Source organism: Lagenorhynchus albirostris, chromosome 14 (assembly GCF_949774975.1).
Source record: "Lagenorhynchus albirostris chromosome 14, mLagAlb1.1, whole genome shotgun sequence".
NCBI classification, from domain to species: Eukaryota; Metazoa; Chordata; class Mammalia; order Artiodactyla; family Delphinidae; genus Lagenorhynchus; species Lagenorhynchus albirostris.
Window position 1 is genome coordinate 42,588,888 of NC_083108.1, and position 72,089 is coordinate 42,660,976.

The window sequence follows — 72,089 nt, forward strand, 5'->3', positions numbered from 1 at the left end:
GTCTTGTTTATGATTTCCTTTGCTGTGCAAAAGCTCTGAAGTTTCCTTAGGTCCCATTTGTTAATTTTTGTTTTGATTTCCATTACTCTAGGAGGTGGATCAAAAAAGATCTTGCTGTGATTTATGTCAAAGAGTGTTCTTCCTATGTTTTCCTCTAAGAGTTTTATAGTGTCCGGACTTACATTTAGGTCTTTTACATGTAGCTGTCCAGTTTTCCCAGCACCACTTATTGAAGAGGCTGTCTTTTCTCTATTGTATATCCTTGCCTCCTTTGTCATAGATTAGTTGACCATAGGTACGTGGGTTTATCTTTGGGCTTTCTATCTTGTTCCATTGATCTATGTTTCTGTTTTTGTGACAGTACCACATTGTCTTGATTACTGTAGCTTTGTAGTATAGTCTGAAGTCAGGGAGTCGGATTCCTCCAGCTCCGTTTTTATCCCACAAGACTGCTTTGGCTATTCGGGGTCTTTTGTGTCTCCATACAAATTTGAAGATGCTTTGTTCTAGTTTCATAAAAAATGTCATTGGCAATTTGATAGGGATTGCATTGAATCTGTAGATTGCTTTGGGTAGTATAGTCATTTTCACAATATTGATTCTTCCAATCCAAAAACATGGTATATCTCTCCATCTGTTGGTATCATCTTTAATTTCTTTCATCAGTGTCTTATAGTTTTCTGCATACAGGTCTTTTGTCTCCCTAGGCAAGTTTATTCCTAAGTATTTCATTCTTTTTGTTGCAGTGGTAAATGGGAGTGTTTCCTTAATTTCTCTTTCAGATTTTTCATCATTAGTGTATAGGAATGCAGGAGATTTCTGTGCATTAATTTTGTATCCTGCAGCTTTACCAAATTCACTGATTAGCTCTAGTAGTTTTCTGGTAGCATCTTGAGGATTCTCTATGTATACTATCATGTCATCTGCAAACAGTGACAGTTTTACTTCTTCTTTTCCAGTTTGGATTCCTTTTATTTCTTTTTCTTCTCTGATTGCTGTGGCTAGGACTTCCAAAACTATGTTGAATAATAGTGGTGAGAGTGGATATCCTTGTCTCATTCCTGATCCTAGAGGAAATGCTTTCAGTTTTTCACCATTGAGAATGATGTTTGCTGAAGGTTTGTCGTATATGGCCTTTATTATGTTGAAGTAGGTTCCCTCTATGCCCACTTTCTGGAGAGTTTTTATCATAAATCGGTGTTGAATTTTGTCAAAAGCTTTTTCTGCATCTATTCAGATGATCATATGGTTTTTATTCTTCAATTTGTTAATATGGTGTATCACATTGATTGATGCATATATTGAAGAATCCTTGCAACCCTGGGATAAATCTCACTTGAACATGGTGTATGATCCTTTTAATGTGTTGTTGGATTCTGTTTGCTAGTATTTTGTTGAGGATTTTTGCATCTATATTCATCAGAGATTTGGTCTGTAATTTTCTTTTTTTGTAGTATCTTTGTCTGGTTTTGGTATCAGGGTGATGGTGGCCTCATAGAATGAGCTTGGGAGTAATCCTTCCTCTGCAATTTTTTGGAAGAGTTTGAGAAGGATGGGTGTTATCTCTTTTCTAAATGTTTGATAGAATTCGCCTGTGAAGCCATCTGGTCCTGAACTTTTGATTGTTGGAAGATTTTTAATCACAGTTTCAATTTCATTACTTGTGATTGGTCTGTTCATATTTTCTGTTTATTCCTGGTTCAGTCTTGGAAGGTTCTACCTTTCTAAGAATTTGTCCATTTCTTCCAGGTTGTCCATTTCATTGGCATAGAGTTGCTTGTAGTAGTCTCTTAGGATGCTTTGTATTTCTGCGGTGTCTGTTGTAACTTCTCCTTTTTCATTTCTAATTTTAATGATTTGAGTCCTCTCCCTCTTTTTCTTGATGAGTCTGACTAATGGTTTATCAATTTTGTTTATCTTCTCAAAGAACCAGCTTTTAGTTTTATTGATCTTTGCTATTGTTTTCTTTGTTTCTATTTCATTTATTTCTGCCCTGATCTTCATTATTTCTTTCCTTCTGCTAACTTTAGGTTTTGTTTGTTCTTCTTTCTCTAGTTCTTTTAGGTGTAAGGTTCGATTGTTTATTTGAGATTTTTCTTGTGTCTTGAGGTAGGGTTGTATAGCTATAAACTTCCCTCTTAGAACTGCTTTTGCTGCATCCCATAGGTTTTGGATCGTCGTGTTTTTATTGTCATTTGTCTCTAGGTATGTTTTGATTTCCTCTTTGATTTCTTCAGTGATTAATCTCTTGGTTATTTAGTAACGTATTGTTTAGCCTCCACGTCTTTGTGTTTTTATGGTTTTTTCCCCTGTAATTGATTTCTAATCTCATAGCGTTGTGGTCAGAAAAGAAGCTTGATGTGATTCTAATTTTCTTAAATTTACTGAGGCTTGATTTGTGACCCAAGATGTGATCTATCCCAGGGAATATTCCTTGCGCACTTGAGAAGAAAGTGTAATCTGCTATTTCTGGATGGAATGTCCTATAAATATCAGTTAAATCTATCTCGTCTATTGTGTCATTTAAAGCTTCTGCATCCTTATTTATTTTCATTTTGGATGATCTGTCCATTGGTGTAAGTGAGGTGTTAAAGAAGATTTCCTGTTTTATAGCTGTTAGCAGATGCCCTATGTATTGAGGTGCGCTTATATTGGGTGCATATATATTTATAATTGTTATATCTTCTTCTTGGATTGATCCCTTGATCATTACGTAGTGTCCTTCCTTGTCTCCTGTAACATTCTTTATTTTAAAATCTGTTTTATCAGATATGTGTTGCTACTCCAGCTTTCTCTTGATTTCCATTTGCATGGAATATCTTTTTTCCATCCCCTCACTTTCAGTCTGTATGTGTCCCTAGGTCTGAAGTGGGTCTCTTGTAGACAGCATATATATGGGTCTTTTTCTTGTATCCACTCAGCAAGCCTGTGTCTTTTGGTTGGAGCATTTAATCCATTTACATTTAAGGTAATTATCGATATGTATGTTCCTATGAACATTTTCTTAATTGTTTTGGGTTTGTTTTTTTAGGTCATTTTCTTCTCTTGTGTTTCCCACTAAGAGAAGTTCCTTTAGCATTTGTTGTAAAGCTGGTTTGGTGGTGCTGAATTCTCTTAGCTTTTGCTCGTCTGTAAAGCTTTTGATTCCTCCATCGAATCTGAATGAGATCCTTGCTGGGTAGAGTACTCTTGGTTGTAGCTTCTTCCCTTTCATCATTTTAAGTATATCATTCCAGTCCCTTCTGTCTTGTAGAGTTTCTGCTGAGAAATCAGCTGTTAACCTTATGGGATCTCCCTTGTATGTTATATGTCATTTGTCCCTTGCTGCTTTCAATAATTTTTCTTTGTCTTTAATTTTTGCCAATTTGATTACTATGTGTCTTGGCATGTTTCTCCTTGGGTTTATCCTGTATGGGACTCTCTGTGCTTCCTGGATTTGGGTGGCTATTTCCTTTCACACGTTAGGGAAATTTTCAACTATAATCTCGTCAAATATTTTCTCTGGTCCTTTCTCTCTCTCTTCTCCTTCTGGGACCCCTATAATGTGAATGTTGTTGCATTTAATGTTGTCCCAGAGGTCTCTTAGGCTGACTTCTTTCTTTTCATTCTTTTTTCTTTATTCTGTTCCACAGCAGTGAATTCCACCATTCTGTCTTCCAGGTCACTTATCCATTCTTCTGCCTCAGTTATTATGCTATTGATTCCTTCTAGTGTAGCTTTCATTTCAGTTATTGTATTTTCCATCTCTGTTTGTTTGTTCTTTAATTCTTCTAGGTCTTTGTTAAACATTTCTTCCATCTTCTCGACCTTTGCCTTCATTCTTTTACCGAGGTCCTGGATCATCTTCACTCTCATTATTCTGAATTCTTTTTCTGGAAGGTTGCCTATCTCCACTTTATTTAGTTTTTCTGGGGTTTAACTTGTTCCTTCATCTGGTTCATAGCCCTCTGCCTTTTCATCTTGTCTATCTTTCTGTGAATATGGTTTTTGTTCCACAGGCTGCAGGACTGTAGTTCTTCTTGCTTCTGCTGTCTGCCCTCTGGTGAATGCGGCGATCTAAGAAGCTTCGGCAAGTTTCCTGATGGGAGGGACTGGTGGTGGGTAGAGCTGACTGTTCCTCTGGTGGGCAGAGCTCGGTAAAACTTTAATCCACTTGACTGCTGATGGGTGGGGCTGGGTTCCTTCCCCTTCCCTGTTGGTTGTTTGGCCTGAGGCAACCCAACACCGGAGCCTACCTGGGCTCTTTGGTGGGGTTAATGGTGGACTCTGGGAGGGCTCACGCCAAGGACTACTTCCTGGAAGTTCTGCTACCAGTGTTACAGCCACCCCCCACCTCTGCAGGAGACCCTCGAACACTAGCAGGTAGATCTGGTTCAGTCTCCCCTGGGGTCACTGCTCCTTCCCCTGGGTCCCGATGCACACTCTACTTTGTGTGTGCCCTCCAAGAGTGGAGTCTCTGTTGAAGTCCTGCAATCAAATCCCACTAGCCTTCAAAGTCTGATTCTCTAGGATTCCTCCTCCCGTTGCTGGACTCCCAGGTTGGGAAGCCTGACATGGGGCTCAGAACCTTCACTCCAGTGGGTGGACTTCTGTGGTATAAGTGTTCTCCAGTCTGTGAGTCACTCAGCCAGCAGTTATGGGATTTGCTTTTACTGTGATTGCGCCACTCCTACCGTCTCATTGTGGCTTCTCCTTTGTCTTTGGATGTGGGGTATCTTTTTTGGTGAGTTCCAGTGTCCTCCTGTCGATGATTGTCCAGCAGCTAGTTGTGATTCTGGTGTTCTCGCAAGAGGGAGTGAGAGCATATCCTTCTACTCCACCATCTTGGTTCAGGGCTCTAATTAACATTGTTTTGAGTAGGAAATAAAGTTCTTAAGGATGTCTCTGTGAGTTTGGAATAATTTATTTTGAGATGTCTAAAAGTACTATTTATTACTTTGGGGGCCTGAAAGGGTGATTTTGGTAAGAGATTCTCATTTTTGAAGTGAAATCTTATAGTTAATATGAAGTCTTTCTTGGATCACCATCCAAACAGAACTTGGAATCTGGGAGAAGCAGCCAATTTTATTGCACATGTCAAGAACACTGCAACCTTAGGAGAAAGGGACAACAAAATAGGCTTTCTGGGACATGCCTACATGCCTAATAGGAATATTTCTAGCTTCTCTCTCTCTTTTTCTTTTAACATTCAGGTAAGATCCCTGCATTAGGGTTGTTTAGAGGAATAGGGATCTGGTATAACCTTACATAGATGTGTGTAAGTTAAGACTAGAACTTATCAATTAGGGAAAAGTGCAGCTTATCATAATGTTGAAAGGCAAACACAAGTATGATGCTTGAAAGCAGTGCAAGGAAAGAACCTTGGTGTTTGGCTTGTTCAGTGAACACTAAGTAGCTAATTTGTAGAAAGCTACTCCTTATCTAGTGACAGAAGGGCTTGGGAAACTGGGCAGGCTGAAAAGAAAAAAACAAATCAAGTTGAATAAATCTTAAGTAGATAAAATTAATGAGTAGATAATTAAAAATAAAATCAACAATTAAGAACAATAAATAATAACTGCTGAATTAAATAATTTACTGCCCATAGAGAACTGGTGGGAAAATCTGTTTCTCCACTCCTGAGCTAGCTGATAGGCATCTGAGCTGGGGGTCTGCCACTTCCCCAAGCTGATTTTGAGGGATGGTCCTCCTAAACTTCTGGGAAAAAAGAAGGCTGACGGGCCAATGAATCAGATGAATGATACATGGCATCTGGAAGTTGGCCCATTCACACCTGTAGCCTTCATCCGTGAGTAATGTTCTTTGAACAACAGATGCACACAATGTGCTCTCCTGGCGACATGAGAACATATAGGAGAAACTAAAGCCTCGCCCGGTGGGAAGAGATTTTCACGCTGACATGAAGCGAAGGATTATGGGATGATTCCAAGATAAGAGGGACTAAATTGACCCTGTAGCAGGACTTTGTTACCCTGGGTTTGTGTAGTTAATGTAAGAAGTTATCACTCACACAATGGAGTTGTTGTCTGTGTGGAAATCCGTCTTCCTTCCAGCCTGGTGAGAAGTCACCAGGAGAACATTCCTCTCTCCTTGAAAGGCCTGTTTGCAGAAGAGAGGCTATTTGTCAGGGCGTCTGAAGATTTCCGTGGAGAAAGAGCAAAACTATTGTAATAGTCCTTGAATCATTTATTAATAAGGAGAGACTGAAAGGGAGCCTTTCTGAACCTGGCACACCCTATCTGGATTGGATTATTATCATGGTGTTACTTAAACTGGATATTTCTGAGTTTGAGAGATGTACAAATGTTCAATTTTTGAATGTTTTTTGCAAGGTTAGAGTGAAAGGTCACACCCCTGTGGCTGGGAGTGTTTTCTCCGGAAAGAAATGGGTAATCCTACTGTCAATCACTCTGGGTAGAAATTAATCCTCAGGAGTAAGGACACAGCACAGAAGAGGAGGAAAGGTAAACTTCTGTTCCCTGGGAGGCCAGGGCTCATTCTGGTCTAGGCTCGAAGTTCTGTTTGTTTCCCGGAGCATTTCCATGGGGGTGGAAATAGAGCTGGGAGGGGTGCTTGCCGTGAGGTTGATGGAGATCGTGGATGGCTCTCGTCCTGAGCATCAATGCAATATTATAGGTTACTCTTGACGTCAACTGTCTCCAGCAGTCTTTTTAAATGACAAAAAAAAAAAAAAAAAAAAAATCAAGGCCGTTCTTAGCGGCACTGTGGGAAATTTGTGGAGGACCTACCGCCACACTTTGGGAAAGGTGCTACAGGAAAAGCAGCATCCTCTTCTGGAGGCTGGAAGGGCAGTGGCAGAATTTAGTACTCTTAGAGGAAAACAGTAGTGGAGATGAGAGAATCTGACCGCCCAGTTGCCAAGCACCAGGGAAGAGCCTTCTCTAAAAGAGCAAGTGGATACACTAAGGGGAGCTAATTTCTAAAAATTAAGTCTGAGAACGCTCCTGGCATTTGAATACATGTTTGTACAGTATTTCCCACTCTTGCTCCAGCAAGCAATTTGTTTGAATACTGTTCATTACCGTGACTATTTACTCTAAATAATATTCTACAAATGCTTCGGAGCTAACGTCTCAGGGCAGAACTCATTCTGTGTCACTAGTAGGACTATTCAACATGAAACTTTTACTTGCTTTAATTTAAGCTTTTCATAAATATCTCTTCCCTTACCAGCAAATTTGTTCCAAACATCATATAGTTGTACTGGTTGTGTTTTATAGGCGTGTGTAAGGGGACCCACATTTGCGGTGTCACCGCCCATATAAACCACTGAGGTGAGTGGGTGTGTGAGACCAGCACCTGTGGGCGCGGAGTTGTGCAAGGCAGCCTTCTCAGTGGGCTAGGAGTCGGCTCCCAGCTCCTAGGGTCTTTACCCTCTCTGTGGCCAGAGATCCCTCCTAGCTACAGAGAACTCTTCCTGATGACCTTAAGTTTGCTTTCTACTGAAAATTTGACAATTCACCTGGATCCCTGAAGTTTTAGACGTTAGCTTAAGATCATCTTCCATTTTTGATCTTCTATTTATTGCTGCTCTTACCCTCAAACTAAGAAGATAACAAGGAAAAATCATATTTCTTTCCCATTTTTGTACATTATTCTTTTAGTCGTGACTTCCAACTGACTTCCAGTTTGGGGTACAGGGTATTAAAATAAAGACATTTCAGAATAACTCTTTATGCTTTATGATGTCTCATGATGATTTAAAATTAATTTTATTATAGAAGGCATCCAGTTCTAACTATATTCAAACTAAAGCTCAGGTTTTAAATAAATTTTCAACAATTTCATTTAAAATTATAATCTCCACAGCAGAAATAAAAGTAATTCTTAAATTTGTCTTCAAGTCATATTTATAATTATAACTGCCTATGAAGATTCTTTTCTAAATTATAAAAACACATTGCTTTTTATTAGGACTTTAATATACTCATGGTGGACAAATACATGTCTTAGCAAAACAGGAAATTCCAAGATAGTTATACTCCATAATGTTATTATTCAGTATTCATATTGCACCTAGAATTTTACAATACAAATAGAAAATATCACCAATATGCTTTCTTACACTATTTCTGGAATAGATTTCTATAATTTTTATTTTGTAGAAGCTAAACATAGAAGCTCAGAGTAACTGTCATATATAGTCAGTAGGTTTAACAATCGCCTTAATTATACAGCAAATGATAGCTATCTTATGGTTTTAGTCACATGCAAGACAGTAGTAATCAGGTCAGACTCTATTAGACAAAGTTGAAATCACTGAAAACTAGGACTACTGAGCATAAAGAAAAACATTTCAAATCTTTTATTTCCTAAATATTAAGGAAAAGCTATATCATGGCAGAAACAGGTTCATTAATGAAGTTAATGAGCGCATTAACTCACCCAAAGTGATCATCTTTCTTACAGATTGAGTGGATGATTCTCCATCTCCTCTAGGATGAAATTCAACTCCTCAGCCTGGTTTGTTAGAAGACTACCTTTCTAACCTGATTCTCAGCACAGGTCTTCCATCCAGTGGTTCTGAAGAAACTCTTTCCTACTTCCTTGATGTGGGAAACCCTTACAAGACTCCTGAGAGCTCTGCTAGGGCTATTACTATGGTCTTTGCCCAAAACATGTTCCTACCCTTCTCCTTGGTTCTTATCTCAAACATTATTTAGTTCTGGAGGCTGAGGGTCCAAAATCAAGTGCTAGCCAATTTGCCTTCTGATGAGAGCTAGCATCCTGGCTTCTTTCTAAAGTTGGCCTGGGGCCAGAGGATACTTTGAGAGGCTTGGTCTTGAGGTCATGGGTCAAGGTGAGGGTCTGGAGGATGGGAGGTGAAAATGGTTGGAGTGAAGTATGGAGAGCGTTCTCTGAGGTTGGAAGAGCTCTTCCATACGAGGCCTCCAGAGGTGAAACAGGGTCTCTGATGGGTGCATAGGAGCCTTGCATGCCTCAGAGGTGGGACTGGGAAGCTCAGCTTAGGGTTTGAGACCTGAGAGCTTAGGCCTGTGAGTTTTAGGGAAACACGTGGCTTAGACAAGCAGCCTATTGGGGTGACTAGGGTGGGATGAATGAAGGCCTTCGTGCCTTCTCTGATTAATCTGCAGTGTCTGAGGGTCCTGACCTTGGAACTTGTGCACGGACTTTAAGAAGCAACAGCACATATGTAAGAGGGAGTTCATCCTGAGTCTACTAGGTGGGGCCTTAGAGGACACAAAACTCAGTCTAGAGAGAAACAAAGGAATGTGCCCTAGTGTTGTAAGCTTCCTTTCTATTAAAAGGTTTAGCATACTGGGCTATGATGAATGCCTTTATTCCCTCATAGACTTTGAATTGCTTTGGGCAGGAACTGGGTTTTGTGCATTTTCTTTCCTCCAGCCCCAGTGCCTGTGCAACTCTGGGCAGTGATAAACATTTGTCGAATGATATTGAATCTGTAAGCCTCATTTTAGACTAGAAGCTTTTGTGTGGTAGATTTTTCTTTTACCACAAACCGAAAAATTGCATCTTAGTATAATTATCAGGTAATTACTCAAATCAATAATTTCATATAAGAAGAACAAATTCTTAGAAGACTCAGATAAGGCCACGAGATTGGCAGGAAATGAAAGCTTTGAGTGTAATCCCTCATATTTTGGGTGCGTGAAAATGGTAAGATATCAGAATTTCCTTTATTTGCTTTTAATTTCTGGTATAACAAGTGTCAGCTTATTCATGCCTCTTAGGATAATCTCCCCTCCCGTCCTTTATCTTATCGTGTGAGGCAAATTTGGGTAGAATACATATATTTTGCATTAACCAGGAGACTTTGCCCAGCATTTGATCAGATGTTGAAGGGAGGATCCGCTGGTCCAATGACAAGGGTGTTGCTGGCACCCAGGAGCGCCCGTGTTGGGGCAGGGATCCCTGCAGGCGGTTTTGGCTTCCGCAGTAGGAACGCGCCAAGCATTGTCTGCGAGGAAGACCCTACTGAGCTTTGCGCGAAAGGCGTGGCAGCCGGGGGCGGGGGAGGGGCGTGGGAGAGCTGGCAGAGAGGGGGTGGCCTGGACAGCTTTCCCGCGAGCGAGCACCCGGCGCGGCCTCCGAGAAGCCTAAGGGCAGTCTTGGGCAGCTCCCCAGAGCTTCTCGCGGTGATAAAACTTGAGAAAAAACGAGGAGGGGCGTCTCCGCGTCTCCCGAGTCCAATCCTGTCTCAGGAGTGAAAACGCCCTCCGGCACGCAAACCTGAAAAAGTCCCGGGCGACGTAACGAGCAGCTGAAAGAAGTGCACCTCCGCGCCGCCGCACCTCGGCGGGCTCTGGTCTCTTACGTCCCGCCCGGTGCCTGCGTCCTCCTCTCCGGCCCCGCACCCCGATGGCTGCCGCCGGGCCCCAGAGCTCCCTGCGCGGAGCTCTCTGCAGGCAGCTACTGCTGACCCTTGTGGTGAGTGGAGCCCGGGCGGGGTGGGGCGCGACCACCTACCCGGAGCCGGGATGCGGCAGGGGGTCGAATGGGCCCTGGTCCTGCAGGGGGAGCGGTGGGGGGAAGCCGACCGAAAAGTGACATCCGCGGCTCAGCTCCATCTTGGGGGTGGGGGCGGGCGGGGCACAGACGAGCCAGATTCGGGGTCTGAGGGATGAGGATGGGAAACGAGTCCTCAGTCAGTTCCGGACTGAGGGTTTTGTTTCGGACTTGTTCGATTGTTTGAATTACGGGATGGGCTCCCGCTTCGCTGAGCTCTCTCGTGCGCCGTGGCGAGTGGGCCGGCTTGGGGTTCGCGCTCCTTTCCTGGCTCCTAGGGCTGGTGATGATGGTTGGGGTGGGTTTGGGTCGAGAGCGAAGAAGAGTGTTGGGTTAGGTTTTGGAGGATCCCTGAGTGAGTTACAGGGGCTGACCCCCTACCCCAGGGTCCCCTGGGATGGGGACGCTGGTGAGAGGAGGGGTTGGAGCGTTGCCCCTGGGTGCCGGCGTTGAGTTACCTCTGAAAAATGGCTTCCAGGTTTTGCCTCCGTTGAAGCAGCTCACCTGAGCGGCCCACCAGCGCTGGCCACCCGGAGTATACCTGGGGCGCGAGGGCGTGCGCGGCTCCATTAGGGATGGGGGTTGGGTCGGCGGTGTGATGGGGGAGTTGGGTGGGGCTGAGGGGATAGAATCAAGCTGAGAGGAGTGTTGGGAGAGGCGTGGGATTGGGTGGTTCTTTGTCCGGCTCCAGGCAGGATTGCGCAAGCCCAGAGCCCAGCCTGGGGGTCTTCTGTGCCCAGGAAACCTGAGACCCAAGATGAGATCCACCCCTAGAGGAAGGTACGGACAAGTCTCGGAGAACTCGCGATACACAAAACGAAAAATCGGCAACTCTGTGCGATTACGCGGAGCTGCGGGCGAGACCACGGCTGCGCTCAAGACGTGCTCTGGAAAGAAGCTGCGAACTTCCGACTGCCCCGCGCTTGGTCCGGTGGCGAGAGGACCAGCCTGGCTCGGGAGCAGGTCGACTCTGGCTACTTGGATTCTTGCTGCTCTCAGCCCCCAAGCAGGGCGTGTGGGTGCCAGCTTTGACCTCTCTTTGAATCATCGAGTTATGAATAATGGTTTAGTAGTTATGACCTAAGATATATTTATGGACAAGAAATTGTACAGATGAGGGCGTCGACCTGTCAGGCAGCTGTTCCAACAAAATGAGCTGATGAAATGACTCTTTACAAGTGGGAACTGCTCTCAAAGTGAGCTCTTTTGTGATATCTTTGAAAGTGTTTCCAGCTAATATGTTTAAAAGCATGAATTTAGTGTTTTGTGTTTTCCCTGCGAAAGGAATCCCGGAATGGGGAGAAGAAAACAGCGGAGGTGCTGTGTTCTCAAGATTTCTCGTGTATTCGCTGGAGGGGAGGGCGTGGAATGCGAGTATCTGTCCGGGTGGCGGGGTGTGGTGGTAGGAGTACTGGGGCGCGGCAAGGCAGGAAAGTGCCTGTACATCTAAACAGGGATAGCATCAGCTTTAGTGTATGACTTCCTTTAGGATTATTTTTTAAAAGAATTTCCTAAAGTTTAGATTAAATGGTCTGTCTGGAGACTTGTATACTAGAGAGTGTATATAGAATAATTTCTTTCACCTGCAATCCCCAGTTTACAGACAACTTCAATTTCTGTCCAGACGGATAAATTAAGACTTCTGTTGACCATCCTATATCTGTATTTCCTTTTGACTCCTAGGACTCTTTGGTATAATATTAAAGGCATAACATTTTAGAAACGCAGTTTTCATTTTATGGACCCCTTAATGGATTTCTCAAAGACAATTCCTTGTTTGAAGTGAGCTCTTCAACAGAAAACTGAGACTTTTAAGGTGTTAGCTTTCCCACTGAGCTGCCCCATAGGTTGTGGAATCTTCCCTTCTGCACTTTTCTCCTGAATCTGCATCCCTTTCCCACCTTTCTATCCTCAGTATACTCCAAACTGCTACAATTAACTACAATTCCTAATCATCCTTCCATACACATATACAAAGAAAAGGAAGAAAGGAGAGGGGGAAACTAGAAAAGAAACGTGTCAGATCATCCCATTATTGTTGAAAGCACTGAGTATCTCTTAAAATGTTTCTCCTTTTAAAGTAGCAAAATTGTTAGGAATGGTGAAAACTAATTCACATTAGCTCAGTTGCTCAGATGTCTTCTGCCCTGTTATAAATAATGAGATCCTTTTATATGTGTGTTGAATATTGTTTGCCATATCAAATCCACTTTGGGAATTATATTTACTATTATATATTATAAATGGTATGTACTTGGACATGGTTAATCTATCACTTGCTAAAAGGGCTCTTCAAAATGAATTAAAATAGTATTTTTCTTTATAACATAACATGCTTTTCCCCTTGGAGTATGTGAAATTCTGCCTGCAACCTATATTGACAAACGGGCATTCTATCTTTTCAGACTTTATAGCATTTGAGAATAATGTGACTCCTTTAACAGACTTTTTTGTTATTATTGTTCTTGATAACATTTGACATATTCAATTTTTAAAATAAAAATGAGTATAATACTTTCTATTATCTTTTGCATTAGTGGGGAAAAAAGCTTAGGACAAATAAAATAAGTAAATGCGAACTAGTTTATTTCAAAACCATGATCTTAAGGAAGTCAGAGTTGTAGTATATATTTATATTAGTTCATTATCACCTACCTTCTTTAATGGAGATTATTGGTGCACATATTGAGATACAGCTAAATGGTGCAGCACTCTCTGAGTCACTAAATACATGTAAGCTGTGCACATTTTGGGGCCCTGTTGTAATCCTTGTGTCAGTTGCCATCCCTTATATGGCATCTCTGGTGACCTGCAGCTAATCATACTTTCCATTTAACTAGAATCCCATCATACAGAGTTTGGTTAGAAAGAAATTTAGTAGAATCATCAAAGCACTGAGAATACAGAAAGGTAAATCCTACAATTCAGGGTGGTAAGAACTTGAAAGGTAAGATTTCCGTCTCTAAGATGGCAAGTGTCCACAGGAGAAACGACGAATTGAAAATTCTGTAACCGATATGCTCAGTCAAGATCTCCTTTATGTTTCAGATACTCTATAAATTTCTGTTCTTTGGCTTCTTTTTCCTCTATTGAAAAAGGTGTTATTTTAGAAAGCCTACCTTGCCTATTCACTCTAAAATTGAACAACAGCACAAAAATGAAACACTGACACGTATGCCTGTGTTTTCACTCTCCCTTTGGCATTAGATAGTTCTATCAGGATTTAATGATTTGTATGATAAGCTTTCTATGATACAATTAATACAATTTGGACAGTACTGTAAAGTGAAACAAAGCAATTCATTTTTCCCAGACTAGAGTAGATAATACTTTATATTATCATTTTTTAAAACTTAATTTGTTACATTTTAATTTAAAGTTGCTCGCAACTCTAAGTTTTATGTCAGATATTTAAAGTTGTCCTGGAGGGTTCTTCATTAAAATAAATTCTTTTATAACTCAAATAGTCAATCCATAATTCATTAATCTTTAAAATTTTTTTTGTATGTTGTATTTTTTTGTTGTTGGGCACTAATTTGTACAAAAGTTACTTTTAAAATACCTTTAAAAGTCATTAGCTCATCATTGCTAATTAATGGTGGTTTTATTTTATTTTATGTTTTTACTTTATTTTCAGTAATATATCCAGTCCCCACAAACATAGTATCAAATTTCTTTATAATTCAGGAAACATGGCATAACTGAAATCTATATATGAATATCATCCTTTCCAATATCCCTTATATTAATGAATTAATTGTACCTGCTTTCCAGTGATGTACTATACAGCGACAAAGATGAATGGGCTGCTGCTATATATTCAGCATGGATCTATTTCACAAACATAATTTGAGGAAAGAAATCAAGTTGCATATAATTGGCATATGACTACATATATTTAAAGCCTAAAGTTGGCAAAACAAACCAATTTTCTTTAGGGATACATACTCATGGGATAAAATTAAGCAGAAATGGGGAAATAAATGATTTACAAAAAAATATCATTCATTATTGATATTTGGAGAGGTTGAAGTCAAGAAGAAAATGCAGTTAGGGAGAGTTATATAGGGACTTTGAAAATAATAGTAATGTTTTATTTCTTAACTTTGAAGGTAAGTGCCCTAGTGTTTCTTTTATTATTTCTTAAAATACACATGTACTTAGAATATATCTTATGAAGAACAGTTAAAAAAGGAAAAAGAAACAAGCAATATAGAGGATTAGCAAAACCAAATGCTATCATTTGAAAGTATAGACCAACCTGCTATGACTGAACAAGTGAAAAATAGAGAAGGCACAGATAAGACAATATTAGGAATAAAAAGAGGCACAGTTGTGGAGAGGACAGATGTTTTGAAAAGTAGATAATAATATTAATATATTATTCTAGTTCATTTGAAAAGAGACAAAATAGGCAATTTTCTACAAGATACAAATTACCAACGTTGACTCGAGGAGGTATACAAACTGTCAATAGACTTATAAAGACACTGAATTGGAAGCCAAATGACTCCACATACACACACTGTCATATCCATCAAGTCCAGACCTGAGATAGGTGAATTTTTCCATAATTATATGGAACAGATAATCTCTACCTTATATACATTGTTTCAAAGAACAGAAAAAAGTGGAACTCTCCCTAACTCATTTTATGAGGATGGTATGAAGTTGAAAAGTAGTAGCCTGATCTTACTTGTGGACATATATTTGAAATACTAAAATAAGTGGCAGCAAACAAAACCAATAATATATTTTTAAATATGTAAGGGCCTATTTATGGAATTTCAGTTCCATTCCATTCATCTATATGTTTGTCCTGACACTAGTACCACTCTGCCTTGATTATTGTTTTTTGTAGTAAGTTTTGAAATTGGGAAATCTTTCAACTTTGTTCTTTTTCAAGTTTATTTGGGTCTTTGGGTCCCTTGCATTTCCTCAAGGATTGATCTTTCATTTCTGCAAAAAAAGTTATTTGGGATTTCAGTAGGGAGTGCATTGAATTTGTTAGATGAATTTTGGGAATACGTCTTTTAATCTATGAAGGTGGGATATCTATTGTGAGTAGAATTGTTTGCTTAATTTTGTTTTCAGATTTTTTTATTGCTAGTATATAGGAAAACAATCGGTTTTTGTATGTTGATCTTGTATCCTGCAACCTTGCTGAAACCACTTATTATTTTTTTGATAGTTTTTAGTGGATTCCTTAGGATTTTCTATGTACAAGATCATATCATTTGAAAATAGAGACTATTTTATTTCTTCTTTCCCAACCTGGATGCCTTTAATTTTATTTGTGTGTGTGTGTAATTGCCCTGGCTAGAACCTCCAGTACAATGTTGAATAGAGGTGGTGAGAGTAGGCATCATTGTCTTGTTCTTTATGTCAGAGGAAAGCATTCAGTCTTTGTTAAGTAGGATGTTTTTCATAGATGCCCTTTATCACATTGAGCAAAATCTCTTGAATTCCTAGTTTGTTGAAAGTTTTTAATTGTCAGTGTTGGATTTTGTCAATTGCTTGCATCTATTGAGATGATCATATGGCTTTGTTCTTTATTCTTTTCTAAAAACTATGTTATTGAGGTGAAATGGACACACAAAAAGCTGTGCATATTCAATGTACACCAATTGATGAGCTTGGAGATAAGTATGTACCCGTGAGAACATCATCACCATCTATCCCATAAACATATCCATTACCTCCAAGTTTCCTCTCACCTTCTTTATATATTATTATTATTTTCTTTTGGTAAGAACACTTAACATAAGATTTACTCTCAGCAAAAATTTTAAGTATACAATACAGTATTGCTAGCTGTAGATCTCTAGGACTTATATATATCTTGCATATCTAAAACTTAGTTCTTTATTCTATACTGTATTAATGTGACCATTTTTTCCTAGGTCTTCAGTTTTGCTTGTGAAGCTTGCAAAAAGGTGATATTTCATATACCTTCCAAACTAGAGGCAGAACAAGTGGTTGGCAGAGGTGAGCAATTTCAAAACAGTGTTCTTTTGTTTTTGTTTTTTTTTGCGGTACACGGGCCTCACTGTTGTGTCCTCTCCCGTTGCGGAGCACAGGCTCCGGAGGCGCAGGCTCAGCGGCCATGGCTCACGGGCCCAGCCGCTCCACGGCATGTGGGATCTTCCTGGACCAGGGCACAAACCCGTGTCCCCTGCATCAGCAGGCGGACTCTCAACCACTGCGCCACCAGGGAAGCCCAAAACAGTGTTTTTAAAACAGAAATTTAATTTACTTATGCTGGAAAGAGCATGTTATCCAATCTTTGCCTTTTGGAATTAGCCGGAACCAATAATTAGATACGAGTCAAGTTTAAAATATATGTTCTGTTCTTTAGAACTCTATAGAATTCTGTCATCGATTCTAATGAACATATGCTAATCCATGCTTTTGTAGTCACTTATGTTTTAACAGTAAAAATTACATAAAGAATTACATGTAGAATGTAGCCCTTTCATTACTCTAGGATTCTAAGCACTGGAGAGATATAGGTAAGGACCTGAGAGAATCAGAGCGGTATTTTTATTAATGCCATAGCTGCAGTGAGAAATATAACAAGGTGAACTATTCCATTCAAAACTGCGCTTAATCAGCCATTTGCACACTTGAGAAGTTAGGGAACCTCAGCCTTTCCCAACAGCTGGGAAGCTCTGTCCAGGTGGACTTTCCCTGTGGTACAGGGAATATTGGAGGAAAAGCATCATGTTTTTTTCAGAGACATAGCTTGTCCCAGAGACGCCACATTAATTTTCAACAGTGTCCCATTTCTGGGAAGGAAGAAAGGAGAGGATGTAAAGAGAAGTCGGGGGTGTTCCTCCAGGGGAATAGACCAGAGGTTATCACTCTGCTAAAAATGTGAACACGAGAGAAATGTGTCATCACTTCTAAAGATGTTCACTTCATTTTGACTTAACGTTTCCAACTGTGACAGATTTGGATTAAAGTGGAAACACCATACATGGGTAACATGAATCTTTTGAGATGATATTACTTAAGTGAGTATTAGGTTATTACTTAAGTGTGTATTAATGTATCAGTTTGGTTTCTGTCAAAGCAGATAGTGGACGAATGGGATGGATTTGATACTTTTGATATAAGTATCAAAACACTTGTATGATACTTATATTTTATGACTTTTCACTTGGGAAAATTTCCAGGGGGAGAGGATTCCACATAGCATTTCACTGGGGAGCCCGGGAAAGCAAGGAACAGGAACACAAAGAGAACTCTGGGCCCCTGGGGCGTTGGTGAGGGTCGGGGTGGGGGGTGGGGGAGATGTGACAGAAAAGCGCTAGTGGGAAGAATTTAAAGATTTTTCTTACTTGACTGTTTGCCAAACTCATACACTCTGTCACTCTTTGTGTGAAACTTCTGGCTTAACACAGGTGTATCTTAAAAGACTCAGACTATATTGTTAAGGAAAACTTTTCTGTTTGTTTATCCAGCTGTGTGGGCAGGCATGTAGCTCAGCTTTGTCATGATTGCAACACACAGAGGTCTTTAATAGGAAGATCATTTTCATAAGCCTCTTAGAAGCATATAAAGGTTTAAAAAACCTTATTTAATACAAATATACAATCCAGAATTGTCATTTTTTTAACAGAGAAAGTATTATCACTTAAAAAAATACATGTAAAGAGTCTTAAGATATTTGATAAATGCAGAGTGATTGGTTCATTTCATTTCACTTCAGGATTTTGAAGAAGATTGTATAAATTATTTTAACACTGTTTTTCTTTTTGCTTGTGTTTCTTACGTTACAACTTGGAAATTCCTACTTGCAGTTAATTTGAAAGAGTGCCTCGGATCTGCAGACCACATCCAATCCAGTGATCCTGATTTCAGAGTTCTAGAAGATGGGTCAGTATACACAGCCCATGCTGTTGTGTTGTCTGATGAGAAAAGATCTTTCACCATATGGCTTTCTGACTCAAAGAAACAGACACAGAAAGAGATTCCTGTGCTCCTGGAACATCAGAAGAAGGTATTCAAAGTACATTGATATTTTCAGGCATGTTTTTCTTCTCATTTAAATACTCTCATTAAAGGTTGCAAAGAAGACAAAAGAAAAAATAGGCTTTATTTTCTTTATCTTTTCTCTTCCTTCTGTTTGCTTTCCCTTCCTTCCTCCTCCCTTCCCTCCTTCTCCTTCCCTTTTCAACACTGATTAGACATTGGATCTTACTTTGTTAAATCTAAATGACACCTCCTCTGTGAAGGTTTCTTCCACCTCTAAAGTCTACTTGCTTTTGTGTGGCAGTGTCAGTTTGGTTATCCCTCTGTTGTAGCATTGGGCATTTTTTATTAGCACAAACAATTTACCTGTCGTTGTTGAAGGGCACGAATCAATCCCTTTTGTGTTTATAGCCTCATTTACACCAGACCCATAGTCAATAGGTACATGTTAAATTAATATTAAGTGCAGTAGTTCCCAGTGAATAAGAGGTTGATTTCAAGTGCCACAGTGATTCTGATGTTAAAATAGGATGGAAATCCTGGAGTATGTATGCGTCTGAATGGTATTAGCCACCACTCAGTGATTGTTGACTGTAGTTCTAAATTCCATGTCATGGGGAATGCCGTTGTGAAAGTACTCACTGGATTACAACTAATCGATGTGAAGTGTATTAATGAAAAAGTCATCTAAATGCTTAAATGACTGCTTAGATGGAAATCACTAAAAACTCCAATAGTACTTTCTACAGTGATGGAAATGTTCTGTAATCTGCACTGTGTGATATGGTCACCCAATATTAATGGCTACTGCTACTTAGCATGTGGCTAGTACAACTGAAGGGTGGAATTTATATTTTATTTAATTCTAATTAGTTTAAATAGTCACATGTGGCTTGTGGCTACCATATTGGTCAGTGCAGGTAGAGTGTTCAGGCAATGAAGAACATGCATTATCTCACTATAGTTCACCTGAGAGCATGAGGTTTTAGCAGAAAGAACAAGTAAATGCTGTCTATAGATTGTCTGAAAGAGGATGTGTTCTCCATCTCATTTTGGGATGGAACAGGAAGAACTGAGAGTACAGTGATAATTTTCCTAAGCTGAAAGTATGGTCAGTGTTGGAAAGGTATGTGAAATTAAATTCTTTGGTTCATGAAACCTTTAAAGTCTGGATACATTCTTTCTTATCCTTCTAACACAAAGAAGACCTTATTATCTGGTCTTTAGTTTCAGCATGGAAATTCCTGACACTGAGCCTCCAGAGAGGTGTTAGATTTATGGTCCATCCACTGTTTTACAATGAAGTAGGCTGTGATGCTTTTGTTTATTGTTAATTTTCTTTCTCTAAATTCAGGTACTGAGGAAGAGACACACTAAAGAGACTGTTCTCAGGCGTTCCAAGAGGAGATGGGCGCCTATCCCCTGCTCAATGCAAGAGAATTCCTTGGGCCCTTTCCCTTTGTTCCTTCAACAGGTAGGTTTTCCATTCCTTCTGATTGGGATTGCTAAATTAGTTCCAAGAGTCTGTTTTGTCCAGGTTTTAATAACTCTTTAAACATTTAAAAATCAACAGATTTGATTGAAGATATTCATGGAGAGTCATAAAAGTACATAAAATGGGAAAATCACTAAAAATCTAATAATGAGAAAAACTAGAAAATCACTAAAAAACTAATAATAATAATAATGAGAAAGACTCTACAGCCACTAAATGATCTTTATTAGTTTATTCATTCACTTAGCAGCCGGCTATAGAGCACCTACCCTGTCCTGTGGAAGGCACTGCTCTAAGTACTGAAGCTAGAAATACATTTAGTCATGGCCTTTGCTGTCATGTATTTTATGAGTCTAGTGAGGAAGACAGAAGTAGGCAAATGATTGCAATACTGCATGACGAGTGCTGAGATGGGGCTGGGTCGGGGTGATTTGAGAATTCATGGGCTGAAATGCTGTAAAAAACAGAAAAAAAGACTTAGAGGGGGAGGCATCTGAGCTAAAGCCTGAAGGATGGGAGAGTGTCATGCAGGTAAATCACTGTGGAAGAAGAGAGGGGGACAGAGGTGCAAGCAAGCATGGCTCCTTGCGGGAGCTCACAGAGCTTAGTCTTCCTGTGTGTGATGGGCGTGGAGCAGGGAGATGGGGCAGAAGAGGCAGGTAGGGTCCACCCAGAACTGGCCAGGTGTGCTCTGCTAGATAGTTTAACTTTTTCCTAAAAACAAGACGTTTTTAAGCAGGGTCAGGTTTACTTTGCATAAAGATCCAAATGGAATATACACAATGGAAATAACGACTGAGTTGAGGCTATGGCATTATGCTTGCCTTTTTCCCTTACATTTCTATTACTGTGGTTGATGTTTAATAGCAGTGGTGCCACCTGTGTCCTACTTGTTTATGTTTCTAACTATGCTTCCAGTGTCTTTCACACTTGTAGAAAATTCTATCCAGTTCTGGACCCTGGTTTCTTCTCTTAGATTATTGTACTTTAAGCACTGGTGAAAGCGTATTAAGAAATGACTTCTGTTTACCAAACTTATATTGGTCAGAGGTAATTTTGGTCTTTGCGCTGTTAAACCAGTCACCACTTCTAGTCCTCATTTCCTTGTCGTGTGTCCATTTGATTTAGCCGCCCTGTCCCTCCTTCACGTCGCTTCTAGGACAACATTCACCTAGTCTTCCACTTTTCTCACTGGCCACTCCTTCTTAGTATGTTTCGCTGGTTCTTCTTCATTCCCACATCCTCCTAACCCTCACCACCCTGACCCCTCAGTCTCTACATTTGGAGAGCTCCAGGGCTCAGACTATGAACCTTGTGTAATGTTTATTTATATTCACTCTCTCGGTGATCTCATCCAGCCTCATAGCTTTAAGTACTTTTTTTTTTTTTTTTTTTTTTTTGGCGGTACGCGGGCCTCTCACTGTTGTGGCGTCTCCCGTTGCGGAGCACAGGCTCCGGACGCGCAGGCTCAGCGGCCATGGCTCACGGGCCCAGCTGCTCCGCGGCATGTGGGATCTTCCCGGACCGGGGCACGAACCCATGTCCCCTGCATCGGCAGGCGGACTCTCAACCACTGCGCCATCAGGGAAGCCCCTAAGTACTTTTTATACATTGGAAACTTAAGACTTCATATCTCCAGCCCAAGTTGCCTAATTAATATTCCCACTTGGAATTTCAGTAGACATTTCAAACTTAACGTATAAAAATCAAATGTTTGCGTTTTCTTATAAAAAAATATCTTCCCCTCTCAGTTAATGGCAGCTGCATCCTTTCAGTTCTTGGGGCAGTAGAGTCCATTCGGTAAGGTTTTAGTTGCGGAGAGCACAATTCTCTGTAAGGAATTAACAGAGGGATTTACGATAGTGTATTAAACAGTTTACAGAATTGTTGGGGAGGCTCAAGAAACAAACTTTAGGTTGAATTTTCAGGAACGAATCTCCTATCTACCCCACAGAATCTATAGCCAAGGGACATACTGCTTTCTTCATGATGGGGAAGCCAGTCATTTTAGAGCCAGAGTGCCACTGCCATGGTCAGGAAGCTGCACTGGGCAAGGAACCACCACAGGCAGGAAGCTGCTCCTCCAACTGCAGCTCCAAAACAATCTTAACTGCTCCCATCAGTGTTCACAAAAAGATTGATCTATATCCTGTCTCTCAGCATCCACGAAGTGTGTGAAAAACCATTAGAACTTCTGCTGCTGCAGGAAAAAAGAAAAAAAAATTGCACCACAAAGAGTCAGCAAAAACAGTAGAAGCAGCAAAAAGGAGGCATCTGTCTCCCTTATGGCTTCCAAATTTCATGCAAGCGCACCTGACTGTCTGTATTTTAATTCAGAACTCTTGTTTCAAGAGACCCTGGAAAAGGGAGAGTTTTTGGTTTGTTTTTATCTGAATCTTTCTAATATCTACACTATGAGAGGACACAGTAGAAGGAGGTGAAATCGATGTTGAGCCCCAATTTACCATATCCAGCCATTCTTTATAGTTAAAATTTTAATTCCTGTATTATAATAGGATAAGGATATAGCCACATTTTACCAAGATCTCAAATCATAGTGGCTAAAGCATGACAGAGATTTAGTCCTTTCATGTCAACGTGTGATCTGGTAAAGAGATTCTAATTTGAGAAATCACCAGGGGCCCAGGATTCTTTCCGTTTTAAGCTTGGCCATCCTTCCAGGTTGAAGATGGCTCATCACTGTGTCCCATTGAGGGAACACAACTCCTCCACTTTCTAGAGTACAGTCTGGATCCTGCATGTATTATTATTATTATTATTATTATTATTTTGCGGTACACGGGCTTCTCACTGTTGTGGCCTCTCCCGTTGCGGAGCACAGGCTCCGGATGCGCAGGCTCAGAGGCCACGGCTCACGGGCCCAGCCGCTCCGCGGCACGTGGGATCTTCCCGCACCAGGGCACGAACCCGTGTCCCCCGCATCGGCAGGCGGACTCTCAACCACTGCGCCCCCAGGGAAGCCCCTGCATGTATTATTTTTGCACACACCCTATTGACCTGACCTTTTTGTGTGGTCATACCTAATTGCAAGGGAGACTGAGAAAAGTCTTTCTTCCAGGCAACCTTGTGCTCAACTGCAAATTCTAATCCTAAGGAAGATAGGCAGAATAGACATCAGGGGATACTTGCACCCCCTGACATCGTGTCATCCCTGACTTCTGTCTTCACACCATGCAGCCAACCAGCTGGCACATTCTGTCGGCTGTATCTTCAAATTATATCCAGAATCTAACCACTTCTCACAACCCCTATTGCTACCACGCTGGTCTAAGAAACAGTTCTCTCTCCCCTGAATTCCTGCAGTAACTTTCTAAATGGCCTTCCTGCTTCTTCCTTTACCTGCCCACCCAAGTCTAATCTTAACAGAACACCAAGAATTCTCCTTCTAAAATATAAATCAGATACTACTCTTGTCTAAATTCTCCATTGGCTCCCCATCTGACTCCAAGCAGAAGTCAGCATCCTTGGAATCTCTTACATGCCGTGGCCCTATTACTGCATTCGTCCTCCTCTCCGACTTCCTTTTCCCATAGTTCTGTCTATTCCAACTACAGTGGCCAACGACCCTGGTCTGGTTGTTTTGCGCTTCCTGTTTCCTCTGCCAGGAAGAGTCTTCCCTATTTATTCTCATTCTTTTAATTTTTGTTAATTCCCCTCCCTAAGGAACATTACAACTGGCATTCCTTTCAACAGTATATGAGAATCCCTGTTTACCTCACCCCTGTCCACAGTGGGTATTATTGCTTTTTTCTACCTTTGCCAAATCACTAGATGGGAAACTGTGCCTTAATATGAGGTTGTCTTTGGCTACTATTTATGTTGAACATTGTTTTCATTAAATTTGAGCAGTTTAAAAAAATCTTTTGCCAAATTACCATTGTTCATTACCATTTTGCATGTTGATGAAGTGACAAAGGTGATTATTATATTATTAAAGTCATCTCTTTAAAATAAAAAAATATATAAACATATAAGTTGTATTTAAAAATAGCATTTTCATGAAAAATTTTTTACATATGCTTTTTCCTCTTAGGTTCAATCTGACGCGGCACAGAACTATACCGTCTTCTACTCAATAAGTGGGCGTGGAGTTGACCAAGAACCTCTAAATCTGTTTTTCATAGAAAGAGACACTGGAAATCTGTATTGTACCCGGCCTGTGGATCGTGAAGAATATGATGTTTTTGATGTAGGACTTTTATTGATACACATAACTTTAAATGATTAAACCATAATCATAGTTTAAACTAAACTTCTGATAGCGCATCTACTCTTTCCTGTCTTCTGAACTTCTTCTTAGAGGGGATCTGAAAGACAAAGGAAATAGATTGTGTAATATTTTGGAATACTTGGTCTGCTCTTTATCTCAACTTGTATTAGGTAAGCCTCAAATGAAGCCAAGAAATTTAATTGTATTTGGATGTAAATTCCAGCAAATTTGCAGGAGTTGGTTTTGCTTATGAGATTCTCTTTCTCTCTCTGGTCGTGGTACTTTCTCCTCTCTCCAAGACAGGGCCACAGTTGATTGGAAGGGTCCTCTTCCAGTGTCCCTCTTCTGCTCTGTGTTTTTTGTTTTTCCTTTTTTGGTCTTTGTTCCACCTGTCTAATTATCTGATGATATCCGAGAAGTATATAAGGAAGCAAAACTGGGAGACCAAGTCCAAACAAGGCATAATAAGCCAGCATTCTGATGTGGATGAACTTACATCAATGGGGAATCATTCAGACAATTTTCAGTGTAATATGGTCAATGCTCTGGGGTCATGTGGTACAGGGGGACCGATTCCCCATAGGAAAGAGGGATTCTCTTCCTAAATGAAGAGGGAAGAGATGCTGGGTAAGTAAACTTGACTGATGTTCACCACATGACATTTCTTTGCTCTTGGCTGGAAAAATTTCAACTCAGTGTTGTAATCACATGCTGAATAGAAATACGTTCTATTTGTCCACCGATAGGGGTCTAGTTAAATAAATTACAGTATGTCTATGTGGTAGATTATTAGACTGCCAATAAATCCCATTTTCAAAGCATGTTTAAGGGCTTTGGGAAATGGTTACAGCATAAAGTCGTTCGTTTGCTTTTTGGAAAAAAAGGATATAAGCTTACAGTAGTATGATCTCAATTTTTGTGTACAAATATATACACAGAAGGGACTGAAGGAATACATCAAATGTGAACAGTACTTATCTCTGGGTAGTAGGTCATGGATTTTTCTTTTCTTCTTTTGTACTTTACAGAATTTTTAAATTTATCATGATAAGGATGTTTCTTTTATAATTGAAATAGTGCACCTTTAACTATGGAAAAATTGTTTATATTAAAAAATCATTTAAAAATGAAAAAAAGAAATAAGTTCTATTTGACATTACATTGCTTTTGATTAATTAGTAATGTGGAAACTGTTAAATGTATTTTGTTAGAAAACCTCTTACAAATATGTGATCTATGAGATTAAACAATAAAGGGGCTCAGTAGTGACAAAGTCGGGACTCATTGGCTCATTTAGATGATATAGTCAGGATTTTCCCCATTGCAGGGAGGTTAACTGTTCTTCCCAATACAATTTTATGATTATGGGGAGAATAAGGACTGTAATCCACGTCTCCATATTCACATTTAATTCCTTAGTCTCATGACCTGAGTAGTCTCTGATTCTCTGTACTCTGACCTAGGTTTTATTTGAAGTGTAGGCACTTCTACCAAACATTGGATACTTTTAACTGTAGTTAAAGTCTTTCTGTGTTTGATGTTTTGATAACTAAAGAAGCATTGAACAGGAATTTTTGAAGTGATTTATTATTGAAAAGATTTGCAGAGAAGGTAGTAGATAAAGCATAGTATTCTTTCATGCTGGAATCTTTTATAATGGACTGTTGAACTAGCTTTTCACTGTTTTACAGCTGATTGCCCATGCGTCAACTGCAGATGGGTATACAGCAGACTTACCTCTTCCACTGCCCATCAGAGTGGAGGATGAAAATGACAACTACCCTATTTTCACAGAAGCAATTTATAATTTTGAAGTTTCAGAAAGCAGTAGAATTGGTAAGACAACTTTTAGGAGTAAAATGTGCTATGTTAAATGTTTATATACTTTGTTTGAGAGGTTGAGTTTTTACTCAAAGCCAGATCATCCTGAGATGACACTGGACCAATAGCTACTTACCAGAATACATTTAATCCTATCAAATCTAATCAATGTGTAATTTACAAGGTATTATAGGAGTTTGTAGTGTTGTTGGTATGATACCAATGAATTATAAAGGCAGATAACAGTTAATTCAAGCTTTGTACCATATTTGGCTTATATACTTTATTTCATCTTATTATTATGTGGGTTTATCATTATTCCTAGCTCCAAGGGAGGACATGCAGGGTAGAATGTACGATAAAACTAAAATCAATGTACATAGTTTTATTAGGTTTTATTTAGGAAGGTATTGAATGATATCCACTGAGGATACAATTTTTTAAGCTCTTATCTATATTGTCTCTTCTCTTTAAACTACTACTTTACTACTTCCAATTTAGAGTGAATACAGGAATAACTTCAGAGAAACTTTGTGTGTTCTCCATCCTAAACACTTGCTCTCACATGTGGAAAACCAAAGTGTTTCACTTCAATAGGCCCTTAAATGTGGCATTCTTAATGTCTTCTGAGACTTGCAATATGGAGAATAACCACTCACAATAAAGTTGAAAGGAAGTGAACTCAACCATAGAGGATTAGCTAACTTGCTTATTAAAGTTTCTAGGAGTTACTTAGATCTTCAGTGGATTGTTGTAACTGCTCTTTCCTTTTATATTTTAGTTTGATAATTTGATGTCATAGATGTTAACCTCTTTATTACTCACGTGGTACAATTAAAAAAATTATTGTTGCTTTGGAGTTTAGGAAACCTAGTTTTTGATTCAGGGTCTGTTGTTATTTCACTGTGGGAACTAATGGAAGTTCCTTTAAGTTCTCTGATCTATAAAATGAGTTAATTATGTTTGTTGACTTATAATGTTTTTAACCTCACAAGTCTATGACTCTTACATTTTTCTGTTTTCAAAGAGGGATGATTGGTTTTAGACTCTTTGTTGAACATTCTGTTCTCTTTGGTAGTAACAGAGAAGGATCTAGGGCAAACACTTTGATGCCCAGATTAACCCAGAATACTTTAAGCATATCACACCAGTAGGTTCAGCCCTGTTAAGGCTGTGGTACTCTGAAGGTGTTCTCTGAGTTTGCCTTAACTCACACACAGAGGGTTTGGGCAAAGGGTGCTCAATGAATAGTGAAATATAGCACTCATGGAAAAGAATTTTCAAGTCAAGATTTTAGGAAGGTTTTGTGTAGTAAGTAAAGGAGTTCTGTATCCAGAGAATTAAAATAGTGTTTATGTCTTCCTGACTGTCAATGAAATTGCAGGAAGAAAATGTATGTCTTATAAAGATTATAAACAGCTTTCTATGAAAAGATAATTTATTTTCTTATAATAATAAGATTATTACTTCATGTCTTCCTATTGATCCACGGCAGAAATCTTTCTGTTACTTTTAAGTATGTATTTGGACATTCTCTACAAATTTATATCTATATCTATGTATACATATATATGTATACACATATATATATACTTAAGCACACATATACACACATATATAAAGTTTAAGGATATAATGACAAAATTATTTAAAACTAATACTTCCTTGCATTAATAGTTTTACTTGGCTTTTATTTCCCTCAAATATAAAATTTCAATGAATATATATATATACACATATATATATGTATATGATTGTATGTGTCTATGTATTGTTCCTCAGGCCAACCTCACATACAGGGCTATAGGCAAAGTGGTTCTATGTATTATAATTTCATGGGCATTGGAACACTATCCTTAGACTATAAAAATACCACCTGTATGTACTCTTTGATACCTGAAGTCCTTTATCAGAGCAATATTCTTACTTTCCATACTGATGAAAAATACTAATAGCTCTAACTGCAGAAACAGTTAACTTAAATTCTCCCTAAATGGTAAATAGTATGAAATAAGATTAAGTGGGGCTGGGGGCAGTGAGGTTTGGATACAAATCTGGTGAAAGAGAAGGAAGCAAATCAAGAACTAGCAAAAAATAGAATAGAAAAGAGACTGAGATGTAAAAGGTCAACTTCATCATCTATCCAGTTATAACCCAAGTCAGCCTTGATTTAGTTATTAATCAAAACTTTGATTTAAAAAAATCTGATTGCTTAGGAGACATGGTTTCTCTCTCCAGCCAGGTTAGTTATTGCAGTATGTGGGAATATGTGTTGAAATTATACTTGGATGCCATTTAAATAAGTTTTTAATAAATTTACTATCAAATAGTTTAAACTGTGAGCAAAGTAAGAGTATGCCTTGATTCTCAGCATCAAAGTGTTTCATATTATAAATTTGAAGTCATCTTCATCAGTACTGTGTAAAGATGGAATATCTCTGGTAAGAAATACATCGTAAATTAGGTTTCCACCATCACTGTTAAGAATTTGAGAAGTGTAGATATGCCTAAACATATTTTGCAATTCTGGAAAGTAAAGACTCTTTTTTTAAACATGTAGGTACTACAGTGGGAGTGATTTGTGCCACAGACAAAGATGAACCAGACACGATGCATACGCGCCTGATGTATAGCATTTTGGAGCAGACGCCAGGAAAACCTGGGATCTTTTCTGTGCATCCCAGCACAGGTGTAATCACAGTCTCTCATTATTTGGACAGAGAGGTAGCTTTCACAATCCGTAGATTATCATTTTACTTGGGGTTGAACCCACCACCCCCAATTTACTATAATTTGCTATCCTGTGGATTAGGAGTTTCTCATTTTATTTTATTTAGGCATAAGACAATAAGAATTCCTGGCTATGTTACCTGTTTTTATATTATTTCTATTTCCTTATGTAAGAGAAACCATGAGGAATAGAAATAAAGATCAACTGGTGTTCAGAAGGGGTGAGAAAAAAAGATATTGCTATGAATGTTGATATTATTGAATAATACTTTATTTCTCGTGTATGGCTAGTTGGTTCCAGCTCAGTGTTCCAGCTCAATTCTCATGTAGGACAATTAGTGTTGCTTGTTCCATGGGTATAGATTATACCCTGATCCCTATCCAGTTATTATAGATATGTACTTTTAATCAGGAAAGGATTAGTTGAGATAAAGTTGATTATTAAAAATCTGTAACACTATTTGGATGATAGTAATAGCATATTTTTACGTGTATAGCACTTGATGTTCAAATTCTTTATGCATAATTTGATCTCATCTTTATAATTTCCTTGTTTGATTAGATAGAGGTTATATCCAATCGATAGGGGAGAAAAGTGACAGAAGGATTGATTGACTTGCCCAGGTCAGATTACTGCACTGAATCTTCTGATCTTGCTCTTGTCCATTTCATCAGCCCATATTTAACTCAGAGTCTTGCATTATTGACTGAGGCAGATCAATCAATTTCATATGTACAAAGTAGCTTTATTAGAACACTTCAGTGGTTCCCACTAAAACTAGAGTAACATAAATGGAAGGATCGATACGACTGGGAGACATATTATAAAGAAGAAATCAGCAGGATTTGATGTCAGAGCAAAAGGGAGAGGTGGTGAGAACCTATAAAAAAGAATAAAAAAGAGTACAAAGGTTTTATTTATTATTATTTTTATTTTTGTGGGGTCAGGACATGCTATGTGATAAAATACATAATGGCCATAATAAATGGGAAAGTTTGAAGGGAACAATATGAATGTGTTTTGAATCTGTGGAATATTTAGAGATGATACGGTAATCAAGTGAAAACAAGGATTTTTCCTAATTTTTCAATATTGACAAATGAGGCTTAGAGAAATTAAATAAGTTAAGGTTACACAGCTTGTAAGATACAGATTTGGGGTCAAATCCAGATATGCTTGCTTGATCAAAAAAAATATAATGGGATTTTGTGGGGAACAACCATGAGGTGTGTTGTAGGGGACAATACAGGAAGTAAAGAAATGAACAAGGGAGCTAGAGAAACTGCATTTAGAGGAAGAAAAAGCAGGGTCTCAGAGAGTGCTGGAGCCTGTGGAAGGAGCGTTTCGGGGTGGAAATGTTGGTTTCCGCCGTGAAAGAAGGATGAGTAAAATAAAGACCAAGGAAGGGAGAGAGGGAAATAGAAAATGAAGAAGAACAAAAGGAGTAGAGTGGCTAAAGAAGAGTAAAATAGAAGGAAAGGCAACAGAGGTGATTGTGTCACAGACCAGGGACTCCATTTCATCATCAACACACCATTTGCAAACTCCATTCACAGAAGTCAACAGTGACCACCTAACTGCCTAATCCAAAGGTTAATCATTAAAACTCTCTCTAGTGCTGGCAATTATTAAAACTCTCTCTTCTCTTGGATTTCTGGTTCTCCTCCTGCTTCTCTGATCTTTTGTTTTGAGTGTCTGTCCTTTGCTTCGTCTTCTTACTTCCCTCCTGCTTGAAATGCTGTTGTTCCTTATATCCTCAGCTCTTCTCATCCTTTAACCTCTCCCAGGAAATCAGATTCTTGCCATAATCTCAACCACTATCTACATACTGCTGACTCCCAGATTGGTGTTTCTGGCCTTGAACTCCCCTGAATTATAGGGCCATCTATCCAGCCGTCTTCTGGACCTTTCTCCTTAGATTTCCCATAGGAACGTAAAATTCAGTATCCACCAGACAAAACTCATTTTTTTCGCCTCTCCTTGCCAACCTTGCCAGTGTTCACTTCCTCAGAGAACCGCTGTCTTCCTGTATTGGTTGGTGATACTTCTGTGTGCCTGTTATCCAGGTAGTACACCTGAGCAGCATCTTCCACCCCCTCTTTCTCTCGTAGCTTGTGCATACCATCTGTTCTTAAGTCCAACGCAATTCTGACTTACAGATAACTTTCCTCACCCTTTCCTTTTGTCCTCATTGCAAATGCCCCAGCTTTGTACTATTTCAGGAGCCTTTAACTGGTTTCTTTGAACCTCAGCTCAGCTTACTCCAAATTGTGCTCGACCTTCTTTTAAATATATTCTTTCTCAAACTCAACTCTTTCTATTTTGTGCTCCCACTATGACTCGCATAAAACCTTTCCCATTACCTGCTGCTTAAGCATAAGTCTGCATTCTTACTCTGGATCTTGTAATTGAATTTCTGCTTACCTTTTCAGCTTTATTCCCGTCTACCATGTCGTTGGGTATATACAAATAGGGAAATCAAATAAAAGCATGGATACACACCAATAGAAGTGTGAACAACTGAGGTTTCCTTTATAAATCTAAACAAGGTTTTTAAAGCTAATTAAATATTTGCTTTGTTTTCAGGTTGTAGACAAGTACTCAATGATAATGAAAGTGCAAGACATGAATGGTCAATTTTTTGGATTGATGAATACAACAACTTGCATCATAACAGTAAAAGATTCAAATGACAATTTACCCACTTTCAGACAAAATGCTGTAAGTAGATAATATCAAAATTGATCTCTATTATCTTTATTTAATCTGAATTAATAAAATATTTATCATACTTTGAAGTATGCATGTTTATTTTATCAATAAAATGAAATATCTGACGTATAAATATCTTTTATTTATTCATAATAGTATTTATATTCTCTCCCTTTTGTTAAAGACCATAGCATTAGTCTTTTATTTGTAACAAAGTTCTTCATTCATTTAAAAGATAACCCTTAGTAAAACAATGCTTTTGTGATTCATGTTTTAAAATAATCTAGGCAAAAGCTGTAAGAACAAGTACTTTTGGAGTGGAAGAAACATTTTACTTTCTTTGTAAAAGTTTCCTTTATAAAGTAAGTTTTTAATGCGCTTTCTCTGTTTCAGTATGAAGCATCAGTAGAGGAAAATACGTTCAATGTGGAAATCTTACGAATACCTATAGAAGATAAGGATTTAATTAACACTGCCAGTTGGAGAGCCAATTTTACGATTTTAAAGGGCAATGAAAATGGACATTTCAAAATCAGTACAGACAAAGAAACTAATGAAGGTGTTCTCTGTGTTGTAAAGGTAAAGTAATAATGAGTAATAGACAATTTGGCAAGTTAAGTTTTAATCAACTAATGGTTTAATCAACTAAGTAGTTTCAGATCATAGACTTTACAAGTTGGAAGAGAACTTAATCTATTTAGTTCACTTGTTCTGCTTTAATGCTGCCTTTCGTCTATAATTTGTTACCAGCTATTAGGCATCTAGCTTATGCTTGAACAGTCTCGATCGTAAGAATCTCTGTATATCCATTGGCAGCTTATTCCATGTCTGGAGAACTCTAATTCTCAGAAGGCCTTACTTTTACTGTGCCTAAATTATTCTCCTTGTAACCCGTGTCTTTGGACCAGGTTTTATCTCTAATGTTATACAAAACAGGTATAATCCTTTGAAAAGGCTGTGATGTCTATTTGAGATTTACCTTCTCTAAGATAAATATTCCCAATTCCTCTAACTATTCTTTACATGATATAATTTAGAGGCTCATATTCTTCTCTCTGTGTCTCTCTCTCTCTTGATTATATGACTGGTTGTATCTGAACTTCTTAAAGGTAATACTGAGGATGAAATATAGTATTACATCAAACAGCACTGAATGAACATATTCTTTGTTCTATATGTTGTATTTTTGGTAGTACTGTTACATTCTAGGGTCCAGGTTATAAGGGCAGAAAAGGCTCTTTTGGGAAGGACTCTTGGTTTTATATTCCTTACCCAGAAAAAGAAAGAAAATTGTCCTGTAGTGTAAAGCAGCACTTACTGTGTGCGCTAATGTTAAATGTCATTCTTATAACAATTGTACAGAAGAGAAAACTTAGTCTCAGAGACATTAAGAAACCTACCCAAAGTGACACAGCTCAGATGTAGTAGAGAGAGGATTTGAATCTATGTTTCTTTGATTCCAGGTTATCTGCTCTCAAGCCCTGTGTTAAATTGCTTTGCATAGCTCTGTGATCTTGGAAAATTAGCCTCTGTATTATCTGTAAAATATAAATAATATTTCTCTCTGCCTTCCTAGTAGCTGTTCAAATATGATAATGAAAATGAGAGCACTTGGTAAACTATAGGATATTAGTATTATATTTTTAGAAGTCACATCATGTTCTTGGGAATAGTGTTATAATTTTCCATAATAGATAACTTTTTTGAAACTGTAGAGTATGAGCTAATTCAGTCTTTAGCTGGGTGTCCTGGGTAATCTTTCCATCTTAGTATTTTCTCTGCAATTCAGCAACAGCAGCAGTGCATCAGAGCTTGAGTGAGGAAGACAGTTCTTGGTCATTCTCAACGTAGAAAGTCCTCACATCCATCTTCACAACAATACATTTTCTAGGGAATTGTTAGCATCTTAGTGCAGATATGGGATATTTTTGGACAATTGTTTTTCAGTTGATGAAACAAGAAGGTATCCTATGGTGGAAGAGAATTCATATTTTTTCATTAATCATTGATTTCATCCCATCAGATTTCTAAATCTTGCAGAGTTTTAAGCTACTACAGCAATATCCAGTTTAAGCCTTAAAAGATTGCATTAAAAATCTCTAGGGCTTTTAGCAAGTAACTCTAGATTGAATAACTGCACCTCTTCTAGGGCAGCAGCTGTTTTCTAAATTTCCATCCATTTCTCATTGCTAGCAGACTCTCAGCCTGATCATAGCAATACGAGCAATTTGTGAGGTAGTGTTCATTAGCGGCAAATAAACAGATATTAATCCTTTTCTCTCTTGGCGCTCCAGTTTCTGGGATATTAATAAAAGAATCGAAAAGAATTTCACATACATTTTGTAGATTCTAAGATTCAGAACTTTTCTTGACTTCTTATTGGACTTGTGGTATTAGTATCTCAGCTTGATACTGCCTAGAAGTGGAGATGTGGAGAAAGGCTTAAACCCAAAATTTTACTCATCAGTTTTGATTTTGTTCAATGTTCAGCCAGTGATTATTTTGATAAGCAGAAAGAGAATGAAAGAAAAAGTGCGTTAGCTTTTCAGTACAGTGTAAAATACTGTTTTATGGATTTGGCTTGTTTGCTGTATAAAAATCAATTGTAACCAAAGAATTGATTTAGAAGATTTTAGAGGCTGGTGAGTCAATTAAGCAGAAGGATTATAGTGTGGTGGTTAGGAAAATGGACTCATACCAGACTACCTGGCTTGAAACTCCAGCTTGAATGAGTTTCTTTTGGCTTTGAGAAACCCAGTTTATTTCCTCTTCTTCACTTTCCTGCTCTCTAAAATGGGGATGACGATAGTAATAGTGCCAATAGCACATTATATTTTTCTTACCCCTCTGCATTCTTCACTGTGAGAGTTTCATTGGATAAACTACAAACAATGGCAAAGTATAATTCTCAAATTGTCAAAAATAAAATTTTCATAAAAATAGTTAGCATCGGTAAAAAGTTTACTTATCAGTGAGGGACTCAGCAAAAAGCCAAAGCAGCTTCCTAGAAGAAATGAGAAGCTGTATGGATTTTGATAAAAGGAAAAGCTGAAATAAAGATTGCTTAGTTATATGCCTTAGAGGACAATTAAAACATGCATTTGAAATACCATTTCTATCAGAGAGAAAATAAAATCACTGCACCATTTCAGCTTTAAGTCAACATCTAGTTTTATAAGAGCTGTAAAATGTCTGGGCCCTCATCGGTGGTAAATAGTAAGTTGAACCTTCTCCGAGAGTCAGATGACCCTTAGGCCGGTCTTCTAAATAAGGCCAGAAGAACACGGTCATGTTTTTGCATTATCTTCAGGTTCAGAATAATTTTCCTTAGTAAGAATGAGCTATAAAAATATTTTAGGAATTGCTTTCCCACAACTCCATAAAACCACCTGCAGAAACTTTCTGACCACTCTTGCTAAAGGCTTAGTGAAGAATCACCTCTCTCTTTAGCAAAGGATAAAAGTCAATATTGGCTAAGTGAGAGTACAGAATTTATGTAGCACTGTTCATATCGACAAAAGATCACTTGCTATTTAAAATAGCTAATGTATTTTACACTGATGTTCATATACTTGTCCTTTTTTTAAAGCCACTGAATTATGAAGAAATCCGTCAAGTGATCCTGGAAATTGGAGTAGGCAATGAAGCTCCATTTACTGGAGATGTGACACTCAGAATGACAAACATGAACAGAGCCGTGGTCACAGTTCGTGTGAAGGATCAGGACGAAGGGCCTGAATGCAGACCTGCAGTCCAATGTGTACAGATTAAAGAAAACTCCCCAGTGGGTTCAAAGATCGATGGATATAAGGCATATGACCCTGACACTAGAAGTAGCAGTGGTTTAAGGTACAAAGAAATCTATAACCACATACTAATTATGTATTTGTAATAATGAGACAGTAATATATTTTAATACATTTTATAGTGCTAAAAACTATTTTTACTTTTTATTAACAGGTACAAATTATTGCATGACCCGAAAGGGTGGATCACCATTAATGAAATTACGGGCTCACTCGAAACTTCCAAAATCTTAGACAGGGAGGCTGTAACTCCCACAAGTGCCTTGTATAATGTTATAGTCCTGGCAATAGATAAAGGTAAGACACCAGCTTTCATCTGGTATGTTATAAAAGAATTAGAGAATAAACTTCATTTATTCTTGTGCAGAATTATCCTTGTGCTAAGTATATAGAATTCTTAGAAATTACTTTAAAGATTGTTTCTATTTATCTTAATCATCAAACAAGGTGAAACTGCTTGGTGACATGAAACCATACCTTATTTATCTTTATATCCCTAGCATGGCAGCATCTTAAATGCCTATAGATCTGTATGTCAGAGGACAGAGATGAAACTTAAGTCTAGGACTAGATGAAATGGTCTCACCAGACTCTTCTAGGTCTCTTTACATCATTTTAAATTGAGCTGTTAAATAGCTCAGCTGACTATTAAGTCAAAATAATTCTTTCCTTGAATTCTGTTCCTTAAAGTAACCCAGAGTTTCTCAACCCTGGCTACGTATTAAAATAATTTGGGACATTTAAAAAAATATCAAGGTGTAGACACTACCTCAGACCAACTGAATCAGAATCCCTGGTTGGGGAGCCTGGGCATCGTATATTTTTAAAAATCTCCCTAAGTGGTTTAAATGTGTACCAGGATTAGAGTAACTTTTCTGTAGTCACTTTACTGTTCCTTAACATCTGGACCAAACGAAACCCAAGGAAATAGAGAGTTTGAAATTCAGACATTTGGTTTTACTTTTTGGTAATAATTCTGGTAAAAGTTTTATGGCCAGTTATATCTGATACTATCAACAGCATACTCATTTTAGGTGATCTACAGGTTTCATTTATCCATCTACCTTCTTATTTACCATTTTCTCTAATGATCAGAGTTTATTTAAAAAAAAAAACCCGTACATCCTATGTAGAATCTAGTTGATTATTTTTCTTAAGAAACTATAAAAGTCTATGAACTACACTAAACTTTTTTCCTTTCTTCCTAGATAGTAGATCATGTACTGGAACCATTGAAGTTAAAATTGTAGATGAGAATGATAATCCGCCAGAAATACTTCAAAATTATCTAGTAATTTGCAAACCAAAGATGGAACATGTTGACATTTCAGCCGTTGATCCTGACGAGCCCATGCACGGCGCTCCATTTCACTTCAGCTTGGCAAAAACTTCTCCAGAAATCAACAGACTATGGACCCTTGCCAAAGTTAATGGTATTTCATCAAAAATAATGATTTATATGCTCTGAAATAAGTGAGAATGGATTTACTGCTTTACTCACGTGAAGCATAATGTAAAATGGATTCTCATGAACATATTTTAGAAGTAACTTTTGCACACATTGTGTGGGACCTGTGTTTTATATTGTACATAAAATGAAACAAAATCATAATTTTTATGAAGGCAGAATTTACATTTACAACAAAGACAAAAAATCCTTGTTAAAATATTGAGCAACTTATCATTAAAACAAACTGTTCTTGCTGTGTTTTTGAAGTAACTACTGTGCGATGAGGAAAGAACAGAAGGTGGGAGGCTTAAATTTTAGTGTAAGCAAACTCTGGAAATGAGGGATCTGGGTATGTGGGATAAGCACTCTATAACATTCTGGAAGGAAACATGGTGGGCTGTGGACAGAGGCCTGGCACTGAAGCCTGCAGTGCAGACTGCTACAGTAGTGGTTTCTGAGGTGTACAGTTTTCTATGTTATGGCCATAGTTCACTGCTGTTTTGTTGCTATGTTGTGCTCTTTCATGCAATTCAGCTTTTGCATATGCTGTTCCTTCTGCCTAGACTACCTCCTTCCCACTTCTTAGCTTGATATTGATTCATAATATTTATGGAGCACCTACTATCTACCTGTTGTATCTACATGTAATCTACGTGTTGTGTTCTTATTTGTTTACCTTTCTGCTCTAATACATGACTTTCTCAGAACATTTGTAACCCATCTGTGTATTTCCAGCACCTAGCCCAGTGCTTGGTAGACACTAACTGCTTAATAAATGTTTGTTTAATCAATAATTGATAAACAAATATGCATGAAATCAGGAAAATACTAGGGCAATAAGTAAATCAGGGTTGTTAGAGTTTAGAAGGTTTTAGTAGGAATGCCGAGAGATTTGGCGGGAGTGGTGATGAAGGGCCTTATGTACTAGCTGAGGAGGCTGACCTTTGTATGGTTGGTGACAGCAGGTACGCATTGAGAGTGTACAAGTAAGGCAATGCTGTACCAGGTTTATGTCTTAAAAACAGTGACATTGATAACAGTTAGGAGGGCAGTTTGAAGAGTGCAGAGTTGAGTAGCAGGGAAAGTCAGAGGCTGCTGCACTAGTACGAGTGAATGGACATGAATATGGCTCTTGGTCTTGAGGTAATGAATAAGCCTGTGGTCTTGAGGGACGAGAGAGATTTGAAGGATTTTACTTTAAACACAATATAATCCTGAAAAGTTCCAAATAAACCTTAGTGATAATTCACATTCCTCTGGGGAGCTTTGTGTCTGAGGTGTAGCCAGAAATCTTTGAAGTTCTCAACAGCTCTAACCGTGCATTTAAGAAAGGCTTAGAAATTACAGATCACTTCCAGGAGGTGCATTATGGTATTTTGTCATTTCACTTACTGAAAAACCCAAAAGATTGCAATTGCCATTGAAAGTGTGTGGAGCTTTTGGTCAGTTGATAATAAAGTCATTGAAATAAGGTAGCAAGTTCATTGGGGAAATATCGCTGTTCGTAAAAACTTGTATTGTTAGGATATAGATATGTCTGTGTTTATGTAAGCCTTATACCTAGCCTGGGTGATGTTAATTAGTTTTCTGGTATTGAGATTACTTCCACAGGGAAGGTGTTAAATACCAAGGGTCAGTTGCCCTTTGAGAAATTACCTTATACATAAAGACAGTGGACAGGTACCAGAAGATAAATGGATAAGAAAATATGAACTTAAGACATCTCTTGTGTGTAACTATTGGTGTTAATTTTTTATGAGTACCATAAACTGGTACTTTAGAGAAATGCTTGGAGTGTATGTCAAGAGCCAATCATTAGCTTGTAGATAAGGGAGGAAATAAGGGAATACTAAATATTGCTGAAAGGCTGCTGGGTCACTCCAATGCCAAATTATTTCTTTAAGCCTCTCTTCTAAAAAGTTACAGTGGGCAACATACATCTGGTGATATTAGTGCCTGAAAAGGTTGAAGATCGTCATCTTTTTTTATCCATTTTCACATGGAAGGTGGTTCCTTGAGAATAGTGTCTTTTAAAATAGGTGTGGTGGAACAGATGTTAGAGGAGGAATCAATGTTCATTAAAAATATCATTCTTTTCTTTCAGATACAGCTGCCCGTCTTTCATATCGGAAAAATGCCAAATTTCAAGAATATTCTATTTCCATTACCGTAAAAGATGTAGAAGGTCAATCTGCAACAAAAACCTTGAGAGTGAACCTCTGTGATTGTACTCATCCACATCAATGTCGCATGGCTGCAGGAGCGATACTTGGCAGATGGGCGATCCTTGCGATACTTCTGGGTATAGCATTGCTTTTCTGTAAGTCCTTTTACTTACCTGACTTTGAAATATAAAATAAATATCTGAGTGCAGGAAAAGGTCTTTGAAAAGAAATCTTGTCCAGCTATCTGTCAGGTGTGAGTCCCCTTTACAAATTCTTTTTGTATTATTTTCTGAGTTCTGAGTGAATATTTTCTGTGAGAAGAAGCAAAATCCTTTTTGAGATCAAAGATTTCATTCTTCGACAGAACTGTTGAAAATGCCTTAGATTTTGCCAAACCTGTCAATGTATAGCTTTTATTTCTTGGTCCTCATATTACCCCTTTTAAGGCTAAATCAAACAATCTAAAACTTCTGCCATATGCAAGTCCACTAAAAGCCACTTTCATGTCATGTCATTTTCATCTCAGCTACAGACTTATGGGAGGTGTTCAAATCACAGCAATATCTCTTCTTGGGTGTATCCTACCAGGTTAATTAAATTCTATTAACCTCCTAACCAGTTATGTAGTTCCCAATGGTGCCGTATTTTTTCTTCTCTTTTCATTTCCATTCAATCCTTCAGCTTATTTTAGCTGTTGTTCCTTTATTCTGTGATAGGACTAGTGGTTAAGAGTAAGACTCTGGAACCAGACTGTCTGGGTTTGGACCCTAGCTCTATTATTTGTAAGACATGTGACCTGGGGCAAGTTACTTCACTGTGCTTCAGTTTCCTCATCTGTAAAAAGGGATAATTGTAGTAGGTTATTTTATGGGGTAGCACCGGAGATTCATTGAGTTAATGCATGTGAAGAGCTTAAAACAGTGCATGGTACATTTCTAATAAGTGTTTATTATTTTTTATCAACTCAAAAAAATATATATATATTGAACACCTACTATATACCAGAACTGTCTAGGTGCTTGGGATTCATCAATGAACAAAGCAGACAAAAGCAAACAAGCCAAAACAAAGTCTTCCTTGTGACAGTAAAGTAATAAATAAATTAAATGCTGTGGAGGAAAAAAATAGAGCCAGATAATTAGGGTCTCTGGTGCTGTAAAGTGTGTGTGGGTGAGTGCGGGGGATGGGTGCTAGTGATAGTAATTCTCAATAGATGGTTGGGCCAGCCTAACTGAGAAGGTTATCATTGATGGTTTTTGGAAAAGGTGAAAGAGTCAGCCAAGAATACTTAAGGAAGAGCTTTCAGTCAGAGGAGAAAGTCAGTTCAAAGGCCCTAAGGTGAGGGAATGCTTGAGAATCAAGGAAGGCAGGGAGACCAGTGTGGCCTGAGAGTAGAGAGAGGATGAGGGAAGAGGAGTGTAGGAAGTGGAACCAGAAAGGTAACAAGGGGCCACACACAGTTGGCAAGGGTTGGTACACTTTTTCTGTGAAGGGCAAGATAGTATATATTTTAAACTTTGCAGGCCATATGGTTTCATTTGTAACCAATCAAATCTGCCCTTGTAGTGAGAGAGCAGCCATAGAAAACCTTTAAACCGCAGGCATGGCTGTGTTCCATTAGAACTTTATTTATGGACACTAAAATTTGAATTTCATATAATTTTCCCGTGTAATAAACTATTATTATTTTGATTTTTTTCAGTCATTTAAACATATAAAACCCACAGCTCATGAGTCATACAAAACATGGTGGGCTGGATTTGGGGCCGTAGGTTGGCAATCCTTGGTATAGGGGCTTGTAGAACATTGTAAAGAGTTGTTGTTGCTCTTAGCTTTATTATCATATATTTCAACCTCCCACAAGTATGATGCAGAATGAAAATTCTGAATAGGCAAAATACAAAGTAAGTTTAATTAAGATACTTGGAGATAAATCTATTCTGGGAAGAAAAGTCTGCTTTGTTATCTTTTCTTATTGGCAAACCATTCTTTTGGGAATCAGTAAATCTCTTTAAAGTCTTTGTCTTAAAAAATGTCATTGGGGCTTCCCTGGTGGCACAGTGGTTGAGAGTCCGCCTGCCGATGCAGGGGACACGGGTTCGTGCCCCAGTCCGGGGGGATCCCACGTGCCGCGGAGCGGCTGGGCCCGTGAGCCATGGCCCACGGAGCCTGTGCTCTGCAACGGGAGAGGCTGCAGCGGTGAGAGGCCCGCGTACCGCAAAAAAAAAAAAAAAAAAAGTCATTGATTTTTTAAAAATTCATGATTCAAAATACTTAAATGATGGGTGGAATCCAAACTCTTGAAGATATGTGTATCAAAATATACATATAATCGCTTTAAATGTTAAAATCTAAGCTAAATCATGGCCTGTTCATTTAGAAGGGCCAGGGTAGTTTGTGGGACACCACGCTCAGTGACTTGTTTTCCTCCTGTGCACCTTAGGTAATAAGAAATAAAAGATGAGTATTTTATTGTGTGCATGTTAAACATTTTTGTTTTTGTTTTTAACTCAGCTATATTGCTAACTGTAGTATGTGGACTTGTTAGTGCCAGAAATAAAAAAAGTTTTCCTGAAGATGTGGCACAGCAAAACTTAATCATCTCAAACACAGAAGCACCTGGAGATGATAAAGTGGTAAGTAATTTTTCCTTTTGAATTTTTGAATTTTATTTTATTAATTCTTTTATACGGCTATTTATCTCTGAGTAGTTCCCACAATTTCTTTAACTCATCCTCATGAAGTTATTTCAGAATTTAGGAGTTAATTTCTATTTTTCATTTGATCAGATTCTGTAGACATAAATATGTTATCTGTCAATATTCAAATATTTTTATAGGGCATTTATTAAACCAGATGTATTGTTTTAGTTATCTTTTTTCTACTCTCTAGTGTTATGGTTTAAAACTTATTATTTGATGTTGTGAATTTATTATAAGAAGAATCTTTTTGACTGCTCTCTACAATGTATATTTTCAGATATTGTTCGTTTATCTAACTCTTTGACCATTTATAATAGGAAGAACTTGCTGAAAGTTCTCAAGATAAACTAAAAATATCAAAAAGATATATGTTTACAAAAAAGTGTGTGTTTGGGGGGGCAGATTGGAACAATACTGCCACTTTCTTTTCTTACATATTTCTTGGGACCTCTGAGGTGCTTGGCACTATGCTTCTTGTTCTGCGGGAAGTATGTAAAAAATTATTACAAGGCATGTTCTTCCCTCGAAAAGATTTCAATTCATTCTTGAGAAATTGAAAAATAAATAGGAATGTGACAGTAAACTATTAGCCCCAATATGATAGGACACTGGTGGAGTTCAAAGATACTGATGATACGTAAGTATATTCATGATGTCTGGATATCAACCAGAAAGGCCTGGTGGAAGAGGTACAGATTACTCTGTACCATAAAGAACACGAAGGGTTTGAAAGTGAAGAGATGGAGAAAAACAACCTAATGAATAAAAAAGGAGATGACAAAGTTTAGGCATTATTCACCAAATAGTAAATAAATTGATTTGAAATGGAAGAAATGATGTTTTGGACTAGAGGCTTGACACTTAGGTTCTGGAGGGAGAAGATATAATAAGAGAGGGATGGGGGATGAAACTTTTTTGTGGCACACTAAGGATTTTGGATTTATTCTCTTGGTAAGGGAGAGCCAGTCCAGGCTTTCTGCACGAAAGTGGCATAACGTGAGCAGTGTGATACTGAATCAGTAGGGTGACCAACAAGAACAGGAAGACGTTAGGAATGGGGAGGATAAAGGATTAGGATCTTTTGATAATTTAAGCATGAGGTAACTCTACTAGGATAATGGTTATTGGAAAATTAAAATAGGGATGGATAAGAAATATTTTAAATGTATAAATAAAATTGTTTTCTTTTAAGTAATAAAATAAAAAGTGGAGTCAATGTGACAGAAGCTATAGCCTGGGACAGTGACTTTATATCAGGCCTTTTCTGTATCTCAAGGTGACGATGCCTTTCTTATCGACTATTTCTTTCGCTTCCTTCCCACCATCAGGCAAAATCATGACTCCTCTATGCTTGACATGCCTATGTGTGGAACCCTGTAATTATCTCTCCATTCAGGAAATAGATTTAGCCCCATGATTGTCCTTGACTCATAGTAAGCTCTTATTTTATATCTGAGAATGAAATGATTGAGCTGTACTTAATTTTTTTTCTTTGCCATTTGGTGCTGGAGTCGGTGGCATTGATTGGCCACTTCACCATAACATATACCTATTTACCTGTTCTCTATTAGGAACACTTCTCAAAAGGACTTGAAATTGTTAATTTATACCAGTATATAATTTTAGGCATATTTTTACAAAATGCAACAAAATTTCACGGTGAATGTGTAAACTCATTTTAATACAATGAGTAAAGGTGGTAACTTTAGTTTTGAATCTGAGTTTAAGTCAAAGGCATTCAGATGGGGTTAGGAGTTGTGTGAAAAATCAGGACTGGAAAAGTAAATTTGAAAATCACTAACATGGAGAAGGAGTTGTTGATGCCCTATGAGAATAAACTTGGAGGAAGGAACAGAGATTAGAGAATGTGAAACAGTACTGTGGATTCAGCTTTGATTTTAGTTTATTTTCAATTCTCCCTTTATTAGCTTAGAAATATGATCTCAATATGTATTTATAATGACAAAATTATACCCATCAAGGAGATTTGACAAACAGGATTTGTGTGTGTGTGTGTGTGTGATAGAATTTTACTGTAGCAGCGACCTAAGCAAAAAATGTAGGGTAGCAGTGCCACCAAATGGCTACTTTTCAGTTCTCTTTTCTGGTATTTTTTTCAAAGGCAGTAAAATAATATGTTTGACTTTTATAGATATATTTCAGATTCAGTAAATTATCTGAACTTGAAAATCTTTGTTTTGATAGAGACTCTGCATATTAGATAGAAAAAGTAAATTGGTAAGAAGATGACACAATGACACCTGATTATAGTGGAGGTCTTGTCATGAAAGTGATGGTTTAGAATTCAAACTGACATGCAGAGGTTATTGCTGTAACTAAACATCTCACCTGTGGCCTGGAGGGTTGGTGTTCAGTTCCAGCATTAAGTTAATGTTTAATCAAGTCTTTTCCATTTCAAAATATTCCCTTGACTCTTTGTCCTCCCCTAGATCCCTCCATATTTCTTTTTCTTTGAAACTGAATTTTTTGAGAGAAATATTTTTTACTCGATTTCTCTATGACATTACTTCCTGTTCATTCTGCACTCCGTGGAAATTCTTTTGACACAGATCACCACTGGCCACTTTTTTACTTGACTCTCATGGGTGCTTACTTTATTTGAACCAGTTCTTACCCTACTTGGATTTTTTCTACACCATTGATCTCCTTACCGTAATCCTCTCTTGGCTAGAGAGTCATGGCTTTTTGGTTCCGTATTATCTCAGTGGCTATTCCACATCAATTCTGTCACAGCTCTAATTCCTTTATCCACCCTTTAAAACATGATGTTTCTTGTCGTTCTATTCTTAGCCTTTTTTTCTTTTGGTCTGCAGTTTTCTCTGGGTGATATAATTTATTCCCATGGCTTCAACTCCCCCCTACATGGAAGTGACTCCCAGAATTATACTCCAGCTCAGATCTCTCACCTGAGCTCCAGACCACATATTCATATACTCATTTTGGAAATCCACAGGTTTCTCGTTTACCACGTCCAAAACTGAATTGCTCACCCTCCTCTCACCCGCAAGTGCATCCTTCCTCCCTGTTTCAGTGAATCATACCATCTATCTAGTTGCACAAGCAGGACACATAGGAATAACTCCTGACCCTTCCCTTTGCTGCCTCATCCGTCTAACCACCAGTAAGCACTCTATGGAGTCCATCCTCTTCTTTTAATCATCGCTGCTTCGACTTTGGCTTAGATCCTTATCATTTTTCACCTATAATGTTTCACTGACTGATATATCCATGACTCTAAACTTGTCTCCTTCTTATTTGTCTTTCACATTATTGCCTAAATGATTTTTTTTAAATATGTCCCTTGCCTGTTATTAAAACCATTCTTTTTGTCCCCATAATCTTCAAGATAGTCTAAAAATTTTAGCATGGCATATAGATCTTTATGTCCTCTGGCCTTTTATAACCTCTCTAGCTTCCTCTCTCTCTTTGAACTTTCTGTGGTAGGCATTCTCGACAGGCTGAAGTTGGGAACCCCCAAGGAACCCCATTTGGCTTTGCCTCTAGACCCTCTTACACATAATGCATTCTTCCTCCTATTTCTCAGTAGGAATCCCTCAGCTCAGAGTTTTCCCAGTTTGCTCCACTTACTTTCTCCGAGTTTGAATTTTCATGCTCTTCCTCTGTGTCCCTATAGCATTCTGTGTTCACCTGTACATCAGCATAATCACATTCTTAAAGTAACTGTCTATTTTTCTGCCTCATTGGAGTAAGAGCTTCTTGAAGCCACTGAGGGACCTTGTCTCTATCTTTGCATCTAATTGGAAAGTGATAAATGTCTGTTGAATGAATGAATGAATAAAAGGTTGAGTAAACGAGCTGTCTCCTTTGCCTTCTTGCGACTTTACTTGGAATCCATTTCCTCCCTATATGAACTGTCTTATTTTATCTTATTTCAGTGTTCTCCCAGTGGCTTTACGACCCATACAGTGAACAACTCTAGCCAAGGCTTTTGTGGTACTATGGGATCAGAAGTTCAAAATGGCAGGCAGGAAACCATTGAAATGGTAAAAGGAGGAAACCAGACCTTGGAATTGTGCCAGGGGGCCGGGCATCATCACACCCTGGATTCCTGCAGAGGAGGCACGGTGGAGATGGACCACTCGGAGTGGTACAATTTCACTCAGCCCCGCCTTGGTGAAGTGAGTTTTCTTGAGTGTTTTGACCCTGAAATTTAAATGTCCAAGTGGAGGACATTAGGAAATTGAGATTAATATATATTTTCAGAAACTTCTTTTTCAGATTCTCCAATGTATCCTTTCTCTCTCACTCTCTGATTATTTTTGCCCCTGCTCTTTGATTTTGTTACAGTATTTGATATAAAAGTTTTTATTTCATGTGTCACATTTCTCTTAATTTCTAAAATCTCATGAAAATTGGAGGATTCTACTATCCCTCACTAAAGTTGCATTTCATTTTTAGGTGTGTGTTTATCTCATGAACTCTTTTAATATAGAAGAATAGGGAAAAAATCTCATTCTCCACAATCACAAAAATCCCCAAATCAAATCTGCATCTCTCTGTGAAAAGAAAGCGTCTGTACAGAATTCTGGAGTGAATATTAAATAATATGGTTCATATGAACTATTTTTTCATGTAAAAAGCATCATGCATATATAAACTGTTTTCTAATTCAGAGGAAAGCAAGGATGTGAAAGATAGGGGGGTTCAATAAGGGATTTTCATTCCTGGCAGCACATCAAAATTCCCTGGGAAGCTTTTAAAAAATACTAATGCCTGTGCTTCACCTTGAAAGATTCCGATTCTAATTGGTTTAGCTTTTTTTTTTTTAAGCTCCTCAGGTGATTCAAACGTGCAGCCTGAGTAGAGGACCACTGAATGAAGTATTCTTTCTGGTACGAAGTTTTCACTTCTTCTATCAGAGAGTACCAGTGCTGTTGTAATACAAACACTGGTCCAGAAACCCTAAAGCCTTTGATGGACTGTAGATGGGCAACATTCTGTGACATGGCTGTAGGTTATCATAGGTCCACAGCATATTTATTTTTTTCATCAAATTCAAATGTTAATCCCTTTTCTGTTTCTAGACAGTCAGTAGCCATGTAAGATCAGGCTGAGGAGGAGGGAAGCTTAAGAAACACTCTTAGGGGTGTTCTCCAATGTGCATGTCAGGTAATGGGACGTGAGGCTAAAATGGTCATGAAGAGAGGCACTTGCTAACGTAAGGCAAGGTAATAAGCGCTGGGTTTGAGAGGGGATGTGTACACAGGTGAGAAAGGGGAGGGGTGCACGAGTTTGACAAGTTGGCACACAGGCCAGTGACAAAGAGCGAGGGTAAATGTGGCCGAATGCTTGGCCTCTATTCTGGCCAGGTTTTTGCAGTGTGAGTTATCTTGATTATTTTAAATTTCACTGAAACTTTTTGGTGCATCTTTTTATTTTGTCATGGTTTGGCTCTCTCGGAAGCTTGATTCTGAAGACGATGTGGTAATTACTGACATTATATCTGCAGATAATAGTGATTTTAGTTTATTGAACATGTACTATGTGCTGGACATAATAAGGGTATTTTTCATGCATTATTATTTCATCACTTAATAATGATCCTGTGAGATAGTCATTGTCTGTATTCCTATTTTAGAAACGAGGAAACTGAGAGTTAAAGATGTTCAGTATTATAACTTGCTCAAAGTCATGTAGCTAGTTGGTAAAGCCAAGCTATGACTCCAAATCAGGACTGCTTGACTATCCAAGCTCAAATTCCTAACCGCTATGCATATTGCCACCGTTTTGTGGACTAGCCTGACCTCTAGATATAAAATTTAGGGGTAAGAATTTAGTAATAATTTAAATGTACTTAAATATAATGTGTATACATAATTTTGGATTTGTATGGATTACTAGAAATGTAAAATATACTGACTTTGTAGTATGGCTGTGATATAGACCAACCATGTGCATTTTTTATATGTAGGAATCCATTAGAGGACACACTGGTTAAAAATTAAACATAAAAGGTAAATAAAAAATAAATTTTATGTTTATCTTTCAGTGTGTTTAAAACAATAATACAATCCCTTGTTTTTAAACTTTACAGAAACTGCATCTGTGTAATCAGGATGAAGACCACATGCCATCTGAAGATTATGTTCTTACGTATAACTATGAAGGAAGAGGGTCTCCAGCTGGTTCTGTAGGTTGCTGCAGTGAAAAACAGGAAGAGGATGGCCTTGACTTTTTAAATAATTTGGAAACCAAATTTACTGCCTTAGCAGAAACATGCACAAAGAAATAATGTTACAGTGCTACAATTAGACATATCTTTGTCAGACATTCTGGAGGTTTCTGAAAGGGATATTGTAAGATTTAATTTATATCTAGATATCTATGAATATGAATATATATGAATTTTTCTAAACTTTTTGAATTATGCTACATACCAATTTCTACTTTAAAACAGTTTGTTACTTATCTTTTCAGGAAGTTTAAAATGTTAAAACAGATTTTGCCTCTTTTACTGCTGAGTAAATAGACAACCAGCAAATCTCATGCTATAGCACTGGAATTAAGGTCTATAAAGGACCTCCTCTTCTTTGCATATATTTTTCCAATAAATACATTGGCTAAATATTAGTCCAACAATAGAAGCTGTATTTGACTGACTATAGTAGAACAGCTCTCTGGGCTAGAAATTCCATCCTTATTCCAGCTTTAGATAAAAGTAGAATCTTAATCGTTATGGTAAATTATGTTGGATTTTTTTAGCTCTAAAAAATCAGTAGCACCTGGTCATTTGCTCTGAAGGCTACTAGAATTTTGTTTTTCTTCTGGGTAGCAATTAGATTATGAAGAGCAGTTCTAGATACTAGATTGCCCTAATAAGGTCTCAAAAACACAGAACCACAATGTGAAAACTAGACCAGGAAAGTGTAGACCAAAAAAAAAAAAAATTTGTTGCTTTTATACTTTTGAAAGTGTGTTTTATATTTTACAAAAGTCCTGTTATGAGGAATATATCTAAATTTCCTTAATCTCGAGAAAGAAAACTATATTCACCATACAGAGTTATTGCCAGTATTTTAATGTAAAGATCTTCTGTTGAGATTGTAATCACAAGTCTTTTTCCTGAGATTCAGAACTACCTTTGATAACTTGCCAGTAATGAGAATTATGCTGAGAAAAAGTTGCTTTTCTTCTCTTGAGAATTATACTTTCATATTTTCATTTGCAAGTTTAGCACATATGGCTCTTTATTTTCTCTCGACAGTAGTCATTTGCAATTAGAATATCTTATCCTTAGATGGACTGTAGTTACACCATTGAATCAGTCTGAAGAAACAGACTCCCATCGTAGTTACAGTAGCAATGAGCATTAACATTCATTATTTCTATTCACTACCATTTTCAAATGAAATACATTATTCCTTATTAAAGCAGGTAAATATTACACAATGCTATAATGAATCAAATGAATATAGGGAAACTTAAACCTTAGGTGCAATTTAATATCGTCCAAGGTGTTGCTTAAATTTTGTGCTTCTCAAATTTGTTCACATGCTACAGCCTCTGGAAGGCCTTGCAAAATTCCCCAAAAGCAATGACGTTTAAACTTAAAATAATTAACATCTAATCTTATGATAAACGTAATAGCACATTATTATATACTCACTTCAAATGACAGCTTAAAAAATAGACAACAAATAATAGGTACCACTAGTTGAAGAAAAGTTTGAAAGAAAAATAATTAAGACTAAATTAATTTTAAGATATTGCAGCTATGAAGAATTGGGACCTGCTCCCCATACCCGACCCTGCAAAAAAAAATTCTTTATTTTACTTTGGAGGCAGAATTTGTTGAGCTAGCCCATGAAGTAGCAATGTTCGATAGGAATACAGTTTGAACTGGATATATGTATATATATATATATATACACATACATACATATTGATGTTTATTGATTAATGGTCAAATATATAACCATTAATCATTAATGGTTAAATATATAACCACTAGTCATTAATGGTTAAATAATTAATCAATGCAACATTTAAAACAAAGTGAAAAACAACATTTTAAACAAAGTGAAAAACATTTAATTTTAAATGAGGCAGGGGTGTGGTGTGTTCTATAATAAATATCCGGGATTTAAAAAATAGAGAACTTATGTTTGGTTCTTAGGTGCTGCATGATAACTAAGCATGTCAGGAAATAGTTCATGTACATTTATGTAATTTGTTTAAAATTGTATACAGTTCATTAAACTTTTCTGGTTTCAGTGGAAAGGAAAGAAGGGATCACGTGGGACTGTAGATTTGCTTTGCAGTCTCCTTCTGCATCTACAGACTGGGAGCAAACTGGTGACTGGCTATCACAGCTAGGGCTCCTTGACTTCTAGTGACAGGTTTCCAGAGATGAAATGTTTTTCTTGGAGCTAACACTAAAAACTTCTTTTAACCTAATTCTGGTAAAAATAAATCTTCTACAACCATTTTCATTGTCTCTCCTACCAATCGACATTTAAAAAAATATAGAGCCAAACAACCATGTTCTCTGGGTCAGATTTTAAAGGCTAAAGGGGGCTGGGGTGGGGTAAATCTTACGAAAGTGGGGCGTGACTGTCCTAAGACCTCAAATCTGTCACCTTTACACTGTGTTCTAATCCAAGCCTGGAAACTATAAAATGTCATTTCCCTAATCACTGCCCTGTTTTAAAGAGGCATAGATGTGATTAAAGGAAATCAGCCCTCCCATCAGGCCCCCTTTCTTTAATCTCTCTCCCAACCTTGTCAATAACACTTAGCTGGCAAATACTCCGGGCTGTCAATCACCCTTCAGTATAAATTACTTTTTCCGGGTTTGCTTTCTTACGAGGATTTTTTAAATAATAGAGGAACTAAGAAGTTTGAATTCATGAAAGAAAAAGATCACGTGGTCAGGTGGGGACAGAGAACTCCAGGAGAGGGCAAGCCCAAGTGGAGTATTTGCACAGTCAGAGAGGAACATGAAAGCCCAGGCCTTCAAGGGCAAAAAGAGAGGCCACAAAAGGGACATGAGTGGTACACACTGAAGCAACATTGTTTGCTTCTTAATTTGTCCTAGGCCAGGCCCTTCCTTTTCCTCTTTTCGCAGGCCAGTGGCAGCTGCCATTTGAGTTTGGTGAAGTGTCACCAACCCTTTCTTATTTGGAGTGTGGAATCAAGAAGAGAGCTGACTCCTTGCTGAGTCTGAAAGTGTCTTCAGGACGGGCCTGAACTGGTTGTGCAGGACAAACACGGCATTCATGGGGAATACTGGATTCCTAATGAGGCCCTCTGGTCACTGAGCTAGATGTCTTCAATTAAACAGGTGTCTGAATTTTCTATTTGATGCTCCATTTTCTGTTTTCTAATTTGCTCCTGAAATCTAGCTTTTTAGACTTAGACATTTTAAAGAGTAATTTTCCTTTTAAGGGCTTCTTATTTTTAATGTAAACATTTATAAATTATAGTATTCTTTTTTCCTTACATATGTAAGGTGAAAATTATGCTATTTTAGTGTGAAAGAAAATATCTTTTTGAAGCTTTAATTTTTCTTCCAGTGAATGTTCTTGAATTTTTATGTAAATGTACAAATTATTTTTTTCTTATTTTTGTAAGGAAGCAGCTGTCTAAAATGCAGTGAGATTTTGCAACGTTTTTTAACAGAGCTTTAATTTTGCTGTTCAGAGAAGTTACTTTGCTTTTAGAGAAGCATGGCAGGTTAAAATAAGCAAAAATTTAATGTGTAACGCAATATTTACAGATCTGGGATATAATAAAACAATGTTAACTTGATTTCTTGTCTTTGCTGTTTTTAGAGATTAAATTATTCCAAGGTGGTCATGCTGCAAAATTGTGCTTAAGACTGGAATGGAAACAGATCCTTAGTAATAGTTTCATTGTATTTATAGGGAAATACTTTAGAGAAGGGGTCATTACCAAATTATCAACATCATTATACTATTTGGGAGGAGGTCACCATTTGGGGCACAGCTTTACAAATATTAACTGTCTGCTAACTGTCTGTCTATATATCTGTCTAACTATCAGCTGATTTTGACTGGTGAAGAAGTATTGTAAGGTTGTAATTGCAGAATGTTCCAGAATTAATACAGTGATACAGGATTCTTACTTGGAGGAGCAATGTAGTCAAGGAAAAACATTATGAGTTAAAAACAAAAATCAAGCAATATTCCATTCTTGGTTCCACATGTCCAGCAGAATTCGTTTGGTTAGATTTGGGGTCATAGTGGCTGAGAAGCATGGAATCTAGAGTCAGATTGTTTGAATCTGAATCCTGGCTCTGCCACTTACTAAGTGTGTAACTTAAGAAAGGCCACTTATCTTCTAAGTCTTAGTTTTCTTATCTTTAAAATCAAAAAAGCAATACCAACTTTACGGAGTTGTGGGGATGATTAAATGAATTCATATATTTAAAGCATGTAGAACATTGCCTGTACATAGTAAAAGATTTATGAATGTTATGTATATAGGAAGTAAAATTACGTAGTTGAATATAATACAAAACAATATCTGATCTCTTTTTGGAGAAAAGGTTATGGTTATATAGGAGAAAAGGAGGAGGGGGGAAGAGACACTTATTCCCCCCCAAAATTTGTGCTCATGATACACAAAACAATTCTATAGCATGTTTTTCTTTCTGATAGGTTGTTTTTATTCCCCAACCCACATCCCATTTAAGCAACTAAGTCCTTCTGTTTTTATTAGATTCTGTGTACGTGTGCCAGAGAATTAACACCTAGAGATTCAAGGTCTAAGCCATCCAGGTAACCCTGATCAGACTAAGAGCTGCCTTAATGACCACTTGTGTGACCAACCACCAGACTGTCTCCCTACTCAGTGCCACTTGCCACTTGGTACCACTCAGACATCTGCTGTGTTTGAGCACAGTGTGAAGACACCTGGGGATGCACAAACATGTGGGCAGTGCCAGAGAAGCACGCTGTTTTTGTCACATGTATCTTCAAAAGCAGAAGTATCTTCAGAAGGCAATTTGAAACAAGCTAAAACATTGGCAGAAACACCTGCAACCTATGTCTTCTGTCATTGTTCTATCTCCTGTGGACAGCACAACAATAGTGGGGAAAATACACACTGGGGATATTATAAGCTAGTATTTTACTTAGTGGCAAGCTAATAGATATAATATTCTAGAAGAAACCTGAATATTTGTTACCAAGTTCCCACGTATTTATTAAATTAATTTTATTGTTTTTTTCAAACTACGTAACGTAAATACAAGCTGTGTGATATGTGATCATACATTTTTTAAATTAAAGGAGTTTGATAGCTTCCAAAGTCTTCGTTTAAAATTCCAAAGATTCATAGCGAAGGAAAATATCGACAGAGTGAAAAGACAACGTACGAAATGGGAGAAAGTGTTTGCAGACTACATATCCAATAAGGGGTTAATCTCCAAAATGTTTGAAGAACTCCTACAACTCAATAACCAAAACTAATAACCTGATTAAAAAATAGGCTAAGGACTTAAGTAGCTATATCTCCAAAGAAGACATACATACAAATGGCCAATAGGTACATGAAGAAATGTTCAACATCATTAATCATCAGGGAAATGCAAGTCAAAACCACCATGAAATATCACCTCACACTAGTCAGGATGGCTATTATCAAGAAAACAAAGGACAACAAACTAGGGTGTGGAGAAATTGGGACCCTTTACACTGTTAGTAAGAATAGGAAATGGTGCAGCTGCTATAGAAAATAGTATATTTTTTCCTCCAAAAATTGAAAATAGAACTATGATATGATCTAACAATCCCACTTCTGGGTATTTATCCAAAAGAATTGAAGTCAGGATCTTATAGAGATCTTAACACTCTCACGTTCATTGTATTGCTATTCGTTATAGTCAAGATGTGGAAACAACCCAAGTTTCCACTGACAGATGGATAAAGAAAATGTAGTATACACATTCAATGGAATGTTATTCACCCTTATAAAAGGAGGGAATTATTCAATATGCAACGACATGGATGAACCTTGAGGACATTAAATGACATAAACCAGTCACAGAAAGACAAGTATTGCATAATTTCACTTATATGAAGAATCTAAAATAGTCAAATTCATAGAAGCAAAGAGTAAGAAAGGTAGTCGCAAGGGGCTGGGAGAAGGGAAAATGGGGAAATGCTGTTCAATGGTTATAGAGTTTCAGTTATGCAAAATGATAACGTTCTGGAGATCTGCTGTGTGACACTGTAACAACAACACTGTATTATACACTTAAAAATTTGTTAAGAGGGTAGATCTCATGTTAAATGTTCTTACCACAATAAAATACAATTTAAAAAATTGCAAAGATTAAAAATATCTGAAACAAGATGGAGACAGTTCTATTATTTTAGCCAAGCTTTGAAATGTTGAAACTCTATTGGTTAGGCATTAAGAATATTCACTTTGAAAAAAATCAGCCTCTTTCTCACTCTTTCATTCTGTCTCTAATTTCTCTGCTTTCTTAGGCCGGTCATCTCAAACTTTAGTCAGGTTGTGTTAACATTGTATCCTGTCCTAATTTTATTACACATCTAACTTTTTTCCCCTCTCATGCGATATTTGATGCTTATATTTCCCCGGTAATTTTGAACTTCTTTCCAAGTGAGCAAGCTGTGAAAACTCTACTTTCTCTTTCTCTCTCTCTCCACTGCCTCCTGATTTTGGGCAGGTCAAAATCACCCTGATGTCCAACCCCCTAAAATAGTAAACTACTGTTTACACTTAGAGGTACTCAGTAAATTTAGAAAAGCGGATAAGTGAAATGAAAATCAAATAGAAGATTTCATGAAGAAAATACTCATCACAAGTTAAATTTATAGAATTATAAATTAATCTGAGTTTAGTGATAATCTACTCTATTTCTGAAAGTAATTACTGTATGACACCTTCCAAGCAAAGGCCCACTCCTTTCTGAGAGTTCAAACTGTGATTTAAGAAGTGGCCACTAGATGGCAACATATATCGATAAATTAGACAGTTTTCACAGGTCAACTCAGTTACACGGTGCACAAAATTTTCACACAAAAGATTTATTTTAAATTAACTGAATGATTTACATCTTTTAAGATATATGAGAAATTAAAAAAAATAGTCTAAAACTGTTGTCTAGGGAATTTTGGAATTTGATGGTATTTTCAATGTTAACAAATATTCTGGGTTGATAACAAAGTGAATTGTAATCGCAGTATTTGTGGTGTCAAAAATGCTAGTTTTGTATGTAAGAGATATTATGGATCTTGAACTGTAATCTTAGTTCTTTGAGTTATATGTTCTAAATCTGCATTTCTTAATGCAAATTAACAGCAGAGTTTAAAAACCTGGATTTATAAAAGGTAAAATAGTTTTTTTTTGTGAGACTTTTCAGACTTCATATGTTAATGTGTATTCTTTCTTTTCAAAAGGAATCTTATGTATAATTCCTCCAATGGACGTTCTTTTGTGAAACATTTCCTTAGGAAGTAGTACTCCACAATATCCCAATGAAAATGCCATTCTGAGGATTTCTAAGCATGACAAATAATATCATGTGAAGCAATTGTAGGCATGTGAGAAAATAGGAAATACATGTAAAGTAAGGAAATATAGAATATGGGGGTTCTAAATCTAAACTAATGTTTTAAAATACTGCAGTTTTTAAACTTTTAAGAAGTACCTAAAAGTACCTTAAAAGTTCTCATCACAAGAAAAAAAATTTGTAATTCTGTGTGGTGATGGATGTTAACTAGACTTACTGTGGTATAAAATGTTAAATGTGGTGATCATTTCATGATAAATACAAATTTTGAACCATTCTGTTGTACATCTAAAGCTATTATAATGTTATATGTAAGTTATATTTCAATTCATAAGAAATTAAGGTGTAATCTCTCAAAGAGCAACTTGGTAGCAAGAGAAAATATGGCCAGGCAAGAAAGTCTCAAGTGGTCCAAATGGGTAGGTGGTACTCAAAAGCTGACCAGAGCTTCTTTGATAAACAAAGGCATCCAGATGGAGAGTAGAAGAAAGGAGATGAGCAAAGATAATGGTTCCCAAAAGAAAGAGAAGCAGAATTAGTGTAGGAGTGAGGAACATGCCCTCTGAGGCATCCTAAGGCACGGGGGGGGGGGGGGGGGGGGGAAAGTACCTAAAAAAAGTACCTAAAATTCATCGGCTGATCATCCAGCCTGAAGATAAATTACATCCTGTTCTGCAGAAGATATTGGGAATATTAAAAATCTTGTGTTAATGAGCCCAAGTCACTCGATATAATCAGAATGGATTTCTGCACATTTTACTTACTTCTTTATGAGAGAGGGAAATGGGGCCGGAGACAGGAAACCTGGGATTGATTTTTAAAAAGGAAACTCTCAGGCTGTCATGGACAGATCTTTTACATTTTCTTGTAAAAACTCTACTATTTCTCACTACAAATTCATGTTCACATTGGTAACACCCTGCAAGATACTGCAGCGTGAAAGACAGATTCTGTTATGGTTTCTACCAGGCCAAATTGAGAAATTACTTGGTAAGGTGTCACTGCAACCACACACGGTGGGACTAAATATCACACACATTTTCTCCATGAATAAATTTGTTACCAGTTCCATGTGTTAGGCATGAAAGGATTCACGTTGATTAATAACCTCTGGTGGATGATTTTGAATTAAGGAATCAATTTTGATTTATCATCCTATGCTGCCATCCAGTGGTTACTTGATAAATGAATAAAGTGGAGAAATCTAATGTTTAAATAAATGATTTGAGCTCTCTGCTTCTGTGAAATAAGAGAAATAAGGGACTCAAGCACGCACGTGCCTCCTGTCTGCAGAAATAACGATATTGGGTGGCATTCCTTCATTTATTTTCTCTATCTTTCACCCTTCGGAGATAGGCTGAGTTTAAAATAGTCGCTGCATAATGTGTGAAGGAGACAAATCCTGAGAGGACTTAACCGTTCTGAGAAATAATTGTCTCTTATTCTTAAATATTTCCATGGGGGGAGGAAAGAAGGACATCAATTTTCACCCTAATTTTCGTTTGATCAGGAGAACTCATTTCTTTCTGAACAGTTTGTCTAAACTAGGTTTTGAAAAGTATCCGTCATATCCATATAGTAATGAAAAAGCTAAAACCCACCAGCAGAGAGCTGGGTTGATTTACTTTGGAATGCGAATACTTCAGGTTTTATCTTTTTTTATCTTAATGAAGCATGGTGCTGTTACGCAGGTGATCTGGACATTAAGGGCAAATAATCTACCCTGTAATGGAATGAATGTCTCTTTGAGGCAATTCAATGTAGAAACACTTTCATTTATTCACTGCAGATAATGAATTATCTTCTAAAAGAAGGGTAGCTCTTGATCACTTGTTTATAATTTAAAACAAATTACTTGTTCTTTCAGAGTTGTAGCTTATGAAAAGATAATTTAATGAACATTATATTAAGGATTAATCTTAATAATAATCATCATCATCTTACCACTGTATTGTCAAACCAGTTAGTCATTAGTCGGTACACTCTAATCAAGAATTTTTCTGTTAACGTTTCTATTCTACATAAATAGATGTGATGAAGTTTAGTATGTACATCAAAGTCATAGAAGAACACAGAAGTTGAAAGAAAATGAGAATTCTAAACTATTGATTCAGCTTTATGTTTAATTACTCATTCATATAGCCCTTGATACTGCATTCTAGAAAACATTAATAATTGGAATTTTCTTATGAAATATCTATATATGACACCTCTGTTAAAATAGTAACAAATCATGACTTTGCCTAGTCAAAAGGAAAGCCTTGATGCTAACTTGCTGGAGTTTATTTTATCCCATTTCTGCTTTCTAGTTACCTACTAAATAAGGATATTATCTGTCAGATATTGTGTTGAAAATCTAGTTGTATATGATATTACCACTAAATAATCCTTTTATCTTTGTACTGCATGTCGAATTTAGTAAACAGCATATTAAAATGTAGCCACCTTATCAATTGTAAGTACATAGTTATAATCATTTCAAATTATACTTAATTTCCTTCTGTAGGAGAAAAAAACTATATGCATAACAAATCAATATAAAATGAAAAAAGTAAACAACAGCTTGCTAAATAAGTAACAAAAAGCAATTCTCCATCAAAGCCTCAGTAATTACTGTGTGGAACAGGCTGCCCTTAATACAACAATTCATTAATTTTTCCAAATGAATTACGCAAGCCAATATTTTCTCTTCATTAATGTTCTGTTGAAGTCATTAAGTTTCATTAATGAATAACAAAGGAGCAACTGGGTCTTTATTCTAACTGATATATATTAATGTGCTTAACTTGAACTAAAATGTGTTTCCAGTCTGTAATCAAATTTGAATTAATCAAGTCAGTTTACCAGTCAAATGTCCTTTTGGAGCTCCAGCTGCTTCATGTGGGTGGCTCTGCACAAAGAACAGAGAGTGACCCAGAAGGCTCCACGGCTCTGCCAAATAGCACAACAATTCCTAATTACAATCTGTTTGATTTTCTAAAGGAGGATGCTGGTGCCTCACACAGAACTCCATGATCTGATTTTAATTATGATGAATGTGAATAAAAGCTTAAAATTAATCAGTGTAAGATCAATGACTATTAGCTAAAATGCCAGTTCCTTCCCCAAAGAAGTAAGAGAACAGATACGTTTCTGCCAATGTTAGCTCTAAGAATATGAACACAGCAGGTATTATCATTCCATTTTCATGTGAGATGTAGCCTACAAATATTAAAAGTGTCTAAAGAGCAACAATGCTCATCTTGTTTACATTTCATGGCTGTCTATATGAAAACAAAGAATACTGGTTATTGGACTACCTAATATAATGACATCATGACCTATGGTCTTACTGCTGGGATTAAGCCTGGCCACACCCTTGGGGAATGTCTGAACAGAAACACTAAGACACTGAAACACTAAAATATTAAGATGCTTGTATTGTCCACCAGTTCCTCAGTCCACAGAGGGGACTCCAACACCAGAGGTGCTTCTCTATTTTCTAGATTCTTCAGAAAGAAAGAAACTTTAAGATTTCTCATCAATACAACTTTCTATTTTCTACTTTTATATCTTTGCAATGAGACCATTTTCATTTACTTATAGAGCTTCACACAAAAGATGGTAGTGTATCAAAGTCACCATTACACTTCTGAAAGAGTAATGAGTGCTCTGAGGTCCTTTTAGAAAAGCTTCAGTAGTTCAAGGTTTGCTGGATTTATGTTATGACATCTATAATGACAAGCCATCTGGATGAAAAGTAAGAGTTCTGTGAATTAACCAGATGTGTCCAAGTATCTAAATTTTCAGCATCAAAAGACTGAGTGAATTTTTAATCTTATGATAATTAGCTTTCTTGCTTGACTGAAAGATTGGAAGATTATTAACACCACTAATGGACAGCATCAGTCAGATGCCTTTTGGCCAGCATCCCTTGATTGTAAAGAATTAGTAGAGGGCAGTGCTTAAGAGTAGGGCCTTGGGAGCTAGACGGTACCAGGTTCAAATCCCACCTTTCCCTCTTGTTAGCAGGCTACCCTTTGAGCAGGTCATAAAACCTTGCTATTCTCATTTACAGTACAAAGATTTTAATCATGTCTACCTTCTAGAGTTGATATGAGGGTTATAGACACTGTCTAACATAACACAAGTTTGTGTGTGTGTGTGTGTGTGTATTCACTTAGTAATTTATTGCTCATTTTGAAGTTTTTCTATAAGTACTTAACTATATCTCTTTTTTATTGAAGTATAGTTGATGTCCAGTATTATATTAGTGAAGTATAGTTGATGTACAGTATTATATGTTACAGGTATACAATATAGTGATTTCACAATTTTAAAGGTTATACTTATAGTTATTATAAAATATTGGCTATATGTCTTGTGTTGTACAATATATCCTTATAGCTTATTTTATACCTAATCCCTTACTCCTTTTTTTTTTTTTTTTTGCGGTATGCGGGCCTCTCACCGTTGTGGCCTCTCCCATTGCGGAGCACAGGCTCCGGACGCGTAGGCTCAGCGGCCATGGCTCACGGGCCCAGCCGCTCCGCGGCATGTGGGATCCTCCCGGACCAGGGCACGAACCCGTGTCCCCTGCATCGGCAGGCGGACTCTCAACCATTGCGCCACCAGGGAAGCCCTCCCTTACTCCTATATTGCTTCTCCCCTCTTCCTTCTCCCAACTGGTAACCACACACAAGTTTTAAGTAAATATTAGGTATCACTGTTGCATGCATATTTTATTTTTTTCACGTATTAATGTCTTTAATGTCAGGAACTGGCTTAAAATCCTGTATGCCTAGCATACAGGATGTACTCAGTAATTATTTAATAAACATATTATAACAGAATTTTCTTATGTTATATAATGCCTCCTTTTAGTGTAGATTAGGTTTTTAAAGCCTCCAAGCTCTACCTCTGATACTGTCCATCAACTGATTAGCGGTGTCTCGTTTGGGTAAGGAGTTCCCAGCAGATACATTTCTTAGAAAAAAGTTAGTTGAGAAAGGTAGAAATTTCTTACTATCAAAATTTAAAACCATGTCAAAATAGATCATTTTGCTCTCTATTATTATGATAAAAGCCCTTCTACTACAGATAAGCACAGTGAGATTTAGAAATTGCTGAAACTTGCCCAGCTATTGTTGGGGTGGGGGGAGAAGTGGGATTTGAACCAGGTGTTGTCTAACGTCCAAGGCCCCACTCTAACCCCTGCCCTCTACTAATTTCACAATCAAGGGATGCTGGTTAAATGTCATATGAGTGATGCAGACCATCGGCGGTGTAATAATCTTCTAATCTTACAGTCAAGCAGGAGGCTACCTTAAGATAAAAATTCAGTCCTTTGATCCTGGAAATTTTGATATTTAGGTATTGCCATATTATTGTGACAAAGGCACATATTGTACATTATGAAATATATCCTTTTAAAATGTTTAAGAATGATACAGAAGTATGAATTTTATTTTATTCCTTTGTAGATGTATTTTATATGCACTTATTGAGTCCCTATTACATAGGAAGCTCTGAAGATGCAGAAGTGAATTAGGTATGGCTCTTGCCCCAACTTGCAGGCCGAAAGAAGGAGGCGGGAATAAATACAATTTCAATATAACTGTAATGCAGTATTGTAGATATGTCTGAAATCTAGCAGTGCTGAAAGGATGGGGTGGTCAATTCTACCATAGGGAGGGAAGAGAAGGGTCAAGACAGGTGTAACTACATATATATATATATATATATATATATATATATATATAATGGAATATTAGTCAATCTTAAAAAAAAGAAGGAAATCCCCATTTGTGACAACATGAATGAGCCTTGAGGACATTATACTAAGTGACATAAGCCAGCCACAGAGGAACAAATACTCATGATTCAACATATACGAAGTATCTAAGATAGTAAAATTCATAAAAGCAGAGAATACAAAAGTAGTTGCTAGGAGTTGGGGGCTGGAAAAATTGAGTTTTTCAGTGGGTATAGAGTTTAAGTTACGCTAGTTGTTAAGGTCTCAAAATCTGCTATACAACAGTGTCTAGTGTCTATAATTAACAACACTTCAAAATTGTTAGGAGAGTAGATGTTAAGTATTCTTAACACACACACACACAGAAACCAAAAAAACCCACACGTACACACAAAACACAAAAACAAAGGGGCACAAGGAAACTCTGGGAGGTGTTGGACATAACTATTACCTTCATTGTGGTGATAGTATAATGAGTGTTTGCATATGTCGAAATTCACCAAATTGTACAGATTAAATATGTATAGTCCTTTGTATATCAACTATAACTCAATACAGCTGTAAAAAGAGGAGAAACAATTACGAAACACCATGGTCCATTTGGTGAACTGCAAACAATTCAGTCTGCGACGCAGAAGAGCGCAAGAGGAGGAGATGTTATAGCGAGAAATGACTTTGGCTAAATAAGTTGGGAATGGATGCTGGAGGATTGTGTCTGTCATGCTTCAGTATATGGGCTTAGTGCTGGGGTCAACATTAGCCACTGAAACACAGATTTTAAGAAAGATCACTCTATTATGAATAAGGAGAATTGGAAAGACTGAAGACTGAGAGACCAGTTAGGAGATTATTATAATAGTCTGGTTGAAGGGTGATGATGGTTTAAATGAGTGGCTCTCAGTGCCGGCTACATAATAAAACAACCTGGGGAATTTTTCAAAATTACCGATTCCTGTATTCCACTCTAGATGAATTAAATCAGAATCTCCACGGGTAGAACCTGGCATGGGTATTTTAAAAAAAATCCCCAATGTGTTGTAATATGCAGCTAATTTGGGGAGCTCATGGCCTGGATTATGATAGTAGGAGCGGAGATGGAGAGCTGAATTGGAGAGTTTTTAAGGTGTGAATTGTAGAGCAGTGCTTCTAAAATTTGGCTGTGTATAAGAATAAACAGAGGATCTTGCAAAAACTTCAGATTCTGATTCCCATAGGTCTAGGGAGGGGGCTGAGATCTGCATTTCTAACAAGCTCTCAGAAGATGTCAAAGCTTTTAGTCTTTAGACCATCTTTTGTGGAGCAAAATGATGTACTTTATAGGGTGGAGGGAGAGAGAAAATATGTCATGAATGGTTTCTTGTTTCTTTTTTTAAAAAATAAATTTATTTATTTATTGGCTGCGCTGGGTCTTCGTTGCTGCACGTGGGCTTTCTCTAGTTGCGTCAAACGTGGTCTACTCTTCGTTGCGGTGCGCAGGCTTCTCATTGTGGTGGCTTCTCTTGTTGTGGAGCACGGGCTCTAGGCATGTGGGCTTCAGTAGTTGTGCCTCGCGGGCTCAGTAGTTGTGGCTTGTGGGCCCTAGAGTGCAGGCTCAGTAGTTGTGGCGCACGGGCTTAGTTGCTCTGCAGCATGTGGGATTTTCGCGGACCACGGCTGGAACCTGTGTCCCTGGCACTGGCAGGCAGATTCTTAACCACTGTGCCACCAGGGAAGTCCCTGGCTTCTTAGTTCTGATTAGAATGAGTAAGAAAATCTGGCAATAAAATTTGGGAGAAAGATCATGAATTCAGTTTTGAGCATGTAACATGTAATATGCCTGGGAAAACTATGAGAGAACATGCTGGTTCTAGAGCTTGGACTAAATATCTGGGCAAGAGACAAAGATGTTTACGTCATCAGCCTCTTGAGAGTAGCAGAAACCATAGGAGTTGATAAAACTGCCTGGGTAAAGTGTGATTTGTGGATGTGGCCAAAGACGGAGTCCCAAGAGCTATAAGAATGGGACAGTAAGGGACAAGTTAACCACTAGCGGAAAAAATAGTAAGAATTCCCAAGATATGGAAGGCTAGTCCTTGTAAGATAGTGTCACAAAAACCAAGGTAAGAGAGAGGGATTCACGAGAGTGGTTAACGCTGTCAAAACCTGCTTGAGTCCCTGCAAGATAACTGAAAGCAGTCCATGGGATTTACCAATAGTCACTGTTGATCTGGGTGGAGGTGGCTTCAGAGTGCCAGTGAGTGGACAGTGGATTGGAGGCAAAGAAGTAGCGCCATATTTCTTAGAGATGCCGGCTGGACTGTGGAGGGAAGAGGAAGAGGCAACTAGGTAGAGGCAGTCACAGGGTCCAGAGAAGGGACTTTTAAAAATTAACTTGTTTGCACATTAATTTTGACCATCTATCATTTAAAGAGTTGGTTTATTATCTCTCTTTAACATATGAAAAAAATACATTTTTAATTGATTTTGGCCTGATCCGGTATTTTAATTTACACTTTGCTGCTAGTTTAAGTCACTAAATACCACCTTAATGTCTTTCTGTTTCTAATTCTCTCTTTTTTTTTTTGCGGTACGCGGGCCTCTCACTGCTGTGGCCTCTCCCGTTGCGGAGCACAGGCTCCGGACGCGCAGGCTCAGCGGCCATGGCTCACGTGCCCAGCTGCTCCGCGGCATGTGGGATCCTCCCGTACCGGGACACGAACCCGTGTCCCCTGCATCGGCAGGCGGACTCTCAACCACTGCGCCACCAGGAAGCCCTCTAATTCTCTATTTAATTCTGAATATAAATTGCTCACAAAGGGTCTTTAAGCTCTAACACAGACAACTTTCCCCATTCTCTTGTTCCCAGACTCACCAGCTATTCTCAGGTCCTTCCTCTTGGGCAAGTCCACTTCACATCTGTTCTCAGCACCTGTTTTCCATGGTGTCTAAGCTGGTAGTAATTTCCTTACTCAAGGCTTCTCTGACAATTGAGGGTGGGTTTTTATCCTTGAATGTATATTAGAATTACTTTTAGGAATACAGATGCTTGGGCTTCCCCCCAGACCATTTAAATCAGAATCTCTGAGGTAGGACCCAGGTCCCTGCATGTGATTCTTCTGTGCAGCTGGGGTTGAGAAGTATCGCTTTATAGACACTGGGACTTTTAGTTCTTCTGCACAGTGTGAAGAAAACCAAGATACCTGTTTCAGGTTAATTCCTGCATATCGGATGAACATATTGATCTTGGGAATATTATTTTTATAATGTCACAAAAACCTATTGAAAGAAGAAAGAATGATCCTAGGCAGAAAGTTTAGGGCTGAGATAATTCCTGGGAAGGAAGTGTGAATTCAGATAGGAGATGGAAGGATCTAGAAACATTATCTGAAAATCTATGAGGCTGAACAGAAGCTTGGAAAGTTATTAGAATCAAACCAGAAGTAGCTGGAAGAGTGACAATGAAATTGTACCTAGGACAGGACCACAAGGGACAGATGATTTCATGAGATTGTGTTTACAATGGAGGGAAAGAACACTAGCAGCTTGGAGTGTCAGGTGGCTTTTAGGAAAACAGTCTCTACTTGAAACATGAAGTTGCATCTGAATTACAGACAAGGATAACCTTGCTTTATCAAGAACTCAAGAAATAGCCTCTCCAGGCTGGAGCTAAAATACGTTAGGAAAAAGAAAGCAAGAGTTTGGCAAACTCTTATAACCTGGCTCTTTCCTAGTAATTTGCCAACAACAGCTCCTCATTTCAGAGTATAATGATTCTTGTTAATTCTGCATTTGAGATATGGTTTAAATGGGGTTATATTTAAATTCCCATTTCTGGCTGTGCCTGTGACCATTGATTAATTTGAAGAGATGTTTCTGCTATGAGAATAGATGACCCATCAGTCAGTTGCTAAATGATCACTGCAATTTAGACCTTGGCACTGAGACTTTTATTCAGTTAAGTCCAAATGACCATTTAAAAGCACCAAATTTAAACTTTCTTTCATGACTGAACAATTGCCTAGTTCTCAGTAATATAAAAGCCGAAAAAGTATAAGCAACCAGACAACAAGCTAATTTAGGGCAGAACTAATTAAGTGCAGTTTTGCTCACACTGCGATCAATTTTAGTAGTTTTCTGTCTTTTTAAATTATTGAAAATAAAAATTAGAAAATGTTTAAATCCATTTTAAATTCCTTTAATAGCTAAGTTACAATATTTGAAGGATAGATGTTATTAGCTCCTACAATTATTCCACATTTGTCACAGTAATTATGAACTTGCTGCTGTGTTTACTGTTGCATTAATTTGGTTATAAATGCCAAAATAGTTTTCATGAAATACTTCTTTGCTGGTAAAGCACATTTAGTATGTGGTACTTGTATTTAAACTTCATAACTTGTTACAACATTAATATGTAATCATTATAAAACAAAAAGGTAATACTCATAAAGGGAACAGCTATTAAATCTAAGATATTAGAATTTATTAGATTGCCAATTGTAATTTATATTGACATAAAATAATTTAGCTTAGCAATGAATACTTATTAGGAGGAAAGATTTTACTTCTTAGGCATCTTTTTGACTCTAGAAAAAAATTTTCTAGTTTGTGAAGGAAATAATTTATTTAGTGACCTGTGTTTCTCCTCATCTGATACTCTCATCGACATTAACAAATTGGTTTTCTAGAACTATGCGTCCAGCATAAACACTACATGTGGCTGTTGAGGTCTAGAGGTGTGGCCAGTCTGAATGGCGGAGGGCTGATTCAGATTTTGACTATTTAGTATGACAAAATATGTATAAAGTATGTTATTGCTATTGTTATATTGGCTACATGTTGAAATAATCATATGTGGATATGTTGGTATAAATAAAGAGGCGGGCAGCAGTCAAAACAATAGAACCCTGAGGCTCATACTAAGGATTTTAGATTTTTTCCTAACTGCCTAAGAAGACATCAACAGGTTTTGAGATGAGAGTAACAAGACTGTTTTTTTGTTTTTGGTTTATTTTTTGCGGTACGCGGGCCTCTCACTGCTATGGACTCTCCCGTTGCGGAGCACAGGCTCCGGACGCGCAGGCTCAGCGGCCATGGCTCACGAGCCCAGCCGCTCCACGGCATGTGGGATCTTCCTGGACCGAGGCACGAACCCGTGTCCCCTGCGCCGGCAGGCAGACTCTCAACCACTGCGGCACCAGGGAAGCCCAAGACTGGTTTTTGAATAGATAATTTGGCTTCTGTGAGAAGAATGGAATTGGGGTGGGGGAGTGAGATTGATGTAGAAAAACTGGGATTCTTTCACTAATCCAAGCAGTTTAGGTGTGAGTGCTGAGTGGGGAGAGGGACAGACTGATGGCTTTATTTTGAGGGTAGAATAAAATAAACTGATGACAGAAGCAATATTCTGGAATGTGCTTAGACAAAGACATATGGAGGGAAAAGTCCAGTTTGTTTGGCATGCAAGTTCCAAATTTGCCCTGTTTATTGACCTAACTTAAAATTCAGCGTATCTGGGTATATAGCTCTGTAAAATATCAGAAACCCATTTAGCTGCATTTTAGGATAACAAGGGATCTCTCAGAAGAGCCTGTACTCTATGTCTTCTGAAAGCATTAGATCATCAAAAAACTCACTGACCCTACTGACACATTTGCAGTCATAGAGAGAACTGTATTTTACAGTAGTGAAGGTGATTTTGTGTGCTATGCTATTAATCTTTATGAGCCTAAAGATCACCAAAATTCAACAAGAAGGTAAAACTAATTATCCAAAGATGTGAGGGGAAAGAATCTGTGCCTTCCATGACTTTTATGTGTTCTGCCTAAATGGAGCCTTTAAATTGAGCCTGCAACCCACTCAGTGAGATGCTTTTAAAAAATGAGCACAACTCAGACATTTTTACTTTGAATGCCTCACTCACTATTTAACATTCTATCTTCATATACTGTCTACATTGTTAAATTGCTTGAAACTGCAGAGCAGTCAAGCAGTACACAAATTAAGCCACAAAGTAATCGGATTTCAATCACTAAATATTCACAGCTCAATTAAGTTATTTACTGAGATGTTTGTCTTAGCTGTTGAAATCTTTGCATATTTATAGGCACTTCACACTAATCTTTTAAAAATATCCTGATGTGAAAATAAAAAGCCACATTTGTTTTATAAGGTAGGTAAAAATTATGGCTCCAGGTATTTATTTATTTATTTATTTGCAGTACGCGGGCCTCTCACTGTCGTGGTATCTCCCGTTGCAGAGCACAGGCTCCGGACGCACAGGCTCAGTGGCCATGGCTCACGGGCCCAGCCGCTCTGCGGCATGTGGGATCTTCCCGGACCGGGGCACGAACCTGCGTCCCCTGCATCGGCAGGCGGACTCTCAACCACTGCGCCACCAGGGAAGCCCATGGCTCCAGGTATTTAAAAATGAATAAAAAGTCAATTACGTTCAAGTTTTCCAAGAGTATGATTTGGTATCTATCATAGAAAGCTGACTACAAATTGCTTGATTATGCTTTTGTTTCTGAAAAAGAATATTGAAAAAATATGTGATCCACGTTACAATTTAATCTTCTGTTTTTCCCTCCATTTTCCGATGTTACAGATGGATCATATTTCTCAGAATCGGCACTTCTATCTTCTGCTTCATATTTAACCATAAAATTGTGAGAATGGCTCTGTATAACTTGGTTCAATTCAACTTTTGAGGTTTCATTTCCTTCACAGCAATGAAGGGATAATAATAGCTACCTAAGACAAGGTGGTTCCAGTGTTCACCTGATAAGAGTAAAAAACTCTCTTTAATGCCTGGTAAAAAATTTGTCTTAATATATTTATAATATGTGATAACAGTGGCTAATAGTCGTAGCAAGGCCTTGCTAAAGACTTAGACCCGATTTAAAGTGCTTTACAAATATCTCCTTTAATCTTTAGAGCCTACTTTAATACCCATTTTACAAATTAGAAACATTTTTAGGCTGGAGGATGTTAATTGCCTAGCTTGGTAGTACATGACAAGAGGCAGAGAAGTATATTCTAACTAGATCTGTCTGAATTCAGAGCCTAAGCTCTCAAATATTATACTTTATTGATTCTCTTACACCAAGTGATATAACCCATTGTATTAGTCTCCTATTGCTACAGCAACAAACTACTACAAATTTAGTGGATTAAAACAGCACGAGTTCATTATTTTATAGTCTGAAGTCTGAAATGGGTCCTACAGGATTAAAAACAAAAGTGGAGTACCTACTGGAGACTAGAGGAGAGAGTTCATTCCTTGGCTTTTCCAGCTTCTAGAGGCTGCTTGCATTCCTCTGCTTCTGTGTCCCTTCTCCTTCTCTGATTTGACCCTCTGCCTCCCTCTTATAATCCTTGTGGATTATATTGGACCCACCCGGATAATCTAGTAAATCTCTCCATCCCAAGACCATTAAGGTTATCACACCTGCAAAGTCCTTTTTCCCATGTAAAGTAACATATTCACAGGTTCTGAGGATTAGGATATGGCATCTTTGGTGGAGACCTGCCATATTCATAAAAAGTACTTTTTAGCACATGTCTTGGAAAATGGCTGCAAACTCTATGTATGGCCGTAAAGCATCTTATTAATAGAGTGATACAATTCAATAAATTTGATCATCCAAACTCACTGTGAATCTGTAGGTTGCAAGCTTTGACCAGTGGGAATGTAAAAAGTTACAAAGAGAAAAACAAATATCGTATATTAACACATATATGTGGAATCAGAAAAAATTGGTATAGACGATCTTATTTACAAAGCAGAAATAGAAACATAGATGTAGAGAACAAACGTGTGGGTACCAAGGGGGAAAGGCAGGGGTGGGATGAATTGGGAGATAGCGATTGACATATATACACTATTGATACTGTGTATAAGATAGATAACTAATGACAACCTACTGTATAGCACAGGGAACTCTACTCAGTGCTCTGTGGTGACCTAAATGGGAAGGAAATCCAAAAAAGAGGGGATATATGTATATGTATGGCTGATTCACTTGCTGTACAGTAGAAACTAACACAACATTGTAAAGCAACTATACTCCAATAAAAATTTTTTAAAAAGTTGATACGCAAAACTCCTCCTAGGAGATCAATTCTTTCATTCAAGCACCATCTGCCTAGGGCAACTCTTTATCAGTTAATATTCACCAGACTTGGAGAATTTGTTTTATAATCATATGTGATAATTATATCACCCCATTTAAAAATTTCTACATAAAATACTCCTGGTGTAAAGACCATTTACTTCAACCTTAAATTATAGTAATTTAGAAAAAAGGATTTAAATAAGAGGGTAAGAGAGAATTTAAACAATATCTACTTTTAAAAAACATTTTTTAAAGTCTTTATTGAATTTGTTACAATATTGCTTCTATTTTTATGTTTTTGGTTTTTTGGCCCCAAGGCATGTGGGATCTTAGCTTCCCGACCAGGGATCAAACCCGCACCCCCTGCACTGGAAGGTGAAGTCTTAACCACTGTACCACCAGGGAAGTCCCTGAAAAACATTTCTTATAATTAGAAAATATTTAGGATATTATGAAGACATTTAGGGTATTAGAAGATACTGTGAGATTGAAAACATCATTAACTTAAGGTTTTTTTGTTTGTTTTACCTAAAAATAATTCTAATATATCCTATGTTAGTATTAAAAGTGATACATATTAACTTTTCCATGAGTGGCTCAAAGAGAAAAAATAATCTGTATTATTATTATTAGTCTTACAATTCTTAAAGTCATAGTAGAGATTTCTGTCCTTCATTTCAGCCTTCAGAATATCAATACATATAAGGAACACTTTTTTGTTACATTCTGAGAGAATAATTCCTGTTTACTCTTTTTCTCCCTCCCTCCTGCCTTTTTTCTCTTTCTTTCTTTCTTCCTTTCTTTCTTGCTCTCTTTTACCCTCTCTCTCTTTCCCTCTCTCTCTTTCTTTCTTCCTTTCTCTCTCTCTTTCTCTCACTTTCCTTCTTTCTTTCACAGTACTTCTTCCTGTGACAAATATAAGAGAAGATTACACCATAAAAGGGCGTGGTTAGAAACTCTTTATGTCTTCTGTCCCAAGTTTTATATGACATGAAATTTTTCCTCAAAATGACATATGGGACGACTATTTCTTCCGCTCCCCCTGTAGCTGGAGCACGTCCTTGCCATTTCAATTCTGTGACCAGTCACTTCCCAGGTTAAGGGATGAGAGGGCTTCCGCTGCCCACTGCTTTCCCACCCCAGTGCAATTTAACACAAAGAAAGAGACAGACATTTTTAGCATAATGCACAAAATAAATGCTTCTAGGTGCATTGTTTTTGAAGTCTTCAGCATCAGAGAAAGTAAGAATGCTGGAGAGAAACCATGGGGCCTCTGGATCAGAGAGTGAGGAGAAGAGGAGGGAGGGGCGTGGGAAGGAGAAAGATAATCGGTTTAAGAGCCTCAGAAATAAGGTGACCATATGTGCGTGGGTATATCTCTGGGCTTTCTATCCTGTTCCATTGATCTATATTTCTGTTTTTGTGCCAGTACCATACTGTCTTGATTACTGTAGCTTTGTAGTATAGCTATTTGTAATGAGGTGGATAGACCTAGAGTCTGTCATACAGAGTGAAGTAAGTCAGAAAGAGAAAGACAAATACCATATGCTAACACATATATATGGAATTTAAGAAAAAAAAATGTCATGAAGAACCTAGGGGTAAGACAGGAATAAAGACACAGCCCTACTAGAGAATGGACTTGAGGATATGGGGAGGGGGAAGGGTAAGCTGTGACAAAGTGAGAGAGTGGCATGGACATGTATACACTACCAAACGTAAAATAGATAGCTAGTGGGAAGCAGCTGCATAGCACAGGGAGATCAGCTCGGTGCTTTGTGGCCACCTAGAGGGGTGGGATAGGGAGGGCGGGAGGGAGGGAGACACAAGAGGGAAGAGATATGGGAACATATGTTTATGTATAACTGATTCATTTTGTTATGAAGCAGAAACTAACACACCATTGTAAAGCAATTATACTCCAATAACTATGTAAAAAAAAAAAAAAAAAAAAAAAAAGAGCCTCAGAGACCAGTACGGATGGTGTTGGAGAGAGCCTGGGATATGCTAAGGATAAAAATCAGGCAGCTCACCAGCTGAGGGACAAGTGAGTGAGGTACAGAGATTCCCTGTCTGTGGAGGACTCTGTACATTGCAACCCAAGGCTCCAGCCTGGAGTTAAGAGCTTTTCTGAATACCCTTCTGCACCTTCCTCATCTGTGCCACTGAAGTACAAAATTGAGGTTTTATTATTATTATTGCTCTTTCTTTTTCTTTATAGGAAATGAATGTGCTGCCCTGACTTTCTGATGTTAAGTACATAGGAAAAAGGAGTTACACAAGCATTAAACGTATGAGAAATTATATTTCAAAGGAACAATGCTTTCTAGGTGATGGGCTTGGAACATGATTTGATCTGTCAGTGAAAACAAGAATGCTATAGTCACATTTTCTTCTCTGAGGCTGACAATACTGATTACTTCCTATAATACAAGACATGTGGGAGCTGAAAAATGGATGCTGTTTTTTTTTGCATCCAAAACTGCTTTCAAAATTGCTGAATCATCTTATTCTGTTATTAGCTTTACTTTCTCTGAGATATTAAAAAGTCTTGCTTTCTTTTCAGGACAAATGAAAGTTCTTAATGAGAGCTTAGAGCATTTTAGAATTCAGGGCAATGTGTGTTTTTCAAAAAATTTTCAATAAAGTGGTAACACAATCTGTTATAATTATTTTCATCTCGTAAGTTTTATGCTTCACCATAATGAGGCACATGCTTCCATTAGAACAGCGACTTTATGGCATTTACTCGCTTGTATGTTTGCCTTATCATTAGACTAACAACTCACTGGGAACAAGGATTGAGATTTTAGTTCTGTTACATAAGAGAAACTCAAAAAAACTAGCCTTTGATTAATAAATTAAAAATCAGCTATCTTTTGGGATCTGGAACTCTCAGATAGGCAAGTTCACAAATAGACTCTGTTATGGGTTGAATTGTGTCCCCCTCCGCCGCCCCCAAAAAGGCATGAGGTCCTGGGTCCCAGTACCTCAGAATGTGATCTTTTCTAAGGAAATAATGTCATTGCAGATGTAATTGGTTAAGTTAAGATGAGATTATATTGGAGGAGGGTGAACTCCTACACCAAGATGACTGGTGCCTTTACAGAA

At 37.7% G+C, this 72,089-nt stretch overlaps 1 protein-coding gene across 2 annotated transcripts; it reads left to right on the top strand.

Annotated features, from left to right (window-relative positions):
• The first annotated feature begins 10,234 nt into the window (after window positions 1–10,234).
• On the top strand, window positions 10,235–51,391 carry DSC3 (desmocollin 3). Of its 2 annotated transcripts, XM_060170614.1 has the most exons (17): window positions 10,235–10,431; window positions 16,413–16,497; window positions 18,315–18,514; window positions 19,841–19,960; window positions 24,036–24,191; window positions 25,904–26,048; window positions 28,594–28,757; window positions 31,351–31,485; window positions 31,870–32,055; window positions 35,066–35,325; window positions 35,437–35,579; window positions 36,491–36,715; window positions 38,837–39,052; window positions 41,412–41,533; window positions 45,517–45,759; window positions 47,553–47,595; window positions 47,676–47,812. In XM_060170614.1, the coding sequence occupies exons 1-16, from the start codon at window positions 10,363–10,365 to the stop codon at window positions 47,577–47,579; spliced, it is 2,496 nt and encodes an 831-aa protein (XP_060026597.1). In that variant the 5' UTR covers window positions 10,235–10,362; the 3' UTR covers window positions 47,580–47,595; window positions 47,676–47,812. The 2 variants fall into 2 exon arrangements, with proteins under 2 accessions (XP_060026597.1, XP_060026596.1); XM_060170613.1 differs by lacking the exon at window positions 47,553–47,595 and having other exon boundaries at window positions 47,676–51,391.
• Window positions 51,392–72,089: the final 20,698 nt, after the last annotated feature.

Bases quoted from the DNA above. Each gene is read 5' to 3' on its own strand.
- DSC3 (XM_060170613.1), top strand. From the start codon at position 10,363: ATGGCTGCCGCCGGGCCCCAGAGCTCCCTGCGCGGAGCTCTCTGCAGG. The intron at 26,049-28,593 runs GTAAGACAACTT...TTAAACATGTAG, and splicing joins TTCAGAAAGCAGTAGAATTG to GTACTACAGTGGGAGTGATT. The intron at 32,056-35,065 runs GTAAAGTAATAA...CTTTTTTTAAAG, and splicing joins GTGTTCTCTGTGTTGTAAAG to CCACTGAATTATGAAGAAAT.